The 72,089-nt window shown below is 44.4% G+C and overlaps 2 protein-coding genes and 1 long non-coding RNA gene across 6 annotated transcripts; 1 reads left to right on the top strand and 2 right to left on the bottom strand.

Annotated features, from left to right (window-relative positions):
• The first annotated feature begins 25,887 nt into the window (after window positions 1-25,887).
• On the top strand, window positions 25,888-41,471 carry CRNKL1 (crooked neck pre-mRNA splicing factor 1). Its single transcript, XM_032963001.2, has 14 exons — window positions 25,888-26,172; window positions 26,820-26,972; window positions 27,601-27,692; window positions 27,860-28,018; window positions 28,551-28,717; window positions 29,583-29,761; window positions 31,119-31,289; window positions 31,923-32,114; window positions 32,774-32,833; window positions 32,930-33,010; window positions 33,520-33,759; window positions 36,525-36,626; window positions 39,403-39,651; window positions 40,178-41,471. Exons 1-14 carry the CDS (start codon window positions 26,125-26,127, stop codon window positions 40,688-40,690), a joined length of 2,406 nt encoding a protein of 801 aa, XP_032818892.1. The 5' UTR covers window positions 25,888-26,124; the 3' UTR covers window positions 40,691-41,471.
• Window positions 41,423-65,344, bottom strand: LOC116947361 (ras and Rab interactor 2-like). 4 transcript variants are annotated; one of them, XM_032963000.2, is made up of 14 exons: window positions 65,125-65,344; window positions 62,964-63,099; window positions 60,946-61,188; window positions 57,972-58,060; window positions 56,177-56,381; window positions 54,372-54,486; window positions 52,541-52,613; window positions 52,119-52,210; window positions 50,768-51,289; window positions 49,442-49,759; window positions 47,047-47,361; window positions 45,403-45,525; window positions 43,336-43,496; window positions 41,423-42,532 (listed from the first exon to the last, which is right to left on the bottom strand). In XM_032963000.2, the coding sequence occupies exons 3-14, from the start codon at window positions 60,997-60,999 to the stop codon at window positions 42,038-42,040; spliced, it is 2,562 nt and encodes an 853-aa protein (XP_032818891.1). In that variant the 5' UTR covers window positions 61,000-61,188; window positions 62,964-63,099; window positions 65,125-65,344; the 3' UTR covers window positions 41,423-42,037. The 4 variants fall into 4 exon arrangements, with proteins under 4 accessions (XP_032818891.1, XP_075926572.1, XP_075926573.1 ...); XM_076070457.1 differs by lacking the exon at window positions 65,125-65,344 and having other exon boundaries at window positions 58,023-58,060; window positions 62,964-63,576; XM_076070458.1 differs by lacking the exons at window positions 60,946-61,188; window positions 62,964-63,099; window positions 65,125-65,344 and adding an exon at window positions 59,194-60,538.
• LOC142929331 (uncharacterized) lies at window positions 47,971-49,435 on the bottom strand. Its single transcript, XR_012945606.1, has 2 exons — window positions 48,840-49,435; window positions 47,971-48,784 (listed from the first exon to the last, which is right to left on the bottom strand). It is a non-coding gene; the product is annotated as an uncharacterized LOC142929331 (long non-coding RNA).
• Window positions 65,345-72,089: the final 6,745 nt, after the last annotated feature.

The following is a 72,089-nucleotide window of genomic DNA, read 5'->3' as shown; positions in this document are numbered from 1 at the left end:
TATTCCAGCATGACAATGACCCAAAACACTCGGCCAAGGCAACAAAGGAGTGGCTCAAGAAGAAGCACATTAAGGTCCTGGAGTGGCCTAGCCAGTCTCCAGACCTTAATCCCATAGAAAATCTGTGGAGGGAGCTGAAGGTTCGAGTTGCCAAACGTCAGCCTCGAAACCTTAATGACTTGGAGAAGATCTTCAAAGAGGAGTGGGACAAAATCCTTCCTGAGATGTGTGCAAACCTGGTGGCCAACTACAAGAAACGTCTGACCTCTGTAATTGCCAACAAGGGTTTTGTCACCAAGTACTAAGTCATGTTTTTTTTGCAGAGGATCCAAATACTTATTTCCCTCATTAAAATGCAAATCAATTTATAACATTTTTGACATGCGTTTTTCTGGATATTTTTGTTGTTATTCTGTCTCTCACTGTTCAAATAAACCTACCATTAAAATTATAGACCGATCATTTCTTCGTCAGTGGGCAAACGTACAAAATCAGCAGGGAATCAAACACTTTTTTCCCTCACTGTATAATGTATATACAATGGACTTTACATGCCTTTATTATTAGTATTAATTAAAATCTGAAATTAAAAATACAATTCATATTAAAATTAAAATTAGATGCTACGATAAAAACTGACGATACACGTCACTGTGTGATCGCTGCTGCATGTGGCCTGAAGAGGAGAACAAAATAACGGGCGATGTTTGGGCAGTGGCACGTACATACAGAGGCCTGTTGACTGCTGCTGGGGTGCATTGTATACGACGATGGTGTCTTAAACTCCTATTCATATTCTCGCAGCCTCAACAGCGTTTCCATCCGTGCACTGTGTGCTGACATATGTTCTCCTTGCCACGTGGGTATTTTCACCAACCCGCACGGGACCGGCGTGATGAAGTATGGTCACGTATTTATCCCCCCCCCCCACCCCGCCTAGTGACAATGCACGCTTGAGAGGACGTCCACCGAGGAGACGGAGCAATGGCTTGAGCTCATGTGCAGGAGATAGATGGATTGTTGCACTATGGGACGATGAGAGATGCCGGCGGCTTGGGGCGGCCTTCATCCGGCAACGGACGAATCATATTTGATGATGAAAGACCCTTACTCAGTGCCGTCCCAGTTATTTGCCATCTTGGATATATTCCCAGACTGCGTTGCACAGCAGTGACACCACTTCACACGGGAGAGAACAGATGTCACCACTAATATTCTACAAACTTTGAGTCATCTTTCATTCTTTTACAATTATATAGAACATAAATGAGACAGGCCTTCCAGTCTTGCAACATGTTCTGTGGCTGATGCAGTGGGAGTGGCAAAAGTATACTTTGTACGAATAATACAGTGAGTGGGAGTTTGAAAACCATTGGGTTAGGATAAGGGGCAGCAACAACAAAAAATTAGCATTCAGTAAAAAATATTTCAAGAGCCGCAAATGCATTTCAATACGAGACGGTCTTAAATTAATAACATCATTCCTTAAAGAGCCGCATTACCGACCCCTGTCCGTAGTTAATTTGACTTCCATGGTAAACTCGACTCCCCATGGTAAACTGGACTTCCATGAATTTTGATTTAAAGCTTTCGTGACTGCAGTAATTCATATTCTTAGTTTTTTCGGTAAAGTCACGTTGAAGAGAAACAACAAAATAATAAAATATATATATAAAACAATAAAAACAATTCTCACGACGTTTCGACCATAACTCAAACGGTCATCTTCAGGTGTGTTGGTTTGCATAAATTTATGTTTACCATGGAAGTTTGCATAAATGTATGCAAACCAACACACCTGAAGATGACCGTTTGAGTTATGGTCGAAACGTCGTGAGAATTTTTTATTGTTTTATATATTTTATTATTTTGTTGTTTCTCTTCAACGTGACTTTACCGAAAAAACTAAGAATATGGACTTCCATGGTCAGGGGTCGGCAACTAAAATAGAAAAAAAGAGCTATATTTTTCGAATTCGGTAAAAAAAACTCAATATTTCAAGAGCCGCAATGCAATCCTTAAAAATCTGCTGCATGCGGCTCTGGAGCCGCATGTTTCTGTCCCCTGGGTTAGGGGCATTGCGCAAGTTGAGGGGGAGGGAGAGTCTAGGCTTGCAGAAGAATACCGGAGAAACACCGTCACGTGGTGATGAATGGGGTAGTTGGGTCAGTGGCCGCTATGGAGAAACACCGTCACGTGGTGATGAATGAGGCAGTTGGGTCAGTGGTCGCTATGGAGAAACACCGTCACGTGGTGATGAATGAGGCAGTTGGGTCAGTGGCCGCTATGGAGAAACACCGTCACGTGGTGATGAATGGGGCAGTTGGGTCAGTGGCCGCTATGGAGAAACACCGTCACGTGGTGATGAAGGGGGCAGTTGGGTCAGTGGTCGCTATGGAGAAACACCGTCACGTGGTGATGAAGGGGGCAGCTGGGTCAGTGGTCGCTATGGAGAAACACCGTCACGTGGTGATGAAGGGGGCAGTTGGGTCAGTGGTCGCTATGGAGAAACACCGTCACGTGGTGATGAATGAGGCAGTTGGGTCAGTGGTCACTATGGAGAAACACCGTCACGTGGTGATGAAGGGGGCAGTTGGGTCAGTGGTCGCTATGGAGAAACACCGTCACGTGGTGATGAAGGGGGCAGTTGGGTCAGTGGTCGCTATGGAGAAACACCGTCACGTGGTGATGAAGGGTGCAGTTGGGTCAGTGGTCGCTATGGAGAAACACCGTCACGTGGTGATGGGGCAGTTGGGTCAGTGGTCGCTATTGCACCGTTTCTGCAGAGAGATTGAGGGAAGGGGTGAGGGCCCACGGCACTCATTGCCGACACGCTGACTTGGACGCTTGCCTTTTCCTAAAGAGCCGAGAGCCTGCCGCTTTGCGGGGGATAAACAAAAAAAAAAGACGAGCGGGATGCTTCTGAGCCCGCGGGTGTGACAGCACTCTCCTGGCTTTCCGACAAAGTGGCCACTTGTGTGCACAGAGGGCCCTCGCCAATGCGGCGAACAAGACTCGTGATTGTGTTGGCTCGAACAATGCGCCTCAAAATATGATAATCACACATGATTGCCCCATCACATGAAAGGTTCAGCATTGCTTCATATGAATAGTGCAGGAGAATTATAAAATATTTGACCGATCGTGTAATCATTAAAAATTGACTGTACATAAAATAAGTGTGTGTTGTTGTACAGTATTGTATATCTATAATTCTAAGTTATTTAACCCATTCTCAAAACAATGCAATTGTCTAAATCATCATTCCCTGGTCAACTTAATGCCTTGTTTAGAGGGTTTGAGTGCAACTGCAATCAGTTGTATGAATATTTAATGTTTGCAATTCATTTTAACTTCGGTATGAATTTTGCTGTCTCGTTGAGTTTTCACTTTGTGAAATAAACTTTATAAATGTCAATTTTACAAAGACATTTCATAGCATAGCCTAGATTACTGGAAAAATAAACAGATACAAACCATGCATTTATAAAGTAATAGTCGTACCTACATACAGAACATCTGGTGATGCTGCATTGGCAGCAGTGCACAAAGCAAAATGAAAAATAAACTCAACACATTCATCAATAACGCTGTGGCTCAAAAGAGAAAAACGATATTATCTGCAACATTGCAGGTAATGACCCTTCTCCATAGCACATAAATATAGAGCCCAGAGAGTTAATAAGGGTTGGGGACTGCACTGTACACCATGGGTCCTGATGCAAAAAGTATTTTCCAATAACCATTTTTTGAAAGTCATATGACCAGCCACATTACCTTAGCTATTGGGCACCAGACAAAACCCCTCAATAATCAAGAACCCATTTCGAAGTAAAGTCACTTACTTGTATGAAAAGTTTAATTCTAAAATGTTTCTTGCACATTGCATTAATGAAAGGTTTGTTCTCGTGAGAAGAAGGCGCAATCCATCGAGCAGTGCATTCCGGGGCCCAATCATCGTCTCAATAAAAGTAAAATTAACTGAGGCAGAAGAGTCTGAGAAATCAATTCAAACTAAAATTAATAAAATAAAACTAATATACAGATAGGCAACTACACTCGTTCTTCAAAAACTATATTAAAAAATGTAATTTACCTATTTTGTTCACAGGTATGTTTACATTAATCTCACATTCTGAAGGAAGTTTGATCTGGGTGATGTCATGCATCATTATTATGTTTGCCTACATTCATCACATCTTATTGGTAAAATTTATATTGTTAATTTAGTTTAACGTTGTGCTGCATTACATATATTACACATGGAAATATTACATTTACAAACAGATAAAATCGATCTGTTTGGAACACAATTATAAAAACATTGATGTTGGTATAGTCACTCAATCCGTTAAAAGCAAACCAAATCAATATACTGATGCGTGTGACACGCAATATTATGTCGTCTTACATATGCACGTTTTCTATATTCTGCCCTCCCTTATCGCCAAAGTGTAATCATAATAATAGTGTAGTGACATATAATGGGGCACTACGGCGCCTAGCGCCATCTACCGACAGAGAGAGGAATTGCGTGTATAGTAGCCCTCACTGCCAGCAGAGTACACAATGTCATGGAAGAGGTCTCTAGGGGAGAATGGTTCTGGGGGCTGGCAGAGTAGGGGGCATTTGAGGACGTAGTCGCCCGATTGCCTGGCAAGGGCATGTGATAGTGCAAGGTGAGGATGTAGGCCAAAGGTGACAGAGAGGACACGTGTTATATGGCCCAGAACCTTCTAGTGAGTTCCAGAAGGGGGCGTGACCGAGGGCAGAGCCAGGCAGGGGACACGTGGAAAGTGACCCAGAACCTTCTAGTAGGTTCTAGAAGGGGGCGTGTCCGAGGGCGGAGCGGGGCCACGCTGGCTGAGGGGCATAAAAGGGGAGTCCCGGGGCTGCATCGGGGCTGTCTGCTGGAATGGAACCCGCCGTGTTACGTCTTCTCCTCGTCCCCCGGTCTTCGTGCTCGGCATTGTGGGTCAGGCAGTGTGCCGACTGACCTGACCCGTTTATATAGTTACCCCGTGGTGGTTACCGGTTATGTAGTTATCCCGTTGTGGTTACTGGTTATGTAGTTACGCCGTTGTGGTCGTAGAATAAACGTGTTGCCTCCTGAATTTGTGTGTCTCTCAAGTGAACCCACTACAATAGCATGACCAGTGCGGAGTAGCGGACAGGCACAGCCGCCTGTCAAGTGCCTCCTTATCTCTCCCTCGAAACGCCGTGCCCAGCATTTGCAGGCACAGCGAGGGCGGGCACGCAGCACTCTCAGCTCACATTGCTCAAAGGTGAAGCTGCGATAAAGCGCTTGGCACGCTGCTATTTTGAACGTTAAAGTTGAGTTGGGATATATTTGATTATTTACGTGTATCGATTACTCTACCAAATAACGATTCGATTTTAAGCAAACATTTTGGATAACACAAATAAGTTTGACAAAACAAAAAGTCTCACCACTCTTACCACGTGTGCCCGTGGACGGGAAGTTATGGGCATGGCTTTGCGACATAATCGGCATCATCAGCAGCATCATACTGGGTGTGGCTTGTAGGGGGTTTCCCACCTTCAGGCGGTAGGATGTCAGGTCGGCTGCCATTGTTTACATGGCCTTGACCACAAAACAAGTACTGTAGTCAGTTAAACAAATGTGTCAATTAATCAACTTAACCGACTAATTATATGAGCTTAATATCCAAACTGAAACCCACTTGAATGATGCCTTTGTGCTTGTTTTTGTTCATGAAAATGCGCTCTAATCAGGTTGCTTCTACAACCAAGTGGTATTTCAGTAATGTCACCATAAATAATATTACATTTCCACTCACTGAATCAATTGTCTTTTTAATAGCCTACAAAGTCTAGACGTAATAACCATTGAAATTGATTTGTCATTTGCAGAATCTGATTGATAATATGCTTGTAATCGATGGAAGATACAAAGTTTAAAGTTTCATTTATTAGGTATAGCCCTGTGAGCCATGCGGCTCTTGAGTCGGGTGCAACCGCAACAACCAAAACGTGAACAGAGAAACATCTTAAAGCGACGACGCGCAACAGAAACATCCTGGGGTAAACCAGCAAATCTTCTAGAAAAAAAAACACCATATTACAACGCTGTGTGCAAAAATCCCAGTGTGATGCAAGTCAAACAATAACAACCATAAGACAATTTAGATTAAAGTTATCAGGCCAACTCCGCACTTCCACAAGAAACATGGCTTAACCATATGTTATCGAAATAACTCAAATAAAGCTATAAAAACAATGTAATAACAGTAATCATAAGAACTGTGAATCAAATTTAACAATATACGAAATACATAACATGTACGACCAAACTTGCAGCCATAGCTGGCAGCATTACACTCCCAGTGTATGATGTGTGAGTGAGTCAGTGGTAGTGTGAGTGAGTGTATGATGTGTGAGTCAGCGTATGATGAGTGAGTCAGTGTATGATGTGTGAGTGAGTCAGCGTATGATGAGTGAGTGTATGATGAGTGAATGGGTCAGTGGTTGTGTGAGTGAGTGATGTGTGAGTGATTCAGCGTTGGATGAGTGAATCAGCATATGATGAGTGAGTGTATCACGGCCTCCTCCACGCCATCGCGGCCTCCTCCATGCCATTATGGCCTCCTCCACGCCATTACGGCCAACAAATGGACATTGACAAGGAAAAATGTAAAAAAATCTCGAAAGTGTGGCGAGAGGCATGGCAGGTTGCATTCTTGAAATTGCACTGAGTGGAGGAGCCACACCTGAATCACGAGAATGTAGGAAAGTTAAAGACAGCGCATTGACTGTTAAGAAATGTAAGTGGGCCTGGGTAGAACATGTCACGAGAAGGAAGGTTGACTGGTGCTGGAGACTCGTGACGGAGTGGCGGTCAAAGAAGGGTACATTCCGGAAAGGATATAAATTGCACAAATGGAGCAATGAAAGTGGTACGTAAAAAACTATAAAATATAAAAAAATAACTATTTTTTTATTTTACTAGGTAAGGCTCACTGAGCTGTATAGCTATTTTTAATCAGCGACCTGACTATCACAAATGATAGCTCAACGAATTGTGGCTCAGCACGTGGAAATGTACAGCAGCCAAATACTTTAAACGCAGCTTTATTAATTTTGAGGGAAAAAACCGGAGGACCCGCAGAAAAATCCACGCGACCACGAAGAGAGACACGCAAACTCCAAATAAACAGGCATCAGGGTCGGAATCGAATTGACAACCTCCTGTACACCAGGCGAGGGAGTTAACATCTCACGACCGTGACGCCCCCGTGTTTAGGAGCTATGTGAATTGTTGCTTCATCAGACCATGAGATGATCATGGATTGAGGAAATCAAGACATCGAAAAATATGCTCATGGCATAGCTTACTTTCTCAAACTGGCTGTTATATCATTATTGTGAACACTAATTGCACGTTAACTATTCAAAGGGTTAAGCCAACCTTCCCATTCCAATCGTTGCTACACACCCTCTGGCAAAAGGAGCTTTGTAAAATTGTGCAACAAATAACGTGATATTTCACCCGCAATTCCCAAACCTTGTAAGCTGACATCGGCAAAATATGTGTTCCGTTTAAGCTTGTAAACACACTTAAATTAAATTATATACAAATTGCATTTCACCTCTTTAACTCTGCAGTGCTCATGGGATATATATGCTCGTGTGTGTTCATGCTGATGTACTATATTTTTTTTAGTCGGCCAAAAGCAATCATTTACTAAAAAAAATGTCAGCTCTTTGCTAATTTATTTCGGCTGAATGAAAAATGGCTTTTAGGCACTGGATGGAATAAACGATGATTTTTCATGAGATAAAAAGCCACCCTCTTTGTCCCCCCCTGCCCCTCCCTGCCCTCTCCCCCTCCCCCCAACTTTTGATTCCCACCAAACCCATTCCTCAACCAACATTCAAGTGGCTGTATTGTAAATTGGAATATTTTCAAACGCTTTAAACAAGACCCACCGCTGCTCAATTCCTGGATGCCTTGATCTTAACAACAACAAAAAGGAAAAGATGCCAGGCTCCTCTTTCCCAATTGAGCCAGAATAGAACTGTTTATGTTTGCATATAAGCAACCATTATGTCTTCACTATGTGTACAGTACACAATGCAGCCGTGGTGCAATGGTTAGGAAACTAGACCTGCAATCCAGCAGTCGCTTGTTCGATCTGTCGGTGCGGCAGTTGAGACTATGGACAACATTCAAATCCCCCCGTCTCTGTCCATCCAGCAGTATAAATCGTTGCACCACAGTAAGTCGATGAGCGTGTGGTGGGGTAAAGTGTGGATGCCACCACCTCTTACAGGACACCCTCTGCAAGGAGTTCTGGGTCTCCCCCTTAGTGGAGGCCCTTCCGCCAGCAGTGGCATAATCAAGGAATTGCAAGTCTGCATCTTTACCATTTAAAACATGTAAATATTCTTCATGTATAACATACAGCAAATCAGTCATGCGGGTCATTGTACCATACACCACGACGCTGGTCAGTGCAGTTTGAAGAAGGCAAGAACACAGGCTAGGTTCAGATATCACGAGTCATTGGCATTAGGGGCCGTTCATAAATGACGTCATGCGATTTTGGACGATTTTCTGACCCCCCCCCCACCCCTTCTCGTCACACGGCGTCACAAAAAGTCAGACCCCCCTCAAATATGACGTCACAAAGCTCTGCCCCCCCCCCCCCCCAAAAAAAAGTAAACATGCTTCAAATCGCTTTAAACTATTGTAATTGTAGTGCGTATTTAATGTGGCGCTGCACTCTGATGTTGTAGGAGAAAACATTTATGAAAAAGTCTATTTCATTAAGTTGAACGTGTTGTCTATATTTATTTAAAGTGGCGCATTTTGAAGTGACGTCACATTTCTCACCCCCCCCTCGCCACACATCGTCACAAATATCTGACCCCCCCCCCCTAGGTGCGTGACGTCATTTATGGACGGCCCCATAGCCGTGGCCAGGAATTAAACTCAGTTTCACTGGGTTTATAGCACGGGTCATAAACCCCTGCACTATCACTCCAACGCCTATTCATATAATGCACAGTTAATACAGTCCATTATTAACGGCGACTCAATACACGGTGGCCTCAAATGCGTACATCTGCACGCGAATTACCGCGATGGGTTGTTAACACGAGTTCGTCAGCGTGGCATTAGAGAGCCAACGGGAGGTGACAACGTGGCATTTTACCCGGGGTAACCCGCGGAGATTCTGTCCAACTGGGGCCGGTACTCGAGGTAGAATTACTGGCGCGGCCAACAGCCAACACTCTCTCTTCCTCCCCCTTTTAAACATAAATACAAATTAAAACAGCGGCTTCTTGGCCCTCTGCTATTTCACTGGCCATAAAGGCATTGGCTGACAAGTAGGCACAAAAGGTGGGAGGCTCATTCCATTTCGGTAGAAAATCAAAGGTGCAGCCCTGAAATTGTTTTGTTAATGCCACTGCTGGAAGGTGGGCCTCCACTGGAGTGGGGGCTCTAGAGCACTCCACACAGTGGGGTATACTGGCCGACTCTGCCATGCAGGCAAGACATTGAGGAAGAAGTTGAACTACCCATTAGTCAACCACCGCATGCAACCTAACAATTGACTATGGTGTACCTATTTATAATGCTGGGTGGACAGATGTCCGGGTATCTAAGCAACCATTGTTTCAACCTGAATGAGGTGGTAAACGTCTGGATTGCAACTCCAATGTGCTAACCACTGCATCACGGCAGTGTCTTGCAAGAAGACTGTCTCCCATACTTTCGTGGAGGTGTTTAGCCTGCCCTTCCACATTGTCCAGACACGTGGATCAGGGGTGTGGTTATCAGCCGCGCGAGTAATTCAATCACCACTTTGGGTGGACAGGTGAAAATGTGGAAGAAAATAAACTTGTCAAGGGATTCAACCGCAAAATCTAGAAAACCTGAATATGTGTAATGTATGCATGTTGAACTTCTTTCACACTGCACGTTGCCAACCGTGCTAATTGGAGGTGAGGGAAAAAACACGACAGGTTAATGTTTAGCAGTCGTCATTGCTGATGAATATCCGAATTCTGATCAATTGATTGGAGAAAATGTACAGCTTCAATCACACTTTTTCTTCAGAAGCTTTTTTTGGGTGATTTGGAAAGGTTTTTTGATTTGGACATGTTTGTTTTGTTGTAGTAGACTGATGTTAGACTGATGGCCTTAATCTAAGTTTTTGTGGTTCTTGTTGTTTGACTAGCATCCCACTGGGATGTTTTTGTACACAGCGTTGGTGTACGGTGCTTTTTTCAGGAATATTTTTGCTGTTTTTTTCCATGGATTTTCTGTTTGCACAGTCACACATAGTCACTTTAAGATGTTTTTCTTGTTCGTGTTTTTGTTTTTTTGTTTGTTGTGGTTGCACCCGATTCAAGAGCCGAATGGCTCACAGGGCTATACCAAAATAAACTGAAACTGAACTCTCAATGTCGCCTATCCGTCCCTTCGTTCAGTCATGCTCAGCCACGTTTGGTGGAATCTTGGTCCGTATGGTAAATGGTGAGGGCGCATTCTTTAGAGTGATGTCCCGCACACAACACGACGGCAAAATCCAATGCGCCGTGGCTCTAGCGATAGGAAGAATATAAATAAATAACTACATTTAATATGTTGTAACCTCGAGTGATTGTAGAGCATTTTATGAGTATTTTAACTGCATTTATATTAAGTGGATAAAAAATATACACACTCCATACAAAACATATCATACTGCGCCAGAACTGCAATTAAATATGATTAAACATTCTAGCTCTGACACACTTATTTATAAAATATATTGTAATGTTTCAAGCTCTTGTGCACTATAAATAATGTCGAATTGCAGTTATCGTTCACTGTGCATGTGGCCCATCGTAGAACGAAAGTCATAAAAATGAAGAATGATATTCCAACCAAAAGTGTGCAAAGTGCCACTGTCGACTATTAAACTAATTATTTGATGATACTGCGTTGGTAGTGGTCCACAAGCACAAATAAAAAAAACTAAAAAACTCAGCACATTCATCAATGACACTGCCTTAATAAGAAAGAAATATAATTTTCTAAAATGCATAATAGGCAACACTTATACGTTCTGTGCCCACAACGTCACCACACATTATACACGTTTCCCTTATACGTCCGTGTTATTGACCAGTGTATTGAATGGTCATGGTCTAGCTTGTGTGATGATGTCCATGTGCATGTGTACATGCAGTTTCCCTGCTCCCACGTCTGTGCTCCCCACCGTCAACACCCTGCACCGACCAGTACGGTGGCGGACGCTCCAGTAACCCCCGTGACCTCCACGGCGCGGGGACGCTGCCATCTAGCAACTGATTTAGGAAAGGGCTTTGCACGCATGTATGTGCATGTGTGCGTGCATCTACGTGTGTGTGTATAAACGTGTGTGCAGAATGGTTGGGAGTGGCAGCGCCGCGGTGAGTGAAACTGCCTTACGAGCCCAGTCCGATACCCGGCCATCGACCAACATCAGTGACAAATATCCGAACCGGGCCTGGGCGTCCCCCTAGGTCGACTCATCCTTAAATGAGTACCGGATGCGGTCAGTGAAATTCATCAGTGGGGGAGGCACAGGCGGCTGGGGGGCGTGGTGGCGAGGTGACGGCCGTGATGGGTGCTCGCTAAGACTACTTGTCCCCAACAAGTCTCGTTAAACGGAGTATCGTTGTCTTTGTGTGTTCACGTGGCGCAGAACGGCGAAGCCAATGTTCCTAATTGAAAGTGCAGGGGCACGGGGGTGGTGCTACCGCTGCTCCCCGTGTGTTTGGGGAGGCGCGACACGAGAGGCCTCGTGCTGTGCTTTCAAGCTGTCGGTGGCCAGCTTCTTCTCGCAATGTTTTGCCGTTTGCACATTGCAGCGGGGTTAACCCAAAGGTTAAGAGCGTAAACTTGCAACAGCGTTTTTTGGGGCAATCCAGTGTGTAATATAACGTAAGACAGGGCAGCATTTCAGCGTGGGCATTTGAAATCCCATCTCTCTGCGGCTTTCACCCCAGGGATTGTGAGCCTAACGAGGCCATGTTTTGTATCATGTAAAAAAACACACAGATGCTTACGTACCACTTTTCGGCAAATTTAACAGACTTTGTGCGTACCGCACCAACTCGTGCTCTGCAGTATTTTCTATTGATCCTTTTTCAGTTGCCACTTTTATTTTTCATGTTTTGGTCTCAGGAGCAAAACGGTTCCTATTATACACTTGGCCAGACAGGGGAAATAAACAGCCTGGTGTCGAATGGCTCCAACTTTTCCCCAATAACCACTGCCAACCTAGCTACCGGTCTCCCCACTTTCCCACACCCCTTCCAATTCTATATTCAGCCGATTTACAATGCGTATGTAAACCAAATTAGGTCACTCATCCAGCTCACCGATAGCCCCTTCGCAGTTGTGCTGTATAGCTCTCTGTTTTCCAGTTGTGCGGCATGAAGTTCGATGTTTCGCTTCACATGCTGAGAGCCTCAGGGACTGAACAATCCCGTTCAGAAAATAATAGATGGAGCCCAATGTTCAAGAATAACCAAACCAAGGTGTGGTGTTTGCTGAAAATGTTTTGCAAAGTATTACATACCAACCAACGTTACAGCTTGCCTTGTCTTCTTTATGCATTCTTGATCATTTGTTTCGATATTTTAGATAATACGGTAGTTCAGCGTATGTAGGTCTACTTTTAGATACATTGAGCACTTTAGAATTAACTGCTGGTCAAATGATTGTATAGTTGTTGGGTAATACACTTTCCTTCACATAAAGTTTAATGAATGTACTGATAAATCAGTGCTTGAAACACGTGCAGAAGTGTAATTACTTCATGTATTGCCCCCTTATTTATCTGAGTCTAATTAATAAATGGGCAAATACATTTTTTTTAAAATATTAAAAGCCCATACTTTATCAAATACACTTGCCACACTAATATTCTTAATACAATGCCGAACTGTCGCATTAGAATTTACGGTACAAAGATCCAGTTGTTGTTTACAATGAATTCAGTATACCTGGTAATACTGTCAGGAATAAGGACATTCAGAGGAACTGCCTGAGGCTTAGAGGGACAAACCAAGGCACCCTATTAAGACAAAATGGCAAGACTCCATGGTGCAATAAAACAGATCGCAAAGTTCAAATGCATCCGAACAAATATTGTGCCACTGCCTACAGGTTTATTGCTCACATACGGCATAGAGGATATAATCTATGTATATGTGCTCATATAGTTATTATATATACAGGCACTTTATATGCGCTTGTATAGGAATATAAAAATAAAAATTGCAGAGGCACGTGCCAAGCCACATACAAACTCCACACGCAGAAACTGAAAAGCAGCCAGCAGTGATGTGGCTTTTGTATTCGGCATACCGGAGGTTGCCTAGAGCTAAGGATTTGTGGTGAGTTGTTCTGTTTAAAAACATGTCGGAAGTAGATGAGAGCTTAAGGAAAATATTAAAAAGGAGGAGAGAGAAGACAGGTGTGACAGGGTGTGGTAAGTCTCAGAAATGTCAGGTAGGGTGAGCGTTGCGTGGAATAATGATTGTTCTGAAATGTCAAAACACATTTTTGGTTGTCATGCGCAGTTTGTGTCACGTTGACACTGCTGCTGGCCTCCGTTATTTTCATACTTTTTAGATGATGTGTTTATTTATTTATTTAGAATGGTACCGTGGCCATATTAAGTTCGGGTAGGAAGAAGTGGCGCATTGCACTGTGCTATGAGCCGAGCAATCCGAGTTCGGTTCCTGGCCACGTCTGAGATCAGTGGCGAGCGAGATCTGAAACAGTCCTCCCATTACCTTCACTTCACTGAACCCGCACTGACCACGGTGGTGAAGCACGGTGAACCAACCCATACGACCATCACGATGTGTGGAGGCCTTCATCCAGTAGTGGATTGACAGAGAGCTGTAAGTGTGTTTTCACATGACATACGCACAATGCCGCCTTCACCTGAAATTGAGTCCATTGTTTGATGGCACGCGGTTTGCATCTGCTGTAGGGAATGTGAGTTATAATTTCAAATAAACGTTGGCCCTTCTTTATGGGCCTAGCGATTGCTGACACTGACACTAGACTGGTGAGGTGAATATGTTACTGTTCTTTTCCTTTGGGAAGCCATGCGATTCTGAAACAAGTTTCCGTCCCTGGTATGAGTCCACCCATATGGAGCCAGAAAATGTATCACTATCCACCATAAAACCGTCCAATCAAATGTATGCGTACTGCAGGGTGCAGCATAAAAATTAGGTGCGAAAACAACTAATTCCGTGGCATGCAGTGCCATTTTATGAGACAGCAACACGAGACAGAATGCCAAAGGACAGCCATCCCCGCACAGAAATAAAAGAAAGAATGAACGTGCCTTGCTTCACTTTGTAATTCCTGCGCATTTTATGTGGACGCTGTCCCATGACCTCACACGTGCTGGCTCATATGTGTGAGATTAACTCTTTCACTTCCAGACAAAACATGTGGCTCAGGGAAGAAAAAAATTCGATCCATCAAATTAATTCTTAGGCCGTTTCACATTACAACATTCCCACAAACACCCGTGTCCTTTTGTGCGTTTATATGCCAGTTATTTGTACCGAAAAAACGTGATTTTTATCTGAGCAGTGCAAGCCATATGGGTTTAGAATTTTTACATTTTTTTTTAAACTACATGCATTTAGAATAGTACGAGTTTGCCCAGAGGGGCCGCAGCAGGAAAGTTAAAATAAGTTTTCAGTGAGCGAAAACTAATTATTATGCTTACAAAATGTATAGTCTACTGTGGAAGGCTTTTTACACAAATAGTTTCCATAACGCGTTGTGTACAATACATTAAAGACCGTTTGGTTTCATTGAACTCGTTCACAATAGACAGGGAAGTGACGGTCAACAACTCGTATGAGATGTCCCTCGTGGTAATACAACACTAATGTTGAGAAGGTGCTAACTTGCCAGTGTATAAACATTTACTTTTCTGGGCGCTTACAGCTGGCCACGCTTTCTTGACACAGCAAGCTACACGGACCCGTTTGCCAATTGTCACAATTATTGGTAAGAAGATGTAAAGGTGCAGCCCTGGAATTGCCTGCTGACGCCACTGCTGGCAGCTACGGTGGCGAGCTGTTTACCCCCTTGCCTGGTATGCAGGAGGTCGTGGGTTCGATCCCGACCCTGACGCCTGCTGTATATTTGAATTTGCATGTTCTCCCCGTGGTAGTGTGGATATTTTCTCCGGGTCCATCGGTTTTTCCCTCCACATTTAGAAAAAAAATGCCTTTAGAATATTTTGCTGGTACACATTTCCACGTGATTCGCCACGTATTTGAGCGATCATTTGCGGTCAGGTCACTTCTGACAAAGAGCTATATAGCTCAGTGAGCCGCTGATCATAGGAGTGTTAACCGGCCCTACAGCTCCCGAGAAAAATAGTCGTGTGAGTAATAGGGCAAGAGATAAGAACAGTTCTGTACAGAACCAAGATCGAAAAACGAGCGGCTGGCATGTTTATAATAGAGCAAATAAATATATAGATGTGGGTTTTGGTGGGGGAAAAAATCCACCCTTTAATGTGTGCTGCTTTGCGGTGAATGGGATCAGAACTGTACAACACGCTTGTCACATCTTACATTGGTAGAATGGACCATGACAAAAACATCTTGAGAAAACATGTAAATTGTGACGGAATTAAATACTGAATAATGTATCGTACAGCCATTGACACAATGAACTTCCCCATGGCACAATGGAGGCTCTTCCGACATGTCTTGTTTCAAAGAATATGCAAGTTACAATTATCCTCACCTGTGATCACTTTTTGTCATTGAATTCTTATTACGGCCATTTTTACGATGCCACCAGACAATGCTCCACTGTCGACGGAAGCGATCAACCAAACTAACTCGAGACGCATGAGCGCTTGCATGCCACGATGTCGTATTTCCAGAGCACTGTCATCTCCGGCAGTCGCACAGCGGAAACTCGTTTGCCTTTCACGAAGACGGTTGCCAGCCGTAGAGTGAGCAGCACTGTTTTGTTATGGCCAATAGGGAACAATTTTTTTTCTTCAATCTGGAAAAAAAAGCATCCTTTATAAATGCTCTAACCACCTGCAATGTGACCGCAGCACAAAACGGCTTAGGAAATTCACAAATTGCCCAGCGTACATCTTAAAAACAACCACGTAAATCAGCTCACAGTGGGTCCACTCGTGTTCACGGGGTGCTTCCAGCAGTTGTACTAGGGAAGCTGCCATCGTGTAGTTGGCCAATTTGGTTTCCCGATGCGGCAGTTATATTAATGGGCAAAGGTTTTTTTTATTTAATTCCCACACCTCTGTCCACCAAACATTAAAAAGGATCATGTGTGGTGGGATAAAGTGTGAGTATTCCTCCCACTTATTCCAAGACGTCTTGCCTGCATGGAAGATTCAACCCAAAATACCCGCGAGACTCTGAAGCTCGCTCTAGTGGAGGTCCTTTTGCCAGCTGTGGCGTGAGCAAGAATTGCAGGAGCGGTAAAAGCAATACCAAAAATTTTCCACGTCAATTCATTTTGCCATTTGAATGTCATTCAGTAGCATGCGTACTCGCTGTTTTTGAACATATACAGACATATAAGGCACGATGCTTGAATGTTATTCACAGATTGCAGGCAAACTCGGAATTGGTGATACTATATTGGCATTTTATTGTTGATGAAAACATGATTATACTTCCTTTGGCGATCATTGAAAATAAAGTTTTGTGTCCACCACTGCCAATGCAGTTTCACCAAATATTTAGCATGCAGGAGGATATCCAATTTAACTCATAGGATGGCAAACATTCAAGCCTACAGCTGTGCCGTGTCTTATCAGGTTATACCGCATGTTGTTCGGCAAGGTGTCTGACGTTTCGCTCCATGTCCTGGGATCTTCTTCAACGTGCTGGGAGCAAAACGTCGGACATCATGCCCAACAACTATACAGCACAACCGCGAAAGCCTACTCAGGTTAGCAAAGTAGTGAAAGACATCATTACACATTGACGCTCACAGAGGACATATTGTGTGATGCACACACAAGAACTAAATTATAATAGCCCGACAGCATATTTCACGTACAGATTATACAAAAGTCCACATTATGAGGTAAAAACTTATGGAAAATATCCAAATTCGTGACGATGGTAGTGAGACCTTCAAACAACCATGCTAAATGATGACAAGTGCCAAATTGTTTATAGACTGCAGCAATAAGAGATGTTTTTAAATTGCTATTTGTTTTTATAACCTTTGCTGGATGGAAAGTAAGGTGTCATTTTTTTCTGCATTATTTAAGAGCAATGCAAGGCATTTTTAGAGGCCAAATATTTGAAATCGAGGGCATGATGCCACAGCCACAGCCTATCATTCAAAATGCAAAACCAAATTGCAGGCTGTTATGAAGCGCTGCTCTCCTATGTTATTTTTCACCACATTAAACCCGATCTGTCGACTTACCCCACAAAGTTTATTTTTATTATTTATTTCTGCCTTGGCTATGTTCAGATAGTCTATCCAATTGAGCTCAGTTCAATCTGATAAAGAATGCAACAAATTGCCATTGTGCTAAATAATGTCTCACCGTGAGAAGGATGGAAAAATCCTTGCAGGTGACAGCAAAGTATATTTTTTACGAGGGATAATCACAACTGCTTTTGTACTGATTCCTTGGGCAAAATATGTAATTACTAGCATGTCGCCAATTGATTATATCAAGCGGTATTCCACGTGGGAATTAATATCCAAGCACCTCATTATAAAACTATAGGTAGTAATTTCATCATTTTTCTCTCAATTGTTTCGGCATATGTTAATGTACAAATATTGACACTGCGGTATTATGGGGGGATTTTTTTTTGCAACCATGCTGAACATAGCAAAGTAAATTAGGTTGACTCGCAGCTGAAGTGATATGATTTGTTTTCTGCTTTAAATTAATTAGCATTGTGAGCATTGCATGCAGTTATTTTGAAGCAATTCAAAATAATCAAAAGTTAACATTAAACATGACAGACTTACTATATTCACAACTGTGTTGAACATTTGGCAGTTGAGACTGCCATCATGGTTCCCGTGGTATCGAGGTGGGATTATTACCAACCAGGCATTCTGTTTGCGTGTGCACGTTCAAAGATTCCACGTTCGCTCTTAGCAGGAGGGAGATTTTTTGTTCTGTTTCAATGGCCAAGTTGGCGAACCCTATTCAGCAATGTTTTTTTTTCTCTCTCCAAAGCAAACGACATACTGAATAATTATATTACACGATTCGCAGTTCACCAGCAATTGTTCAAGCATGCCAAACTCTGCTGATCAGACACCGCATATTGATATCGTTCTAGGGTTTGCTAGTGTTGAACCCAATGCTGCTAAAAAATTGCACTTCCTTTTATTTTCTATGTGGAAAGATAGATATGAGAAGGAGATAATGTGTCTGCTTGCTTATTTTGTTACCTATATTCTCTGCAATCCAACTAATTGTTATGTTGTGTTACACGATTGGGTTGGACGGACAACCAAGCCAGAATCTGTGGTTAGAAACTCTGACATGACGGTAGTTAGTGGTTGCATAATACCTTTATAGAGCTATCATTGCTCATGCATTTGGCATATGCAGTATATCGTGCTGTTGTGGCGATTGTGCCAAAGCTCGTGCATTTCTGGAGCATGTGTGGGAGTTGTTTTGGCCATACTTCACCATGTTAGTCCATTGGGTTGGGGGTGGAGGGGCTGGAACCCAGGACCTGTTCAGATATTGATGATCACTAATGGTAGCCGTTTCTATGAATCAACTTCACCTCGTTGGATTAAATAGTGCAGTGCGCTAATCACTGCGTCACTGCTCCATACGGACTATGTAAATCGTAATCAATGGCAAACACCCGCATTTCAATATGCCCGGGTTTTAAACTCCTTCAATTTCAGCCCACTGATGGTGAAATCACTCTCTACCACCACGGCCACTGTTGGATCAAATGGATGTCACGCAGAGACTGCCCGCCCATTGGCAAACTTCATGCATTCGCATCTTCAAGTCTGAGAGCTCTGGCGTAGTCACATTACTTCTACATTTAATACATTTGTCTATAACACTGCCCGAAAGAGGAAAATGTATATCATAGGTGACATTTCGGGCAATGGCCATTAGTCATAGCAAAGAGTTTCCAGCAATACAGGATATTGAGAAGTATAAAAAGAAGGGCCCATTGCCCATAACGTCGCCGATTATATATTATTCCATCTTTAGTAATACGCAACGTTTCGGGCAATGGCACTTCTTCATAGTAATTCTCTGCTAAGAAGAAAGGCCGCTAATCGAAATGTCTATTATTATAAAACACTTCCGCTTAGGGACAGTGCTATTGACAAATGTGTTGAGGATTTTTATTTTGCTCTCGTGCATCACTGCCAAATGTGATCCCAGTTTTTTTTACTTTCACATTGTTCGGCAAACCCAGCAGATTATTATGTGGAGCTGCCACCTAGTGGAGACAATCCATGGCACAATTGCTGTTCAACTGAGGACTGAACCGTTTGCCTAATTAAGTACGAGCACACGACGCATTCATGATGCAGCACAGTTATCATACCGTCAGATAAAAAAAATTTTCACTTCTAACAGTGATCATACGTGTACTTTGCATCGACTTGTACTTAATAGTTGGGGTGTGCCAAGTAACCGCAGACCAAATGTGTGTCATTTTTGAAACCTCCACCGCCAAAACGTTACGTGTACAAGCGTTAGGTGCACAATAGTTTAATCTCACAGAAAAAAAGTGGAAGATGAATTATCAGAACCAAATGAGCAGTTTGATGTTATGTTTTCTTTGCAACTATGTCAAATATCATCAGGACAATATCCAAGAAGTTAGAATAACAATTCACATATTCAGTACGTATGGTCATTCTGATCCTGTCCTGATGATGTTTGCTGTAGTTTTCAATGAAACGTCATGTCGAAATGCTGAACTTGGTTGTGATAAAAAAAAATGTATTTACGTTTGTACACGTAACAATTACATTTTGCTGTTTCTAGTGGTGGAGGATGTTGATGACACAAACTTGGTCAGATCTTACGTGTCCTACCCAAAAATATAATTATGATTCATTATATTGGGTGTATAAACCAACATGTTCAGTTATTTGCATTGCTGAAAATGTATTTAGTTTTAGTATGAATATTAATTGCAGATGAGTAAATTAAAGCACCGAAGCTCTCAGTGCAACATTAGTTATCCTCTCAATGATGAACTCACAAAGCAGAATAAAACATCTTCTTTGGTTCTTTCGGTAAAGTCACGTAGAATGAGAATAAAATAATAAATTGATAAAATAAAATAACACAATAAAATTATCACGACGTTTCGGCCACAACACAAGCGGCCTTCATCAGGTGAAGGACGAGACTGTCCTCCAGACAGTCTCGTCCTCCAGACAGTCTCGTCCTCCAGACAGTCTCGTCCCTTCACCTGATGAAGGCCGCTTGTGTTGTGGCCGAAACGTCGTGAGAATTTTATTGTGTTATTTTATTTTATCAATTTATTATTTTATTCTCATTCTACGTGACTTTACCGAAAGAACCAAAGAAGATGAATCCTTGCAGTCACGAAAGCTTTAAATCAGACTAAAACAATTCAAGAAAACTTTCAATCGTAAATACTGTTCCTCTTCACATAATATGCAGTTTTATTCCAATTGAAATATTTAACCATAAAGATTCAGTATTTGTAAAAAGTGGTTTGTTCTTTAGGTTGGTAATCGTGTTCGAGCGTATGACCTTGTAAGCACAGTCGGTGATTCAGACATCATTATTCTGAAGAGAAAAAATGCATCCATGTGGTGGGATTTTTAGCTGATTCCTGAGCTGGTATTTACCCAACAAGTCTGTGTTTAGTGTGGACACTGCTAATGCAAACCCATGCACCTTTTCACATATTGCCAAAGAGTCGCAGTGGTGTAGTTACAATCTGGAGGGCGAAATCCCACCTAATCCTTCCAAGTCCCCACTTTTAATTAAGTCAGGTGTGTGTTTCCAGGAATTATGAGACTTTGGGGTGTGTATATCTGGATTAGTCCTTTGTTTCAGTTGTGACCAACTTCACATGCCTAAAAATAAGCCGCGTAGATTAAATCAGCTTGCCTCTTCGGTCGTAACGTTGGGCCATTTTTATTCAGCTCATGTGTACTTCTTGTAACATTGCACACACATTTAAAATGAGTTTTAGTAAAATGGTAAATACTGTTTTTAAGATATTTATTCTGCTTGGCTTCATTTTACAATTGCAGTGCTGCCCTGCATTACAACTTTTAGACAAGTGACAATCATTACATTAGGATAAATACATTTGTATACTCTAATTAATGCAAATTATCAGGTTCAGAGTGCTATATGCTGCCTTGTTAATGTAATGTCATGACTTATGTTTCATTAAATTGTACATTGCTTACTGAAAGATAACCTGATTGTTATCCAGTGTACTGCTTTTTAGTTTGGCATTTAACACAGCACTGTGTTGTATTTGGATGTTTTAACCATGACTTTCACAGTGGAGCAGTCTCACAAATTTCACTTGGGTTTTTTATCTACAAATATTAAAGTATTCATGAAATGCAGCATATCCCGATATCCCTCAAGATGGACAGCACTTGATTATTTTGGCACTATGCTCACAATTTGGCAACAAGACAGAGATTATATGTATAAAATCAGATGATCTTGGACTGGACGGCATGGGTCCCACCTGCAAAGGAAGAACGTGTTTGTCACATACCATGCTGTGTGTGTGTGTGCACATGTGAGGTTCCATTGAATTTGGAAAGGGTGTCCTCTTTCAGCCACTGAGGTGGTCCGCTTCCCAGCATCCATGCCCCTGCTCTAAACTAACAAAAAAGCTTCTTTTATTTCTGCATCCTCCTCCCCCACATAAGATCCCCACATCTGCTATACAGCTCCAGCCCTAAGACAAAAGGAAACTAGAAAATGAATCTGTGAATGAATTCCAATGCTCTGACCATCCTTGGATAAGCATAATCTGTATTTGTGGAAATGTGAGAATGCATTGTCAAGTTACAAGGGGTTACCCGGGGCAGGAAATGTCACTGGCCATGGCCATCCCTTGTGGCAGTGAACATTTTTCCTTGGCAACGTGCTCAATTCTGCAGGAGTCCAAGTATGCATTGAGCTCCAATGATTTATGGGAACGAGACACAGTGGCACTGATCGTGCCCTTGATTGCTGCTGAATAGCAGATACTCACTCAATGTATTAAGATTAAAGTTTGATGATACGTTGGTTACTCGATCGATTTTTAAGTTCAAAATATATGCATCGAATCACGTTTGTAAGCAAACAATGTATTAATTCGTATGTTGCATCAAGAGTTATTGGATCAGTGTAAGGACAATGCTTTTGTATGGGTTAACATAACCCCCCCAGACACTAGAGGCCGCTACATTCACCACAACATATAACAAAAAAATCTAAACAAAAACCTTGTATCGCAACATGTCGATTCACGAGGGGACCAAATTATTCCACCTCAAGTGCGCGCTTCTGCACGTCATATCACCACCGATGCTCGCATCAATTGCACTCAACACTATCTACTGAATAAACACTGTCGTCTAACAGACATCCTGTCCCTACAAGTCGCCATCCAGCTTTCAACGACCAGCGTAAAATGTAATCCTAACACTGCGCATGACTCACCTCCCGGCGAGTGCAATGTCACTCCTTCAAAATTCTACTCACGAGCACCGGACCCTTCAGTGCACATTTCAACCTCAATTTCCAGCCATGATTATGACCCATGAAAACCCCACCCGATCATTGCTAATGCATTATGCACTGTATAATGACAGTACTTATGAAAATTACTATTATTTTGTAACTAAGTATGACTTTCTCGTGTTGAAAAGTGATGGGCCTGTAATGGAAGTTGCAAAGAAAATGATGCCTCAGGGTTGATGAACAATGCCCACCTATGGGCCTGGGCTCTGGGTGAATCAAGTTCAAGCTGGATCAACTGCGAGATGCATTTTCCTTCAGAGATGTATTCGCATCGTATAGCTTGATTTCCATGCCAAGAAAAAATGTATTATGAATAATAATAATAATAAACTCAACACATTCGTCAGATTATATAATAGGTGACGTTTTGGGCAATTGCCGCTTGTTCATAGCACAGTGAGACCAGAAAAACAGAGTGGATGAGAATTGGACGCTGCACTTTCTACCAAGGAGCCTGGTGAGAATAAATAAAAATTTCCTAATGATTAGATTTTTTTATTGACATGCTATCCGCTATTTTTTTATGATTCAGTTAGCCGAGAATCTGAGCACCCTCATGTACCTGAGTGAAATGTAATTCAGCAATGGACAGCATGTATTAGGTCTGGTTTCATGACATAAAACAGATTTCTGTTAATTTACAACATTATACTACAACGTCGCATATCCGCACAACACATATCGGCCCTTACCAGTTTCCCACGCTCAGTGCAGTATCTTTTCCCAATCAGATATGCGATGTTGTAATGTACGTGCACAGCCGTTTGTCAATTATCGTTGGATGAGGACTTCTCATGCATAGCATGCACTGCGGGTCATGGGTGTTATTTGACCATACTTCACCACGGTGGTCAGTGCGGCTTGTTGAACACAGAGGATTGAGTGTAGTTCAGACTACCAATGAGTTATGCGGCACTGCCCTTTAATCGCAACAAGCTCAAACGAATGCCCCTATCTACTGACATAATCAATTGGTGAAGCCTATGACAGAATATGGAACGCTCTTGCCAATAATGTCTGCTGAATCATATTGGTCCGGACAGCCAATATGCTGATGAGACTTTTAATGGGGTCTTATATTCGTACAGCTGGTGGTGCAGCAAATACTAAAAGCATAATCTTAATAATGACCAGCCATGATCCACTGCTGCATGAATGCCTCTCCGTGATGCCTCAACCTCTCACATTCGTGCAGTGTCATAACAACCGCCGTTCGCCACTACGTGGCGGCGACGTCACCACGGCGCTTGTGCCAAGCTAGGTGCACTTTGAGACCACGTGAAGTGTCGAAGGTTCGGTGACAAGTCACGGAACAGACCACATGTGCTATGGGTTGACTGAGATGACCATAGCGGTCAACCCATACGGTTTACCCGTTTTCTTGTACAGGGAAATTGAGTTTTCAGGTCCATACGGCGGACAGCCGTTTCAATACGGACAAAAAAAGTATTTGTTTGTGTTTATCCCTTGTGATGGGACTTTGTATGATGCACGTTGAGACATATATAAGGGCACGGGGTAACCAATGAGTTCTGAATTGGTCTGTAGTAAGGTAGGAAGGACTGATAAGGGGTTGACAGGTATGGATGACTGGCAGATGCACCAGCTTTGGAATCAGTGTACGTGTGCAATTTGAAATTACAGTTTATACTTAATCATGTTTTAATTTTATTTTTATTTTTTGAGTTGTACGCATTTTGGCGTCTTCTGGTCCAACACCAATGGAGACTAGGCTCTAAGAAAAGCCGTCTCGGGTGTGGACCAATCAAATTCAAGGACAGTGCATATTATTATCAGATTTGTCTCTTTTGTTTGCATTTTGACTGCTTGTGTTGTGGTCATTGCAAACATGATGCCTTGAATAAAGGTGTCAGTTTTTGTGCCAGTTAAAAGGGTAAAACCTATTCCTACATGTTTTTATTTTAGCGATTTGCTTACCTTTCCTATGATTTGCACTCCTATCGTTTTTTTTGTACTGTTTGTTGTTGTAACTTTCTGACCCGCCCCTACCGGAAAGCTGTGAAAAAGAGCTTCATAGCTCATCAGATTTCTCCAGGATACATCAAGGTTCTGATACACTCTGGAAACAGCGACTTATGTTTCTCTTGAAGTGTCTTCCCCATGTCTCATTGACTCGCAGAGAAACAGAGGTCGCGGTGCACTCTGAAAACAATGACTTATGTCTCACTTGAAGTCTCTTCCCTAGGTCTCATTCACTCGCAGAGAAACAGAGGTCGCGGTGCACTCTGAAAACAATGACTTATGTCTCACTTGAAGTCTCTTCCCTAGGTCTCATTCACTCGCAGAGAAACAGAGATCGCGGTGCACTCTGAAAACAGCGGCTTGTGTCTCTCTTGAAGTATCTTCCCTAGTTCTCATCGACTCGCAGAGAGACAGATGTCGCGGTCCACTCTGAAAACAATGACTTACGTCTCAAATTTTGATTTAAAGCTTTCGTGACTGCAGGGATTCATATTCTTGGTTCTTTCGGTAAATTTCGATTTAAAGCTTTCGTGACTGCAATGATTCATCTTCTTTGGTTCTTTCGGTAAAGTCACGTAGAATGAGAATAAAATAATAAATTGATAAAATAAAATAACAATAATATTCTCACGACGTTTCGGCCACAACACAAGCGGCCTTCATCAGGTGAAGGGAGCGAGACTGTCTGGTAGGACAGCGCTGTCCTAATATTCTCACAGGACAGCGCTGTCCTACCAGACAGTCTCGCTCCCTTCACCTGATGAAGGCCGCTTGTGTTGTGGCCGAAACGTCGTGAGAATATTATTGTTATTTTATTTTATCAATTTATTATTTTATTCTCTTTCGGTAAAGTCACGTAGAAGGGAAACAATAAAATAATAAAAATATAAAACAATAACATTCTCACGACGTTTTGACTGCAACACAAGCAATCACCAGGTGTGAAAACCACACATGTCTCACTTGAAGTCTCTTCCCCATCATTCACTCGCAGAGAAACAGAGGTCGCGGTGCACTCTGAAAACAGAGGCTTGTGTCTCTCTTGAAGTATCTCATCGACTCGCAGAGAGACAGATGTCGCGGTCCACTGCCAACCCAACCCGCCGGCGCTGTGCACGCCGGGAAGTGAGGAGGGGGGCGTGGTCACGTGGTGGTGAGGCCTGGTGCCGTCGCTTGCGTTATTTGGGACCTGGCCGCGCTATTCTGAGATCGAGAGGATTTTTTCTTTAAATTATCTCAAACAAACGGCAACTCGGACGTTCAAGAGGCGTGCGCATCGAATTTCCGCGTGCGGTAGTCCAAGGGCAACGCAAACATGGCCTCGACGGCCGCGGGGAAGCAGCGAATCCCGAAGGTTGCGAAGGTGAGCGTCATACGGGGCCTCCTGGGCTAGACGGAGCCTTCGGCTTGAAGGAGCTCCTTGTGTTGAGACGTGTAACTCGTTCATCATTATAATAATAACAACAAAGTTAAAATGTAGTATGGTAAGTGACGAGATCAGGTCGTGCGCAGATGCGAGATGCCTCACATCGCAGGACCGTGTTAGGGGTGGTAACAGCTTGAGAAGGCCTTGCCTTGAGTGATCATGGGTGATAATATATGTACAATAATAGCAACGATAGTCAAATGTGAATGATAGTCTAAAGGGTGAGTGTAAAACGTAACCAAGTTCTGTTGTTGTACGGCTGGTCCGTTATTGGGCTAGTGTGTGGGGCTGTAGGAGGCAACTCTTCAGATGTTGTAGGGCACGGCATGGGGAGGCACTCATCCGGCAGTGGATTGACAACAGCCATTCACCACTAGATGGCGGTGACGTCACCACGGCGCTTGTGCCAGGCTATGTGCACGTTGAGGCCACGTGAAGTGTCGAACGCCCACAGGCAGGAAGGTCACGGGGCAGGCCCAGGTGCCCATGGGTCGGCTGACTGAAATGACTGGCCAGTGCACCACCTGGGCCCCTATACACGGTACCTGTCGCTGACCACCTTTTGACGCATGTGACGTTTGCAGGTGAAGAACAAAGCACCGGCCGACCTGCAGATCACAGCGGAGCAGCTGCTTCGCGAAGCCAAGGAGCGAGAGCTTGAACTCCTGCCGCCACCGCCGCGCCAGAAGATATCCGACGAAGAGGAGCTTGCAGATTACAAGCTGCGCAAGCGCAAGGTTGGCACTGCTTTGCGTGGGTTTTACAGGATCCTGCAGAAGAAGCGCTTGTCAACGTGTAATCATTAATGGTAGTGTTCTTCGCGCATTTTCAGGGGGAGGCCAACTTTCGCCGTTAAGACGTCAGTCTGAGGGCCGCCACACACTTGAAACCATTGGGGTTTGACATCACAATGGGGGGTTTTTCACATTGTGTATTATCGCGGGCCGCAATCAGGGGCCGCGCTAAAGGCCACCAGGGGCCTCCCGTGGCCCGCGAGCCTTGCAATGAGAACACTGGTTTATGCCGACAATATCACGCGTATCCAATTGTCTCCAGTTTATGCATCTGTATACTGTCAAAAATTGTAAACTGTTTAGAAGTCGTTTTTTCCCCATTAACACATCCATTTTTAAAATACACCGTTTAATGTAGGTATATTTTTTGTAGCATCACACATTTCACATTAGCCTTACAATAATGTACAGTTTGTCTTAAAATAACCCATTAAAGAGCATTATTATCATTTTAAAATTCAAGTTGTGAAACATTTCTAACTTGTGTGTTAATGACCGTACCTTTTTGTAAATATATTTTGATATGATTTTTATGCAATTAAATAAGCTGTTTGTATGAATCTGTGTGCAGACATTTGAGGATAATATCAGGAAGAATCGGACAGTGGTCACAAATTGGATAAAGTACGCACAATGGGAGGAGAGCTTGAAAGAAATTCAAAGGTGAAAGTGCATACATATCACAATGTACCAAAATGATACACTCCACATAACAATTCAGACTGTGATTTTAATTTATTTTCCCAATGCTTCAAAACCTGTCAAATAAGCTTTTGAAAGTATCCATCCGTATGAACATGGGCTAATTGGGTTGTGTGTTTGTGTTAAAGAGCACGCTCTTTATACGAGCGTGCTCTGGATGTGGATCACCGCAACGTGACACTCTGGCTCAAGTATGCCGAGATGGAGATGAAGAACCGACAAGTGAACCATGCACGCAACATCTGGGATCGTGCGGTCACCATCCTGCCACGAATCAACGCATTCTGGTAGGTGGCTACTGTGGTTTATCACTGGTTATGTAGTTTTTTTTTTTTACACAAGATCCAGCAATCTGCCTCCCAAGCACCAGGAATCACCAGTATATGTCCTCGTTACATCTCATGTCCTGCAAATACTTTGATAATGTTCCTTGAGAACACCATTGAACCTGGGTACCCATGTCAGATTTGTGTCCACTCCGTTAAGAACAAAATTAAAATAATCGAAAACTATATTCTGAAGATAAGTGTTTTGTTCTGTAACTTCTTATTTCTTTGTACTATTAATTAAATGACAGCATCTCTTGAACCTTTTGCTAACATTTATGGTGGTATTTTTTGTATTCTCCATGTTTAAATAAAAACACGAATATTATAGTATTTAAATGAAAAAAACACTGAAATGTAGTCTATATTTCAAGGACCTATATCCACTCTGAGGCCTCAACAGATTCAAATAATATTTGATGTGCTCTTAATAAAATTACAGTTATTATAACCATTATAAATCAATGTGCATGCGTTGTCTTGCCCCTGTTAGGTACAAGTACACATACATGGAGGAGATGTTGAGTAATGTGGCAGGCTGCCGGCAAGTGTTTGAGCGCTGGATGGAGTGGGAGCCGGAGGAACAGGCCTGGCATTCTTACATCAACTTCGAGCTCCGCTACAAGGAGGTGGACGCAGCCCGTGCAGTCTACGAGAAATATATCCTTGGCGCCAGCGTAACTTCCAGAAAAGCGATGAATACATTTTCAATTCATAGTCTAGAAAACTTGGGCATTCAACTTAAGTGACTTGTATAGGAAAAAAATGTTGAGTATGTATGCATCTATGTTGAACCTCTTTCGCACTATACATAGCCAACCATGATAATCGGAGGTGAGTACTACACCCACGTGCAAGAGTTGAAACTCATTCAGGCTTTCCTGGTTAAATAAATGACAATTAATTTTGTTGCATAGACTTGTTCACTAAACTACTTTGGTGTTTTGTGTGAGCACCATTTTACTGAAGAGCTATATGTGACAATTGCAGCATGAGAGCTGCATTCATAAGTTTCTTGTAGATGCATTTTTAAATTATTATTACATTCATTAATACATGTGTCTTGACAACATAATATATTTGAACAGATCGTTAAAATAGATTTCTGCTTTGGCTGCCACTTGATTGTAATTTTAGACGACCGGTCATCATCCCTTCTAAGCAACGTGTCTTGCACAATCCAATTTATTGAGTTTATGATGTCTTTAACTTCCATATGTTCTCTAATCCTTGTCATCCTCTTTACGTCTCATCGTAATTCCAAGCATGTTCCACTCATTGCTTCTTTGTGCACATTTCAGCTTTTGTTTAAAAAATTTGGGTCGATGTCTAAGTCCCCGATCCATTTTCTCAGCAGATGAGGAGTTTGACATTTTTACTTTAGACGTGACCTCTGTCATCTAGATCGAATGTGATGACATAGACTTTTAGCGCATTATAGGCATGATTGCAAATACAAAAATAAAGTTGGTGTTGTACACCCGCAGCCACCCCCTTTCCTTGACAGCTCGCTCTCTTGGTGCACTTGTCATGGTGCATCCCGAGATAAAGAACTGGATCAAGTATGCCCGCTTCGAGGACCGGCACGGCTACACGGCACACGCACGCCGCGTGTACGAGCGAGCCGTCGAGTTCTATGGCGAGGAGCACATGAAGGAGCCGCTTTTCGTTGCCTTCGCCCGCTTCGAAGAAGCCCAGAAAGAGGTAGCGCCGCAAAAAAATACGAGTCGAACAAGCGTCTTCTTTCTACCTGCCATTTCACATGCTGTAGATGTTGCATTTATTTTATTCTGGTAAAACTTACGTTGTTTAATATAGTATTGCAGTTGTGTTCAGTCTTATGCACATGAGTGCAAGTATTTGGCCAGCAAATGCATCTGATAATATTGAATTGATATCTATCCCTAAACAAATTTGGTAAAATTTTGATTTAAAGCTTTCGTGACTACAGGGATTCATATTCTTGGTTCTTTCGGTAAAGTCACGTAGAAGGGAAACAATAAAATAATAAAAATATAAAAATTAAAATTCTTACGACGTTTCAACTGCAACACAAGCAATCATCATCAGGTGTGAAAACCACAGCAAGAAAATTTGAAAAAAATGGCGGGTTTTTTTAACGTTAGCACCACGGAGAGCGATTTGGCAGTTATTCAGATGGACGAGTACATCTATGTTCGGAAAAGAGGAGGGGGGAGACGAAAATAATGGATGCGGTCTGAAAGCCACCGTAAGCGCATTCGTGAACACAAAGCAGACCTAAAACACGGTAGGACCAACACCTCGGCCGTGGCAGATCACTGTTATAATTCAGTAGGCTCACATGACATTGACTTCTCCAAGACGGAGGTTCTCTGCAAGCCATCCGGCTACCATGAGAGATTCGTTCATGAGGCTATCCAAATATACAAACACAGAGACAATTTCACCCGAGAAGATGGATTCTGGCTTGGCAATCATTGGAAGGATTTGATAAACCATTTCGGGTCTTAATTTATTGTTCACGCTTATGGTGGCTTTCAGACCGCATCCATTATTTTCGTCTCCCCCCTCCTCTTTTCCGAACATAGATGGACTCGTCCATCTGAATAACTGCCAAATCGCTCTCCGTGGTGCTAACGTTAAAAAAAAACGCCACTTTTTTCAAATGTTCTTGCTGTGGTTTTCACACCTGATTATGATTGCTTGTGTTGCAGTTGAAACGTCGTGAGACTTTTGTTTTATATTTTTATTATTTTATTGTTTCCCCTTCTACGTGACTTTACCGAAATTTGGTTAAGCTTAGAATTTTTTTTTCTGTATATGCCAATGATGCTGTAACCACGTTCAGTACACGGCAGTGTTATTTAGCATCGCTTGAATCCGCCTACTCTTGCCTGCTAATGTTTTAGTTACTGCCATAAGGAATTACTGAAGATGATCTCTGCCACATATAGTATGTGGTTTTGTTATATGTTCTGTTATTTTCGCACGGAATTTTTTTACGTAATTCTGACAATACTACATTTATTTTTCATGCACTTCAGTTCACTTAACTTTTGGTGCTTATTTTCTCTTGCAGTTTGACCGCGTGCGCGTGATATACAAGTATGCCTTGGATCGTATACCGAAGCAGTCATCTCAAGAGCTCTTCAAGAACTACACCATGTTTGAGAAGAAGTACGGCGACCGCCGCGGTATTGAGGACGTCATCGTCAGCAAGCGCCGCTTCCAGTACGAAGAGGAGGTCAAGGTGAGCGTCAGGTCATGCGCGTCAGTGCGTTTGATTGGTTTTGAGAGCCTCCTTGTCTGCTTTGATTGTGCTAAACAGTCAGAGTTGCATGCAACATAAGATTCATATTGACTTTTATGCATTTTACAAACTGCACGTCTGGTTAAATTAAAGGCGATGTGTTTTCATATGCCTGTTAATATTAAGGGTATCAATGCTGTATTTATTTTTACAGTTAAGTTTGAATCTAACACAACCTCATTGTTTAAGGTAACTTGGTTTAAGTGTACCAAATTGCCAATGTCTCGTTGGAATAAAGGTTAATATATGCATTAATTGAGCTCTAATTGTCTAGTTATCGGTAAGATTGTATTTCCCTTCTAGGTTATGTTAGGTTCTGATATCCCTTCACATTGCTTTCTAGTGTTTGACCACAAGCTTTCCAACATTTCACATAAATCTAGCAAGCCCTAAATTGTTAGTGGATCGTCATCATTGTTTTACCTTTCCACGTGAAGAATCCACGTTAAACTTTTTAAAAAAAACATTCACAACCAAACGTATTAATATCAAAACAACTTGAACCGCCTCCGTACAATAATCACCCAATATCCATTTGAACGCAATTAATGTTGTTGGCGCTTCTGGCATCAGGCAAACCCGCACAACTACGACGCCTGGTTTGACTACCTGCGCCTGGTGGAGAGCGACTGCGAGGTGGAGTCCGTGCGCGAGGTGTACGAGCGCGCCATCGCCAACGTCCCTCTGTTGCCAGAGAAGCGCCACTGGCGTCGCTACATTTACCTGTGGATCAACTTCGCGCTATTCGAGGAGCTGGAGATGAAGGCAAGCCAGCTGCCCTCATGGAAATGCACTCACGAATGGCAGCACTTTACACGCCTCTCGTGTGTGCAGTAGGTTGTTTTGGATGTTTAATGTGAGTGGGTGTTTTTGTAGGTTTTGCTCGCAATTAATAAACGTGAGCTATTTGAGCGTTACAAACTTTTTTTATGGCTAGTGTGCGAAGCCAGCAAAGCTTCAACATCGCCATGAAGAATTAAAAGCAAATTGTAAGCATGAACAAGATGGTATACATATTTTTTTAGCTCAGCTGGTAGGGGAATTTAACTTGTTTTAAGCAACAGATTCAACTCCCTTGTGAAGCAAAATAATGAATGCATGTAACCAATTTAAATAATGAGAACTTGCATTTGAGATGCACAGTGTACTGATAGTGGGGGCCAAAATTAAAGAACAGGTCGTATTCTTGGTTCTTTCGGTAAAGTCACGTAAATAGAAAACAAAAGCTAAATATGAAAATTAAATTAAAAAATGACAATAATCAAAGCAAAATAACCCACGACGTTTTGATCGCAGCACAATATGAAAACAGTTGAGGGTCATAGATCATGATGATTAATCTTTTATGTTATAGAGTGCCCATTGGGTGAGTGATTTCAATCGGCTGACAGTTGTTTGCGTGTGCATTGTCTTTTTGTCTTAAGGATCCAGATAGAACAAGACAAGTTTACCAAGGCTGTCTGGAGCTTATCCCACACAAAAAGGTAAATAAATTTAGATTGGCATAACTATCATAATTATTCTTGCGTGTGTTTATCATTGCAAACCCACTGAAATGTCAAATATTCTTCATTCTCTAGTTCACCTTCAGCAAGATCTGGCTGCTGTTTGCACAGTTTGAGATTCGGCAAAAGAACCTCACGGCTGCTCGAAAAATCCTCGTAAGTATCTGTTGTGTACCATTAATGTGGAACTACACTCATACCTCACAATTAATATCCACGCTTTCTGTTCAGCTAAATTTGAGAGCTTTTAAGGGCACATCTTAAAAGCTCTCAAATTGCTCATAGCCACATACATTATAATCATCTTCAGCCATGATGAATCTACTTGGCTGGATAAAGCCCCCTCCTCAAGCCATCACCATGCATTATTGTCCTGCTATGCAACAATCCAGGATGGCCGTAAACATCAACATTTTTTGCATATACAATGACATATATACGTTTGAAATTAGTGTTTATAATTTTTTTTATCGAAAAAGAACCCATCAATATTGAAAATAATGGTTCCATTTATAAAATCAAAGGATTACTGAGTTTTAAAACTGTTAATTTACTTTTTGTGCGAAACACAAAAAAGGCTTTGCCATCATTAATTTACAAATAAACAATTTAACCAACAAATCTCGAGTCTCGCAGTTGTCCCCCTGCTGTCGTTCCTCCGGCAGGGCATGTCGATTGGCAAGTGCCCAAAGAACAAGCTGTTCAAAGGCTACATTGAGCTGGAACTCCAACTGCGGGAGTTTGACCGCTGTCGGAAGCTCTACGAGAAGTTCTTGGAGTTTGCGCCTGAGAACTGCACGACGTGGATGAAGTTTGCGGAGCTGGAGACCATCCTGGGAGATGTGGAGCGCTCGCGAGCAATCTATGAGCTGGCAGTGGGGCAGCCACGCCTCGACATGCCCGAGGTGAGCGTTGTGCAGATCATCATCGTCGTCGTCACTCAATATTCATACTGCACCTCAATGCAGCGCATCTCGTGTCCCTGTATGGCATAATGTGACGGGCCCTGGCCGACAAATTGTGCATTAATTTACCTGCGGTGTCAGCCATGGTGGTCTCTGAGCGCAAACTATGAATCGGTGAAAAAAGCTGCAAATGTGCAACTGCTGGGTCATATGTCGAGACGGTCTGGCACGGGGATAAATAAATCAGTTATTACCCAATTTTTTTATTGATTACTCTTCCGATTAACTATTGGTTTTATTAATCCCTCATTCACGTTTTCACGTCATAAATTCATATTCAAAAAATGTATCTGATATTTTGTGTTCCAAAAGCTTTTAATGAGTGCAACACTTAAGTTCCCCCCGCAGTTCCAAGTAATTTAACTGCAGTTTTCCATGGGCGGCTATAGTTGGTGAGCATTTCTTTTCTCAAACCTTGGCCGTGCACTGCAGTGTTGAAATGCCCGCAGTTGAACTCGACTCCTGCAGGTGGCTGCAGCAGCGCGTGTCAAAGCTTGAAAGAAAAAAATGTTCAATGCGCAACCCTACCCGGAAAACCGCGCTTGAAGTTGAGATGAACTTTAAAGTTCTGACTGCGCCCAAATGTGCAATGCCCGGAGGTCATTGGCATGATCAGTCCACACAAAATTGGTCAATTCATCATGACAACCCAGCTGCTCATGGCAACTCTTTAACATCAAACACATCTTTTTTTTACTACGGTTATAATTTTGCATAATCGGTGGCTGAAAATCTCCATTGCACTGCTCCCATTACTTACAACTTCAGAAACTAGGTTTGTGCTTTTTTTGTGCCTATTGTGTGTAGTCAAACATAAGAGTGTTTTTCACAAAGGCATTATCTTACCTATAAAAGTAAAAAATTTCTGTCTGTCTGCGTGTGTGTGGACACACCTTATGACGCTTTTAACTGACAAACTGTGGGGTTTTAAGTTTTAAAAAAAAAGTACCCAGATACCACATGATAAGTCCCGGGGTGAGCCAGCACTATTCGTATTTCACATCCGTCAACTTTAAAGTAGTTAAATTAACTATTTATTACTTAGTTATATTACTTAGCTGAGCACGTGCCAAAGCACGCATCTGCACATGCGCGAGAACGCTGACCCGTGGTTGCCCGGGCAACGCACACACGCGATCGGTGGGGGGGCGGGGAAAATTTATCATTCGCGTTTAAAAAAAAAAATACACAACCCCGAGGTAAATTATTCACAGTGTGATGTCCTCTTCTCCCCCCCACCCTAATGTGTGCAGTTACTACTATAGAGTCGGTAGATGGTACTACTATAGTCCGTAGATACTACTGTAGAGCGGACAGGGGGGATGGTGGGGGGGGTAACAGCCCAGCCCCAGCCCGCCAAGTTGCCACCTCGGCCGGCTGGGAAATCTTGGCGAGGCCGGGGGGCTCTGTACGGGACTAGGCCTCACCACGGCACTCTGTTAAGTTAATAGTTAACTGCTAGATAGTTAACTGCTAGTCGATAGATACTATTATAGAGTTGGTATATACGACTATGAAGTAGGTAGATACGACTATAGACTAGGTAGATTCGACATAGAGTAGGTAGATACGACATAGAGTAGGTAGATACGACTATAGAGTAGGTAGATACTCCTGCAGAGTCGGGAGATACTCCTGCAGAGTCGGTAGATGCTGCTGTAGGGACAGTAGATACTGCTTTCGAGTAAGCAGATACTGCTATAGTTAGTAGTTACTACTACATTCAGTAGATACTACTATAGAGTAAATAGATACTACTATATATTAAGTAAATACTACTGTAGAGTCAGTAGTTGCTACTATAGTCGGTAGATACTACGACAGAGTCGGTATATAATAAAGCAGTCAGTGGATACCACTATAGTCAGTATATACTGCTGCAGAGTCAGTAGTTACGACTATAGAGTCAGTAGATATTACTATAATCAGCAGACACTGCTATAGTCAACAGATACTGCTATAGAGTTAGTAGTTACTACTATAGTCAGTAGATACTACTGTATAGTCAGTAGATGCTACTACGTTCAGTAGATACTACTTCGGTTAGTAGTTACTTCTACGGTCAGTAGATACTACTACACAGTCAGTAGATACTATTACACAGTCAGAAGTCAGTAGCTACTACTGAGCTCAGTAGATAAAACTACAGAGTCAGTAGATACTACTGTAGAGTCGGATACTTCTAGATCAACTATTTACCCCCCACTTTCTCTAGCAATTTGGACTCTTATAATTGTGTTGATGGACGAATGAACAAATGGCACGTGGGGCATTCACAGTAGCTTATGTTTTTAAGAGAAGTTTTGAAATATATTTTTCCCCTGGGCAACGCTGGGTACTTCCACGAGTGTGCTATAAATGTAATGTTAAAATATATTAATATAACCTTTTGCCATGCAAAGCTACATTTAAACTCTTATCCTGCATTTCCATGAATAGTTCACCTTAAAAAAAAATGTTACTTTATCTTTCTGTTAAGTATCATACCCCTTTAATATCACTTCATGAATTGGCAACTTTCTCGGGGGGAGGCTTGGCGAGTCACATTTAATTAATGCACCTTCAATTTTCTGACGAATAGCCCTTGGATATTCCCGTGATTCTTACATAAGCATCACACCAGAGCCACGGGTCGCCAGCTTCGAACGACGGAAGCTGTGAGCGTGTGTGAGCGCGCGTGTTTTTTTTTCCTCTCCCGTTCCCAGGTGCTGTGGAAGTCCTACATCGACTTTGAGATCGAACAGGAGGAGTGTTCCAGGACACGGAATCTGTACCGCCGCCTCTTGCAGCGCACACAGCACGTCAAGGTGAGCCTCGTCCCCCGCACCTCTCGCCAGTCCCTTTGCTTGGATCGTCAAATGTCCTTGAACCAGACCTGGATTCGACTAGTTGTAACCTTTGGTTCTATTTTTTACCTACGTGACTTTACCGAAATAGAACCAAAGAGTATGCATCCTTGCAGTCACGAAAGCTTCAAATCTAGAATTAGTTGTAATCTTGTAATTTTGTCATGAATTCCAATCGTAATGTTAATGTCCGTGAACAATGATTGCTGAAATCTTAATTATTATTGACCCCCAGGTCTGCTTTAAAATGTCAATTACTTCCATGCATTCTTTGTTACCCAATTTGATGAATATAGTTTAGATTTTATAATAACAAGTTCATATCAGCTCGAATAATTTAACTCTTTTCACAATATTACCAATCTCCATGTCCAGTAACCTGCCTGTGGTAGTCGCCCTTAGCAGATATTTCTACATTCTTTGAAGACATTTTAACATGCCTTCAAGTACAGAATTACAGGGGGGGTTTTATTCATACATTCAACCGCAGTTTTTCCAGTCTCTATTTTTAAAAATTCTCTCTTTCGCAACCGAACTTGTCAAAATTATATTTTTAGCACTGTGAGCCGTTCAACTGCTTGCAGATTCATAATGGCAAATATTGTTACTCTTGAGTTCCAAAGAATACCCAGTGGATATTTACTGATTGATGTGGGATGTGGTAGTTGATCCTTTATTTTCTCTTAGTCTCTGAAAGCTCAATAGCACCTCAAAATAACTCTGCTTGTGAGGATCCATATTGGGAATTTGGGCCAATTCCTTACTGAATATTGTTGGAATAAACCCAAATACCCACAGGAAACCCCATGCACTTGAGGGGGGATAACACCAAAACATCCACAAAGATCAGTAGTAAAGCAACCTGCTTGCTATATTGTCACACACTTGGTCACCTTGTAGCTCATGATTTGATTTCAGCCATGTGACAAGACGTAGATTTTATGATTTTAAAAAAGTCCAATACAGCTAAGCTTTTCCCTTTAAGAGGCAGGCTGTTGTTGCATGTAAAAAAAACTAATTAAAAAAACTACAAAAAAATTCAATGCGTGCTGAAGAAACTCGGTTGCTGGAGGTGGATTGTTCCGTTGAAGAGTCACGGGAGATTGACACGGCACAGTTGTGAACAGGAATTATGCCTGGTTACAAGGTGACTCCAATTTCCTTGTGGTGATCTTATAGATAAGGTTACTTAGCTCATCAAATGCAATCTTCAGCTATGCCGCTGCAGGCAATTGGCGGGGTGTGTCGAGTCCCTCGGCGTAGGCAGGCAAGTGATTGATGTCAGACACATTGCTCCAGAAATCACAAGACATGCCTCGTTTATCTTGACGTCAACCTTTGGCTGTGTGCCGGATTTTCCGCAAGGCAGTGTTCTTCATTTGCAAGGCCCCAGGCCACTGGTGGCCCCTGGTAGCCTTTAGTGTGGCCTCTGACGTGCGTCCCCCGACAGTGAATAATCCCCTTGCAGGCGGTGTGGCGTCACTCACACTGATGTCGTATTGGTAAAAGAGGCCCGCCTCTGAAAATTAGTGGAGAATAATGCACTAGACCATGCATAGTGCTCTGATGTAGGATTAGACAATGCAAATGTTTGTATTGTCGAGATCTTTTCTTGAAGGCGTTCGCAGCTAATTAGCAGCAAGATAGCTAACTTACCCACTTGGCAGTTAATGATGCTGATGTTGGGCTTAAATTTCCAGTCTAACTAGTTTAATCTCTCTACTATTAATTTGGCATTGTATGTTTATTTGCAGTCGATAACTCAGTGTTCTGTAGTTGGCTGCATTTTCTCTTTAACCTACACGTGTTTTTTTTAGTATTTCCATCGTATGCAGTTTGTATTGCATAATCTTGCATCACATGTTGCAATTCTCAATTGGTTATTGATGTAAAGCTACCGTTCTTTGCAAACAAAAACACGACATACAGCATGGAAACGTGTATAAAAGATGTTCATTTGTCAGAGGTATTGTTTTATGAAGGACCATCACTTGATAAAATATATATTCTGACAATGTGGCTGGGTGTTAAAAAAAATCAGGTTGCAAGTAAAAATTCTAGTTTTAGTCAGCTCAGCCCATCATTCCTTCGGGGTTGATAAAAACAAGTACACGTACATACACGTACAGTCCTTTTTGTAAGTCCACTGATGAGTGCCTTCCCACACAGAGAAGTGGGGGCTATTTCATCACACTTCCCCATGCAGGTCAGCGTGTGCTGATAAAGGTGGGGAATTACATTGGAGCACAATGGATTTTGCAGCACTGCCCTCTGCTGAAAACATGGCCCAATAGCAGCCTGCACGCTTGTCGTGGATTCACTTATCCAGCCTCAACTCTGCTCGCTTCCAAGATCTGATGTAATTGAGCACATTCCTGGAGATGTATATTTTGTTTCTTTTTTCGATTCATTTATATCATCACCAAGGGCCCAATGAGCTGATAGGCTCTATTTCATGATCATCATCAGCCTTCCCCCGCACCTCTGATTAGCACAGTTGGCTACGTACGGTGCAAAAGAAGTCCATGATGCAAACGTACCACTGTGCAAATTCAACGTTGGTTACTCTGTGTCGGGACTGGTTTCTTGTTTATCGTTGGAATTTCCACCACTGGCCCTGTGCCACCTCGCAGAGATGGATGCTGTTCCAGTGCTCGTTTGAGCGTGGAGACACGGGCTTTTTGAATTTCATTTACGATGTTTTATATGGATTACCTTGGCTTGTCCATCTTTCCAGGTATGGATAAGCTTCGCCAAGTTTGAGCTGTCGGTGGAGGGCAAAGAACGCGTCTCGCGTTGCCGGCGTGTGTACGAGGAAGGCAATCGCTCGCTGCGCAGCTGCGAGGAGAAGGAAGAGCGAGTGATGCTGCTGGAGGCATGGCGCGACTTCGAAGATCCGTTCGGCAATGAAGACAGCCGCGAGCGGGTGCAGAAGCTGATGCCCAGCCGTGTCAAGAAACGCAGAAAGGTTCAGACGGATGACGGGGTACGTTATCTTGGCTTCCCGAGGCTCGCGGCGATGTCTTTCCCTTGTACTACGTCATTGTCGCTGACTTTGAACTTTAGTTTCATGAATTTGCATTCAATACATAAACTATTCTTTTTGGGCTTAAAAGTTTCAAGTTATTGCTTTTCATCTACGGTTGAAAGCGTTAATAAAAATACATGAGCTCTTTTTCTATATGTGAAATAAATATTAGTATAAAGTTGTGTTGCTATATAGGACTTCCCTACGAAATTGATCGAAGGGTTGCCACAAACTTGGCAACAGTGTAAATAGGGTTGTCCATGCCGGGCAGTATGGTAGCGTCACACGTCATGCGCTGTATTATTTAATTGTGTGATTTGGGACGTAACAACATCATTGTTTAGAAATGACTCTGAGGACAATTGGAGTGTTACGGAAGCCATGCAAATGCATGCTTCATATTTCTTGCTTTAATGAGCTCTAAGTTACTGGATGCAAAGTGAAAGTTTATGCCCAGGCATAATGTTGTTTTGTCTCTTTGCAGTCGGATGCTGGCTGGGAGGAGTATTACGACTACATCTTCCCTGAAGACTCGGCCAACCAGCCTAATCTTAAGCTGTTGTCCATGGCCAAGATGTGGAAGCAACACCAGTACATGGAGGCTCATGGCATAGCATCTACTGCCCAGGGGGCACCACAGTGGGTAGATGAACCAGTGGAAGAGGATGAGCAACGAGACAGCGATGCACAGACGAGTGTCCAACGACAGCCAGGAAATGAGAAAGGTACCGTGACAGCTCGGGATACCAGTGACGAAGATGATGGTGGTGATGGTCGTGAAGAAAGAGAAAGTGTTGCCACTGGTGAAGGAGACTCTGGTAGCGTCAACGAAGAGGAAGGCGAGTCTTCAGGAGAGACGAGCAAGAAAACGCCAATAGATATGGAAGTGGGTGGTGGTGATGATGAATTGGTTTCCAAAAAAGCAATAAAGAAGGAGCAGGAGAACATTGGTGACAGAGACCCAGACAAAGACCGGGATGAGACTGAGGACTCGTGATAAGGCTGCCTTCTCTTTGGTGCCATTAATCTGTTTTACCCATAGTCTTAAGTGGGTTTTAGGCAGCCACTATATGGATGGATATCTTCAATTTGTAGTAAAAAAAGGCCATTAGCAGTGGGGGTGTCCAAGGAAATGTATTTTTTAAAACGTACCATATTTGTCATTAACACCTACATATAACAGAAAAGATATAGCAGGCTCATTTTTTGGTAATGTAAAAAAATGTTATGCAATATTAATGGAAAAGGTGGTGAAGTTTTGATTTCCTGGCCAAATGGCAAAACCTCGATTTAGATCAGCCCTTTGAAAATAATTATTAGAATTGTGTAATGTATTGTGTACTTTGTACCTACAAACACCAATACATCCAAACATTTGTAATTAGGTCATACTGCTGATGGGTTACATCATTTTATTTTGGTTAATAAAAAATGTGACACTGTCCCATGTCTGGCTCTTACGTAATTATGACATTCCTAAACCACATCCGTACAAACCATGGCAGACGCGGATATCTGATACACAAATTAAATATTAAAAACTCTCCAGTGTGCGACTGTGGTCATCCAGAACAGACCATACAACATAAAGCGCAATGCCCGATACACAAATACGAAGAAGCCATCACAGCGATACACTCCGCTACTGCCCCCGACGCGGCTATTATCTGGTTGTTGCTCTGCATCAGCAGCCATACGAAAGACGATTACATGAGTAGAAATGAGATCATTTATGTTGCAATAGATTTTATTAAAAATAAAACCGCCTGAAAAGTTTAGATGTCTGATTGTATTGTGAGTTCCTACTGTCTTAATACAACTTAATGATATTGGCATGATTATACACTCGTAACAATAAATAATGAAAGGATGTACTTATATTATTTTCAGGATATTCATAGCTGGAGGGGCAAAAGTGCAAATATGTACACAGCTTAAAATACATTTTTTCAACTTTCTAACAGCTGAAATAGAACTTCAAATGTTGCTCGGTACAAACACATTAATACTCGACACAAGCTTATAACATCTGTAATAAATATATATTGTATGACAGCATATAAAAAAACGTATTAACATCTGCACAAATGCAGCTACTTGATTTAAGCTGTCTTTCTAACAGCTGTATACTTGTACTGTAACTCCAAGCTACATACTTTTAAACATTCAATGAAGGGGCAACTAGAGGATGCAAAGGATTCATTGTGGACGTTTGCAACTTTGATATTACTTGACCAGAAAAAAACGGCTTTATATGCTTTCGGTTTTTTGGCATGATGCAGCAAGTACATTTTATTGCATTTCTTAAAAAGTGCGCATTGCACTTTCGGTTGTGCAATGCGAGTTAAAGTTTGGTGTGGTGATCCTGTGTGTTGGCACGTTGAAAAGTGTTCTCATTCATGGATGGCATGAGATTAATTGCAGGGACATCTTGGCTAAAGGTGTTTCCATTGCCACTGCCTCTGTTTGGAGGCCGGAAGCCAGCGCTGGTGTCGGGTCCTTGCGTGAAGAGGTTTTCGGAATCTCGGCATTCCCTGTCGATGTTGTCCAGCGGTTTGTAGACAAAGTAGCAAACCAATTGATTGGAGGTGGAATTGTTGCTGGTGAGCTTGGCCCACACGCTGTGCGGACAATCGCTGTCTTTGAGGAAGTGCCACTCGCTGTGGCCCGTGCTGTAGATTGTGACCGCGTAGAGGCCAAAGGACTCCGCTTCGTCGGCAGTGACCTCAAAGTGGGTCGCGCAATTCTGGCACACCTCCTTCGCCGTGACCGTCTCCCGGGTGGAGAAGGGTTTTGTCATGCTGCCGCATTTTCGAAAGGACACCATTAACGGCAAGTGCTACAAAAACAAACCAAAGTCGTCAATGAACAAATGAATCGACACTTTAAAAAAGATCTTTAACTGGAGCGTAAACTGACATTTCTCAGGGCAACAACAAAAACAACAACAGCTGGCAATAGCCGCTGAGTGACCGTGACGTCATCACAGCACCTGTGCCAGGCCAGGTGCACTTTGAGGCCACCTCAAGTGTCGAAGGCTTGCTGACGGAAGGTCACGGGACAGACCCAGGTGCCATGGGTTTACCGACTGGAAAATGCACCGCTTGTGCCCCCTACTGTGTCCTATGTCTCACTGTCAACTATGTCTCACTGTCAACGGCTAACACGGTATTTGAAAATGGAAGTTATTTTATACCGACTGATTTAACAGATGTACGCAGTGTGCGATTTCACAACTGGAAACGCATAATTTTCTGAATAATTTTAATGTCATGTTAGGACGTTATACCCATTCAATGGATGTATCCAATTCGGATCTCTAACACAATTGAAACCACAACTACACGGTGCGTATGCTCATTGTCGATACACATTTGATGATCAAAGGCTCAATCAGCCTAGGCGCAGAGTCTAGTTCTCGGCACATTGAGCAGATGTAAATCAGCAGATTGGAGAGGTCGTGACGGTGCGTGCACGTGTATCGGTTGTTGAATGTAAAATGGTGCAAGGCCCTTGTACATTAGCAGCAACACGTTAAATTGCACCCAAAATGTAATCGGAAGCCAATGCAGAGATTTTATTCTCGGCGTACTGTGCTCACGGGAGCACATCGTGAAACCTGTCGTCAGTCGGAGTGCTCACCTGGCTACGCGTGCTGTGTTGTGCTGTGCTGGTCATCCGGCTTCTACGAAACTCCCGCAAAGACTGCTGTGTGTTGGCTGTGAGCTCTGCCGTCGCCTGCTCTTCTTGCAGACTGCCGAGCATCAGCAGGGCTGCGTACACGCTCGTTAGGTAGTATCCGCCTGCAGGGAGTTGCCGAGCGGTTAGAGGGCACCGACTGACGGTGGACAGAGAAGTGCACGGTCATTTGAATGTAGCCGTGAGGTCCGCACGTTTGTCCACGGGCAACGTGCGTCTGGCTGAGTAACAAGAGGGCAGGAGTCCAGGGAATACACGTGGGTGGAGAGGCAAACCGTATCGAAGATGGAGTGGTGATATTTAAATTTCGATTTAAAGCTTTCGTGACTGCAATGATTCATCTTCTTTGGTTCTTTCGGTAAAGTCACGTAGAATGAGAATAAAATAATAAATTGATAAAATAAAATAACACAATATTCTCACGACGTTTCGGCCACAACACAAGCGGCCTTCATCAGGTGAAGGGACGAGACTGCTTGGTAGGACAGCGCTGGAGTGAAAGAGCCACGTTCAGATCACGGCCTTTAAGCTGTGTGAGAGGAACAAAGCGCCTCGACAAAGGAATTAGCATATAATTTAGCATTGAAATGGCTGAATGATTAGCTTGTGACTGGTCACAGAAATAGCTATGTTAAAAGTTAAAGCATACACATCTGCAGAGGCACCCCTTGTTAAAGGAATTAGCATAGAATTTAGCATTGAAATAGCTAAGTTAAAGCATACACATCCGCATGGGCACCCCTTGACAATGGAATTAGCATAGAATTTGCTAAATTCTCCTGTTTGATTTGTACTAAGTGCCTCGGTGAATGTGTATGCTCTGACTTTAACGTTGCTATTTCTGTGAGCAGTTACAAGCTAATCACTCAGCTATTTCAATGCTAAATTCTATGCTAATTCCATTGTCAAGGGGTGCCCATGCGGATGTGTATGCTTTAACTTAGCTATTTCAATGCTAAATTCTATGCTAATTCCTTTAACAAGGGGTGCCTCTGCGGATGTGTATGCTTTAACTTTTAACGTAGCTATTTCTGTGACCAGTCACAAGCTAATCATTCAGCCATTTCAATGCTAAATTATATGCTAATTCCTTTATCAAGGCGCTTTGTTCCTCTCACAGCTTAAAGGCCGTGATCTGAACGTGGCTCTTTCACTCCAGCGCTGTCCTACCAGACAGTCTCGTCCCTTCACCTGATGAAGGCCGCTTGTGTTGTGGCCGAAACATCGTGAGAATATTATTGTGTTATTTTATTTTATCAATTTATTATTTTATTCTCATTCTACGTGACTTTACCGACAGAACCAAAGAAGATGGTGATATTTAATTTTCAGTAACCTAATGGAGCTGTTTTGGACAAAATGCCCAAGCTTTGCAATCTAATTTATATAGTAGGTTATACTGGTAGGAACGAAGTTGTAAACTGAGTGTACCAGCCTGCAATAGATTAATGTGTCCGTCCGTCCGTCCCCTTTCAATACTTTAACGAAGTGAAATCTCGTGTTGTTGGGGTGTAAAAATAAAATTGCGCAAAATTCCAATGTTCCTACCAGCCCACCCTGCAAGGACCTGTTATGTAAGAGCCATTTAGATTAAACAACTGCTGGAGGAGGGCCTCCCCATGCCATTACTACTCGCGAGTATTATTTGACCATACATCACCGCATTGGTCAACGCGAGTTGAAGCCAGGTAACATGGAAGTTGGGAGTGCAGTACAATGCAACGTATTTTGCTGCACTGCTTACTGCTGGCAACGTAGCAGCCTACAACGCCTGTGTATGCATTGTGGTGGATCGCCCATCCGAGCACTACACAAGATCAAACCTACTTAGCTTCCGAGATCCAACGAAGATCGGGTGCATTTGCCAAACAGTGTTTTAGTCGATAAACTAACCGATAAAAAACAATCAATCAATCGTCTGCATCCATCAGTTGTCTACATCCATTGCTGGCTAAACAGAGTTTAGTTTTCGTGGTGCGCAACTGTGTCTCCAGCGGTGTAGGTACGCACTCTCTCCGCTCATGAGGTTCGGGTTGAGCAACTCCATAATGTAGTCCACTTGTATGGCCAGCTGGGGGCAGTCGCAGTGCAGCAGGCTGTACGTGAGGACTGGAAAGAAGTCGTCGGCACCCCCTGCAAGAAGACATCGCGAGCAGCAATGTCAACTTTCAAACGCCTTCACAGCGACCGTGTTTGGATACACCCCAACAGACGAGCTCATAGGACCACTCACTGGGTTTTGGAAGTGATGTTCATAAAATCGCCGTTATCGTAAAACCAAAACCATGCTACGTGAAAACGGCCGTCTCCCATCTCTAGATAATAAATTCTGTTATTGAAAAAAAATGTAATGTATATTGAACTTCACTCACACCGTACGTAGCTAACCGTGCTAATCATATGTGCGGGTATGGACAACAGATCAAACACAAAAACTGTTAGAAATAAATTAGTTTCAATCTTGGTTTAAAATTGCATAGCCCCAGTGGTTATGGAATGCCTTGCTATTTGTCATTCTTTAGTTGCACTCGTTTTTGCGATGAGCTACACTGCACCTCGAGCTCTCTGGGTTGTTCGGCACGATGTCCTACATTTCGAGCCGCGCGCTGGGAGCTTCTGAGCTGAATTCTAATCCTGTTCCTGAAGAAGCTCCCAGCACGCGGAGGGAAACGTCTGACTTCGTGCCGAGCAACACACGATACAATCAGAAATTACATCGGAAATATGGTTTTCGCAGTGTCCCTTTCACTTTTAAAATTGGTGGTCTCTCCATTTTATTCAAATGTCATTTTCAAAATAGTTTGCGGCTTCCACTGAAATCGACACGTGGCTAAAATATGTAGAGTTGTTTAGCAAAAAATAATACTATATAAAAATTGCTTCTTAAAATGTTATTTGGGTTATGTCTTTTTCGAATTCCTCAACTGTAGGTATTTTACGAAGTGCCAATAAAAAAAATGTTGAAACGTGATAGTAAACTGCTATGCTTGAGCCAAAATAAATAAATACTAAGTTTTAACTATTTACAAACTTTTACAGCGACGTAAAAAGTATGCTTTGTTTTGCTTCCTGACTAAGGCAGCGTTGGAATTAACTTACACCTGTACATCGGTAGTTTTTATGCAATGTACATATAATCCATGAACTGCGCTATATGAATGTTCTCATTATGCCCTCTGTTACTGCTGCTTCCATGTTCACAGTTCCGCCTCTCCCACGTGTTTCTGGGTCGTCGAACATCAACACGCGGCACAACTAGACACGACGTGCCCCTATGTTCATTTTGAGAAACGTGGACTGCCAGTTGAGGTGGTTCGGGCACCTGGTAAGGATCCCCCCCCCGGTAGACCCCCCCCTGGAACTCTCCCGGGCAGCTCGTCCCACTGGGCGAAGACCCCGTGGCCGGCCCAGGACCACGCTGGCGGGACCATGTCGTTCGGCTGGCCTGGGAACGCCTGGGAATTCCCCAGGAAGAGCTAGAGTCTGTCGCCAGCGAAAGGGAGGTCTGGACCGTGCCTCTACTCAACATGCTGCTACCGCCGTGACCATCGCCAGGACAAGCGGATTGAGAAACGAGCCAACGAACGACTCCATTCTAAAACTCTAGGGAGCCTGGCACTCCAATGGTATCCGGAGGCTGCCACCTCGTCGTACCTTCGCCGGAAGACCCCATCGCATTGTAGACCATCTTGCAGACCTTGAGCAGGGAGTCCACCTTGACCATGGGCGAGTAGGAGGCTGCCAAATCGCTCAGCTTCGCCCTGATCCTCTCTTGAGTTGCCGAGTCGGGAGTGTTCACACTCGGCGAGACGCCCAGCTCCGTGGGCAGCTGCGAGCGTCCCCAGAAGCAGTTGCTCTGGAGGCGCTTCACAAGGCCCTGCTTGTTGTGCGTAGACATCAGAGCCTGCTCCAGCGTGGGCTTCAGCGGCTTCAGGACGCACTTGTACAGAGCCTTCTCCACTACGTCGTCTGGTGAAGACACGAGATGCAGACGCATGCACCCCCCCCCCCTCGATATGTAAGAATCGTACGGGTATTTGTCGTCTTCATTCACTCTTGGGAATGAGACTATCCCGGTTTCTTGAGCTCCCACCAGATTAAGCAATAAAATAATAAAATATATATAAAACAATAAAAATTCTCACGACGTTTCGACCATAACGCAAACGATGATGCCCGTTTGTGTTATGGTCGAAACGTGAGAATTTTTATTGTTTTATATATTTTTTATTATTTTATTGTTTCTCTTCAACGTGACTTTACCGAAAGAGCTAAGAATATGAATTACTGCAGTCACGAAAGCTTTAAATCAAACTTCAGATTAAGCAAATTAAAATAAACTTTACTATTTATTCCCCTATCAGCAGCAGCAATGGAGTCAATATTATTTTACATGTAAGAAACTGAGTGGAAATGTACACTTTTCCATTGGCTGTAAGTTTACTTTATTGTGTTGTGAGGTGTTTGCCGTGCATTTCTATCAGTGCACTTTGTCACAGGTGTATTGGACACATGCCATGTAAGGGAGTCTTGCGTAAAGCTTCCTGTTCACAAAGATTTTAGTTCAACGTTTCTCTCTATATTTATTTAACCCCTTCATGTTATTGTGCACGTACAAATGAACTGTTCGTGTAAAATGCGCAAACTGAACATAGTTTATTATAGTATTTCACTTACAACAATTTTAAAGTAGAACAGGTAAAGTGTAAACACGATGACTCGACATTTTTGTTTCCCTTGCCGCTGAAACGTTGAGTCACCGAGTTCGCACCACGGTGGCTTTGTGCCACTGTGAATAGAATGGCCAACTGTTGCTTGAGCTGAAATAAAATGTTCTGGAATACTCTTTTCTGGGACCTCCACAACGGAACGCTATTCTCGTTCATGTAACGTTTTTCACCTCAAGAAACGTATTGACTCGTTATCTATTGCACCTTCAAGGGCACTGTTTGTTGCTGGCCGCATGGTGTTTTGGGTCTTTCAACCTGTGCTCATGAACCGTGGTTATTTTTTTTCTATCCATGATCTCCATTGGCTATTTTGAAATTCCATGTTCCTGTGGTGGGGATTATCCATATCATTGTCAATAGCTATGATTAATTATCACGGCGTAGTATTCATTATTCCTTCCTCGGAATGATAATGATGGACTCAATTGTGCACATCGATGACATGGGCTCTGCTGCTTTACTAACCGAGCTCCACCATGGCTGTGTATGTCACGCGACGTCATCAGCCATGATCTATACACTGCTGTGTGAAGGCCTACCCAAGTGTGCAACATTAAGAGTAGGCCAAATACCCTCTAGAAGGGGCTCGCAAGAGGTTCCTCTCGTGGAGGCCCTTCGGCCAGCAGTGGCATGAGCAAGACGTTTCACGGCTGCACTTTTACCTGAATATTACATTAGCAGTGGCATGAGGAAGACGTTTCACGGCTGCACTTTTACCTGAATATTACGTTAGATATGCTTGGTTCTTTCGGTAAAGTCACGTAGAAGGGAAATAATAAAATACTACAAATAAAACAATAAAATTCTCACGACGTTTCGATTGCAACACAAGCAATTATTTCCCTTCTACGTGACTTTACCGAAAGAACCACGAATATGAATCCCTGCAGTCACGAAAGCTTTAAATCGAAATTACATTAGATGTTACGATACAGCTACTCGTCCTATCTATCAAACTATGCCGAGGTGTGATGCTACAAAAGTATAATGCCGATGGCCATTAACGTGAACTAGGGTTGCTCTCTGTCTCTTTTTGAGGCATCTGCCGTCTTGGGAAATCTATAAGTCTTCCCGGGACATTACCATTCCCGGATTTTTCTTCTTGTCAGTTGCGTCAAAATTCGCGACTCAGGGCAAAGGATTCACACGTAGGACGTCCCACGTGATCGGTATTGTGAGGTTTTTACGCATGAGAACAAAACAAATGCGATCGTCAAATCAGGTCGCCAGCACATTTGACATTTGCGCTATTCTCGTATGGGCAAGGCTGTCGGGCAAGGCTGTCGGGCAAGGCTGTCGGGCAAGGAGGTGATCGTTACCTATGCGGTGCTCGGAGATCATCGCCTCGAGTGGCGGCTCTATCTCGTTGCACTGGATCAGGTAGAACTTGAACTGCGTCATGGTCTGCCGCACGGATCTCAGCAGCTCCTTGCCGTCGCCGCAGGCCTGCGTGGGGTCCGCGAAGCCGTTCCTCACAAGGTTCACGTAGTCCTGGACCAGGCACCCGAAGTAGGCATTGCGGGAGGACGCCAGCTCCTTTATGCGGCGTATCACGCGCCGCTCGGGCATCTGCAGGGTGTTGCTGATGACGCCGAGGGCGTTGCGAAAGCCTGGCAACAACCCCCTGAGCCGCATTCCTGTGAAATAACAGCACAGTTGATACGCCGTCATCAGCATCATCGTTCTCGTCGTAGCTGTCCAACGCAGGCAAACGCATGGTTCACATTGAGGCGCAACTTCGTTGCGTTGGCTCGTCGCGGTTTCGCTGCCGTGAGGCTCTCCTGTGTTTTCGGGGCTGCACCGCGAATTGCTCGGCACGGTGTCCGACGTTTCGCGTCGGACACCGTGCCGAGCTGTGCTTATCATCATCGCCATTAGCCATGGTCAATTGACTGCTGAATCGAGGCCTAACCCCCGAGCCAGCACCATTCCTCATGGTCCCACCGTGAGAAATGGTGAGCATCACTCTAGGGCACGTTCCTTCCTCTGGCTGCCACTCGGCTTATGCAGGCGGTCGAAAAATCTCAGTGTCCCAGATACACAAGCGAGTCGGTAGTGGAAATTGCACATTCCTGTGGCCAGGACCAGTCTACCATACAACAGTGACCATTGAATTTCGACAAGATGGTACTAATTTATCAACCCTGTATATATGATGTGTTTAGTTGACAGCCCTAGGCCAGGATTTGAACTTATTTCCCTCCAGCTGCAAGTTAGGTGGTTTCCCACAGGACCATCAAGCGAACTTTTATAGCTCACAAGTCACAATCGATGTCAAGCCACGAATCGTTGATTTTACAACACAAAAGAGAATTACATAATTAATCTCAACACCACTTGACGTCAGCGGTCTTGACACCAAGCACAAATGCATACCAAACAAGGGGAAAGTGTTCTCCCTCTCCAACGTGTGTTTATGGCTTGGACCGCGTGTTGTATAGCACGATGCTCGACGGTTTTGTTCCACGCTCTAGTGGCTTATGAACTCAACTGAAGAAGCCCCCCCCCCCCCACCTCCGGCACGTGGAGCAAAAACGTCGGACATCATGCTGAACGGCCTCGGCGTGGTTACGACCCGAAAAACGCATCGCGAGAGCCTTGCAGCAACGCAAGCGCGCAAATCCGCGCGGTAAAAATTGTTCTACCTCGTGCGCTGTTGAAGCCAGACTGGTTGTTCCACGGGGACGTCGAGTGGGCAGACTCCAAGTCCGACTCCAGCTCGGACGACGAGGTGGACAGGCGGTGATCGCCCGGCGAGCCGCTGCTGACGCTCATTGCGTTGGAGCCACTGCTGCTGCTGCTGACGCCTGAAGACGTTCGCCTCAACACGGCGCGCCGGGGGTTGATCTCGCTCAGGGGCTTTGAACGCGGCCGTTGGATAGGGTCGGGCAGGAGCAAGTCGCTCGCCTCGGGATGCGGCCGATCGACTGGGACCTCCTTCGGGCCCGCGGGTGCAGGTGTGCTAGGAAGCTGCGCCTTGCCATCCACTAAGCAAGCCGGTTGTTCGTGAATGAACAGCGGGTCGACGAAGCACAGCCCGCTGTCTTCATTTTCCCCCACGCGCTCGTTCTTGAGCTGCCCTGCTGGATCCAGCTTCACGTACACGCTGTCGTCCGAGCTGTTTGAGTATCTCTGATGGCCCTTGTGCAGCGATGAGCACCAGAACTCTGCGCAAGAGATTATTTAATGATTATTTCACAAATAGAGTCATTCATGGAAGCAATTATATGGGTGGGGGCATCAGTGGTGAAGTGGTTCTCGCACTATGCTATAAAACTTATGACCACAGTTAGATTCCTGGCTAAAGCTAATTATTTGTTAACCAGATCTGGGGTGCCCTCTTCACCAACCCCCACTGAGCAGCGTGGTGAAGGTTGCTCTGACAACTCCCATCACTGACATGGTGTGCGGAAGCCTTCATCCAGCAATGTGCGCCACGGTGGCGAGATGTTAGCTACATCACCTGCTCTACGAGAGGTCGTGGGCTCGATCTCGACCCTAACACCTGTATATTTGAAGTTTGCATGTTCTCCCTGTGGTTCGTGTGGGGTTTTTTTCTCTGGGTCCGCCGGTTTTTTCCCTCCATATTTAGTAACATGAGTGTTTGGCTGCTATAAATGTCAACATGATAAGCCAATTCGTTGAGCTATCATTTGTGGCCCAGTCGCTCCTGAAAAAAGAGCTATATAGCTGAATAGGCCTTACCTGGTAAAATAAAAAAACATAAATTTTGATTTAAAGCTTTCGTGACTGCAGTGATTCATATTCTTGGTTCTTTCGGTAAAGTCACGTGACTTTACCGAAAGAACCAAGAAAAAAAAACATACTTTAGTTTAATGGATTGGTATAGGGCTACACTTTACTTTGTTGTTGTTATTATTACTATAATAATAAGGCGACGCAGGCCTGAACATAGGTGGACAATCTCTAATGAGGGCGTGTGAAGCGGATAGATCCGTCCGTTTTGAAGTTAAGCTGCGCAGCGAGTCGTCGTACCAATTCCCATCTTGGCGATGGACTCCAGCTGCTGTTGCGTGGAGGCTGCCTGGATCACTGGAGGCAGAATGAGTGTAAAGTCCAGGATGTCTCTGTGGAGGAAGCAGGGAAACCAACACTAGTTAAAATTGAAACAGTCGTCAAGTATAATAAAACGTTTGTTGTTATTTTACACTGTTGTTGAAAACATATCTCATGGTGGATGTCAACGGGGCCCCAACTCGTAGCTTTGGCCAACATGGGGGGGGGGGGGCAAGGCACCCCCTGCCTGCCCCCCACTCTCGCTACGCTACTGGACACGGCATTTTGATGTCGTGGCAATTTCAGAAAAGTTTTCCAAGCTGTGAGCAACACAGCTGCTCCTTCTCTCCCTTAACACCGCCCCCCCCCCCCCCACCGCCCTCCTCCTGTGTGGGACTCACCGGCTGGCGGTGTAGAAGGCGACGAGTTTGCACAAATCTGGAAAGGTAAGCTTGGACCCATCCAGGGCAAAACCTGCACGGGGTAAATGAAGACGTTAAGAAATAATGTTCCTTTTTTATTGCTGTTGCGCAGAAGAATGTGGTTCAACAGCTAAACATGTGGGCCGGTCCAAGGTCCGTTTGTGCTTACGGCCTCTTTGTGTGACTGATACAATTTTGACTGAAGACAATACTGAGAGGTCATGGGCGAGCTTGTATCATGAATGCCGACAAAAACATCCGTGGAACTGCGCAACGGAGGTTGGGCAAGGAGTGACAGCGTCCCGCCAAATTGATGGCCTGTATGTGATACGTGGAAACATGACTTTACGCACCTGCCCATTTGTGGAATTAAAAAAAAAATCACCATATTGTCAAAGTCTGTCATGTGCTGTTTTTTTTATTCTTAAAATCCACGGACCCCCCCCCCCCCTTATTAATAATCATGCGCAGGTAACGGCACGCCAGATCGAACAGCCCCCCTCATTAATAATCATGACGAGGTGACGTCCTCCAATTGCTCCCCCCTCATTAATAATCATGAAAGGGTGACGTCACTCGACATGGGTGTAGGGGGGGGCGCCTCCTCCCCCCTCCTCGGCGTCAACTTACAACCCTCACTACAAAGGCAGAACCCTCATCACGTCACGTGATCTCCGTAACGTTATTGAGACATCGAAGTAAAAAGGACGTCGTGATGAACAAGGGATTATAACCTTTACATGAAATCAGTCTGTGTCACCGCGCCCTTACAAATTGCACGCGCATTGATGCAATGAATATCACGTCACGGTCTGCTGTTCGCTTGAAAGTTTCAGATTTACTGCAATACACCCGTCCTTGGACAGGCAAAAGTTTTCCAGAGGCTGAAAACCCGTAGCACAAAATATGCATGCAGTGGAACAAAATTTGCATACACAATGATTTGATATGTATATATCTAGAAAGAATGACCCTATGTTGTAAATATTTCAGTATTTTTTCTGCAAATACTAGAACGTAGGGGATGCTACCATGGTCTAATGGTTAGCGAACTGAACTTGCTAAAACTAAACTATTTTTTTATGCAGCTATCTTGCTGTGACTGTTCCACCTGAAGACGGAAGCTTGTGTCGCCTCCGAAACGTCGTGATTTGATTTAGTTTTTTTCTTTTATTTTGATTTTGTTTTATCTACGTGACTTTACCGAAAAAAGCAAAGAGTATAAACTATTTTTCTTTTACTAAGTAAGGCCCACTGAGCTATATAGCTCTTGTTCAGAAGCGACCTCGCCATCACAATTGATAGCCCAACGAAGCGGCTTATGTGGACATTTATAGCAGCCAAATAATCTAAACGCATGTTTCTCAATGTGGGGGGGAAAACCAGAAGACCCGGAAAAAACGCCATGCGACCACGAGGAGAACACGCAAACTCCAAATATACCGGCTTCGGGGTCGGGATCGGGCTCACGACCTTCTGTATACCAGGTGAGTTGGTTAACATCTCACCACCGCGGTGCCAAAATAACTTAACGGTTGACCTCTTGCAATGCAGAGGTCACCCGTTCAGTCTCCTGGCACGACAGTTGAAATCAATGAAACGCGTTTCTTAAATGCCTGCCTCCATTCACCCGGCAGTACAAATGGGCACACCACAATAGGCCAAACTACCCTCTCTAGAGCCCCCTTCAGTGGAGGCCCTTCTGCCAGTGGTAAGCAATTGCAGGGCCGCATTTTTTTCCATTAGCCCCTTTACGATAGCATACCGTTCTGACGTAACCGTTCCGGTGTTCACTTGAGTCGTCGCATACCTGACTGTGTCTCGAGAATGGGGTAATTGCGCACAAAGAGGCAGCCTTCCCCCTTTGTCCAGCGCACGCTGATCACTTTCTGCTGGGTCTTCTTTGAGCGCCGCACGATGAACGTCTGCCCAGAGAGTGGAATTGAATAAATGTAAGGAGTCATCGGGTTGCATTGCATTAATCCCTCCCGCAGTAGCCCTCCTTCAAAGCCCACGATGAGGGCATTCGTGCCTGGAGGTTGACGACAGCAGGCCAGGGGGGTCGGCTTACTGTGGGCGGGGGAAATCCCCAGGCTAAATTAAGCCGAGTGGCAAAACGTGTGGGAGTGGTGGCTCTACAATGTGTTTTCTTTGATGCCAAATGTATGAGTAAAGCCAATTTATATATATAATGTCTTAGAAAATGTGACTACTGCAGGGTTGACTGGCTGTGTTTCAGCAAATATATTTATTGGCAGGACTAGATTGAAGATTTTAGATCTATTTCACAGACGTGTAAGAATGTATTCCTCCATCCCCCCTACACACTTTACCCCCATACTCTGTTCATGAGGCAATAGCATAGCGATGGCATCAGTCCATAACGTGCAATGTGAATGCGTTGATTCTTCCACTCGAGAATTCGAGCCATGTGCCATGAGCCTCGTCGTCGACATCCATTCATCGATGTGACGTTTCACCTCCACTATCGAACGTGTCGGCAGAAAGTGGTGTCTGGCCTCTTTGACGGGAAAAAGTTAGGAGAGTTTGTTGGCCCCCGTCAGCTGGAGAAGATTTAATGGCTAACGATAGAGAGGATAGAGAGGCAAGCCAAGGGAGAGAACGCGGTCGAGAGGATGACCGCCGTGGAGATAGAGCGTCGAAATCGCTCGCGTGCAGGAGCTCTCCGTGGGATTGTCATGTTAAAGCTATAGATGTTGGGAATATCTCAAAAGGAAGGAATAATGGAAAAGGTTGAGCCTCATCGGGGCACGTTGCCAATATTCTCACGAATGTAAAATATAATCATAATAATTTACATTTGCAAGGTGCATTTCAGCCAAGGATCCCAATGGACGCCGTGTATGGAAAGCAGGGAACTAAGGGCGAGGCAGTAGTGTAAACGACTCAAACTATGGGGGAAATACCATTTATAGAGGTGAGTTTTCAGGGGCAGGTTTAAATAGCACTTAAGATTCTGATTGTCTTATTATCTCGAGGCAACGCATTCCATCGTCTTGGAGTTGCACTGGGAAAAGACCGAGCCCCTCCATGAATGGAGGCTTGACCTCGCAATACTAAGAATAAGGAGATAAGGATATCTTCTTGAGAGGGTGCGAGACTGCGATGGTCTGAGCACGTGTTGAGAAGAGAGAAAAACAAAAAGATGTAATGAAAGGGGTTATGGAAGAAGAAGCAGCAGAGGGACACCAAGGCTGAGAGCGATGGACAACGGTGGAACAGGAAAAACAGGACAGGGGGTGGATGGATGGCATTAGAGAATAGGCACAGAACAGAGGAGACGTGAAGAAACCAAATCCGAATAAGGCCCGTTAGAGATGGCGATTGCTTGGGGAGGCCTTCATCCAGCAGTGTATTGATTGAAGCTAATAGCCAAATGGCCTTTACCTGGGAGAATAAAAATAATTGACAGTAGTTTATTTTTTTTGTGATTTGCTTACCTTCCCTATACTTTGCACCCCTGTAGTGTTTTGTGTACCGTTTATTGTCACGACGTTCTGACCCCGTGCCCCTACAAGGAAGCCCGCGAGAAAAAGGGACTTCACGGCTCATCGGATTCCCCGCGGCTGAATGATACAATGGGCCCTCTCTCACCCCTGGCTTTTCGCCCTGCAGCGTGTGCAGGACCGCCGCCTCGTCCACCCCGAGCAGGAGCCAGACGGAGCAGGTGAGGCTGAGGCGATCGAGGACGCTGACGCTGGGCAGCGCGAGGACGTGCTGCGGTGCTGCGACACTGCAGCGCACTCCGCCCGCCTCCCGCTGGCCACCTTCCGCTTCGTCCACGTCGCTCTGTGCGTCGCTGCACGGGGAGACAGCGGCATCACGATACCGCCCCAACGTCGCTCGACGCGCCCTCGCCGTGGCTCGCCATGGTCACAATTCGCCACAATTGGCAATTTTCGGTGCCCTGGCTGTGGCCCAAAATCGCTCGGGATTTTGAGGCTGGATGGTGCTTGGGTCGTCATGGGTGGCTGGTGAGCTATGTGATGGTCAGCAGAGAGCAGTGTGGCAAAAGTCATTTTTGTACTGTGCTTCTATGCCCCCCACGTCTATGCTCGCCACTTTCACCAAACCTGCATTGACCAGCGTGGTGAAGTATGGTCAAACTCCCATCACCGGCACAGCAGGCGTTGTTTGACACGTGCACGGTATATGAATGCTGTTATGAGGGGGCTTGCTATATGAAGGCTGTTATAAGGCTGGTGCCATTCGGTTCTAAGCAGCTGTATTAAATTACAGCCACGGATGTGCCACTAATATCATCATTCCATCTCCGCTTCAGTACCCCCATGCACGTGTATTCCCTTGGCTCCATTCCATTTTCTTGACTACATTCCATTTTCTTTATTCCATTATTACTCTTTACCTTACACTTGCTGCACATTGACAAAAACGTGTACCTCACCGCTATGATTGATTTGTAATCATTATTATTATCATCATCATTATCATCATCTTTTCGTATACGTGTGGTTTTCAACTTTGTTCTATTTCTTTCGTTTCCTCTAGAGAAAAGGAATGCATTTATGCGATTGGAAATTGTTCATTTAAGTTTACGCGTGCTTGCATGTCTGCATTTGTTTTGATTTGGGTTGTCACAATTTGGTGAGACTACGATACGTCAAACGATGTAAGGTTTGCGATAATCGCATTAATCGTTTTGTTTGTGAAATACTATGCCTCCTGCGTTTCGTGTTGCTCATTGTCTGTTCATTCACATCACGCTGCCTGACAAAATATGTATTGTGAAATAACAAAAGTACACATAATCACATTTCTAAAGAAATGTCGCTAATGCCCATCAAATGAGTGCTTTCCAAAATGTTTTACGGAATAATTGATGCAATGGCAGGTAGAGAGAGACTCATCATTTGTGCAATTCATTTAAAGATGTCATTCTATCTAGCGTAGCTGACAGTATGCTCGCTATACGTATTACAGACGATAACGCTGCAATGATTAGAAAACTTATTGCAGGCCTGTGATGACTGAAACGCAGTCAAATAACCTTGAAGTACTCTTTACTTGTGCTAAACTTAACACCAAAGCACAAAAACGACGCAATAACATTCTGAAATACGATTACACTGCAGAGTTTTGGGAAAATGACATCGCAAAAATCGTCATATCTTTAAAAAAATATATAGCATCATGTCGCGAAAGATTGTATATCACGGCACCCCCAGTTTTGACGTCGCAAAATGTAGACGGCTAACAGGCGTTCTGTATCAAATGTCGAGTGTGGTGGGCGGGGTAAAGGAGTGATTCACTCGTGGGGCTTGGCCAAAATAACTCAACAACGCAGCGATGGCGTTGCTGGGTCAGCAGGTTTATGGTCATTTATTGTCTAATGCCATCGTGATCACGTGGGTGATAGCCCGCTTCTTACTTCACGGTCTCACAATCGTGTTGCCCCTCAGCAACTTCAGCAATTTCTTGCCTTATGTAGCGCAGCTCCTTTGAAATCGTCCTCATCAACTGTAAAAAGCGAGAGAAATACGTTAACGATGCCATCGCATTCAGCCCAGTTCATTTTGCATATATATACACACATTTTCCACAATTACAGATACCTGGTAGAATTACTTTTCATGCCAAAATAAATAAATAGCTCGCCTCTTTGTTCAGAGACAATGTGCCCACGGCCATTCAATGTGAGCCTCATCGAATTCCTCCGCTCTAAATAAAGATTCTGAATCTGAGTACATTCCTTGTTTAAACATGAACGCTTGGAATGAACGAGAGCATGTACGGTGTGTCATATATGTGTACAGCCCCTTGGTCAATCCACTGCTGAATGAGGGCCTGCCCACACCGTGAAGGCCATGGCCATAGTTTACCAAACTGGTCGGTGAGGGTTTGTGAAGGCGGGGAGCATAGATGGAGGACAATTAGATTGTAGAGTACAGTACAACAATGGATTGTGTCGCATGAATCACAATGTAACATCGTCGCCTATATCACCCATTATGCATGGTAGTCGTCCATCCAAGCCCTATCCAAGCCCTATCCAAGCCCAAGCCTGGTTAGCGTCTGAGATGTGAAGCAATCTGGCGTATTCTGGCCGACTTGCTCACAGGAATTGAGTGTGTGACTGGTGGAATGTACCCAGTGATCAAAGACATATTGGAAAGACAGTTTATAATAAGAATCAGACTCATTATTTAGACTGGAGGAATCCGATGAGCTATGAAGCTCTTTTTCACAGATGTCCAGCTGGGGAGGGGTCAATCAGATACAATACAAAAACAGATAAGGAATACAAAAAACGATGTTCTGAGTGTACTTGTTGCAACCTGAATTACAAACGGCACCGTCGCTCTCCCACACAAAGTGACGCAATTAAACTCGACGAAAGTCACGTAGATAGGTTCAAAGAACCTATCTACGTGACTTTAACGAAATACCCAAAGAATATGAATTCCTGCAGTCACAAAAGCTTTAAGTCAAGATTTAAACTCGAGTAAATAAGCAGTACGTTCATTTGAAACTCGTTCAACGGAGAGCATGTGCTTTTCACATATTGCCAAGCCCGTTTGCTGCTCATGAACCGTGCACTTCGTAGAATACGCCGGTCTCTGCCGAACTGAACTCGAGTAAATATACAGTACCTGATGCCCCACGACACGCAAGTTTGTGACTAATGAACCTTCCACTTCTCGAACTGGAATCTAGATCACGCCCGGAGAAGCTCTCACTCGGCACGTGCGGCGAAACGTCGGCCATCGTTCCGAACAACGCGGGGCGACAACCCGACAAAGCCCGCAGGTGGCGGCTGCTCAGCACAATCGTGGAAGCCGACTTATTGTGATAAAAAGTTGTTACAATTCATGAAAATTTAGATTTTTAGTTATATGTTTTTTTTAGTGGAGGTGGTGGTGGGCATAATTTATGGCCGACGCGATGGGAAGGAGTATTTCCCCAGTCAAGGTGAAGCTGATTGGAATGTGGTCAAACGTGAATGTCAGAATGCTTTTCTGCTTCGTCTTGGGTATGCGGCAGGGCACGAAAGAATGCCTGGCTCAGAGGGTGTAACGCTGGCTCACAGGGTGCATTGATAATGAACATAGAGTGGGATTGAGGGAAACACTTCTCTGTCGTGTGGTCGAGGCTAATGCTGGAGTTGCAGCCAAAGGAGGGAACGCGCTCTAGTCGCGATGAACCCGTGTGCAGGTGCACCTCCGATGAGGACGGTTGGCTACGTACGGTGCGAAAGAAGTTCAACATACATAGAGGAGGATTGTTACACCATAGGCTCGCTTGGGTAGGCCTCCATCCAGCAGTGGATTAACCATGACTGATGATAACTATTAAGTCTGCATTGAAGTCAGCTAGTGATACCAAATTTTAGATGAGAGAATGATAAAGGAAAGCATTTAAAGTGTGGGAGTTGCAATATTTGTCTAAGTTATCATATTCTTGTTATTAAAATAGAACCCCAATTTGTTTGCATTCCTATTGAGGTAACAAGTAGCACCGCGTACTGGAATCGTTTGTCGGTTCTAATAACGACTACTAATGCAAACCTGTTAACCCACACGGTTTACCCCGTGTTTTTTGTGCAGGGAAACTGAGCTTTCAGGTCCAGATGACGTACAGCCATTGCAATGCGGGCAAACACATTATTTTTGTCTGTGTTTCTCCCTTGTGATGGGACTTTGTAGGATGAACGTTGAGATTTATAATGGGCACGGGGTGACCAATGAGGTCTGAATTTGTCTGTAATAAGGTAGCCGCTGATAAGGGCTTGTTGACAGGTGTGCTAATGCCTCCGGACAACGCAGCAAAATCCATCGAGTTTGTGTCACGCGGCACAGTCGAGTTAAATATTCCCTCCGTATGGAACGCACTCCGCAGCGAGCACAACGTCCCAGGCACGAAACCTCTTACGAGTACCAAAGACCGTGGGGGAAAGGTGTCACACTGCACGATGAACCCGGCCACGTGAGTGTCATATCCAGCCAAGGCTAACAGCAGCGGCGGGGCGGTGAAATCTGAATCGGTCTTTGCCCCCCTCCCCCCTGCCCCCCTCTGCCCCCCAGTTCACAAACCCTTACCTGACCAGGGTTGTGGTCAAACGATCCACAAGACCAATGATGAGTACAACACAAGGACACCTTAATCCAGTGGAAGATCAGCACGGGGCTGTATATACTCTACTTGTTATTATTTGAAAAATCACATCAGCTTGCTGATGCCATCAAACAGGAGCAGAATCCGTATTTATACGAGGGAATCCGATGAGCTATAGAGCTCGCAGCACGCAGTGCGGAACGTCGAACATCATGCTCAACGGTGCGCTGGCATAGCCCAGGGGGCTGCGCTGGCGAAGCTGGAGGCGGTGGACGAGGTGCGGGGCTCACCACGAGAGAACGCTTGGAGAGGATTTCAGCCGGAGTCCGCGGACGCTGCGTCATCTTTGCGCTCCCAGCAGCAGCAACAACAGCAATAGCGGCAGCAGCTGCAGCTGCAGCTGCCGCTATCGCTGCAGCAGCAACAACAACAGCAGCAGCAGATGCCCCGCTTGAGTCTGCCGAGTGCTGTGACCCCTTCGGTGGCCCAGGTGAGCGGTGTTCTTTGCTCGCGTCTTCAGGCCACGCCCTCACCTGCGGCAGGTGAGTTGTTAGCGCGAGGGGAGCAGCGAGTGCCTTGAAAAACATCGTTGGTGAAGCATCACCTCATCCACTGCTTATTTATTACGTGATGAAGTGCGGCACCATCCATGCATGATATTAGCATTCATTGGCGAAGGTAAACAAAGTTCACTTTAACACGTAGGAGGCTTTCGTGACCAATAGCATCCATAAAAAAAATGTTTTAAGTTAGATCGCGTAAACATATAGATGTGTCGTTAAACCCGCCACCACCCGACACAGCCAATTAGTAAGGTTTGTCACGTAAACAGAGCATGCCAAATCGTTACTAGTGCAGCACACCGGCACACCGGTGTGTTGGAGAGCAAATCCACAACATTTACAATCTGAGCCCGACGTTTCGCCAATAACACGACGAGCTTCATCAGGCGGCAGCCAGACTTATGCAGAAATCCTGTTGTTATTTAGCAGCGAGACAACTGCGATATGTCCTTGTTTACAGTCCTTTTTGATCATCATACGTACCAAAGATATTTCCCCCGAATTAATACAGTGCAGTAATATACCGTCACGAGGATATTTTTGTTCTGTTTCTACCAAAGAGGTTTCAACTTACATCGCTTGACATGAAAGTGGACCACAAATAGCTTCCCACTTACAAAGCGTGGTCCATGACAAAAATAAATCGACTTCCCTTTACCACCACGGAGCCGCTAGCCACTGGCCACTATTTCCGCACTCCTGTCACCCACAACATTGTAAATAAAAAGAAACACAGCCTCTAAACGTTCCATTTCTAAATGCAATTGTAATTGTACACTATGTGCCAATTGCAAATATTTTATTGGTTGACTTTTATTTGTTTTAGATTGTAATGTTTCACAGTTGCTGCGTATCATGTCTTCGGCTTTCGCTATAAACATTGTGGTTCATAATTTATTTTTGGGTAAGATCGCGACACACATTACACTTACGCGATCTGATCGATTATGAATCATCATCATCATCATCTTCCTCCTCATTGTCAGCCATGATCAATCCACTGCTGGATAAAGGCTGTCTCCGTGTCTAACAATCCTGCGATGTAATGAATCTATCATGAACCTGCACCAATCGCTCCACCGGCCCAGTGGAAGTCTTCTCGGATGTGTTCCATTCCTTGGCATCTATATCCATGCCCATTTAGCGACGCGTGTTGTTACATTCAAACTACTCCATTACTTTCTTTAACGGTTTGTAAGCAGATAATCGGTAAAAAAAAAGTACAATTCTAGCATTCCGTAATATTTTATCATTTTGCAAAATGTCTCAGTTGAATGAGAAACGTGTGGCCTCAATGCATTTTTAACTGACAATAAATAATACATCTCATATTCACATGATAATAATGAATAAATTACTTTCTTATTACAACCACCACCTCAAATGTGTGGGGATGTTTTCACCTTTACTTTGTCTTTACAACACTGTGTGTGTACGCTGAATATGTACTTAGCTGACCATGCTCAGTGGAGGTGCGGGGGAAGGACAACAAACTAAACCCAGTTTCGTTATTAAATTTTAAGTGAATGTGTTTCTTATATACATTCCGAGCACGTAAATGTGCAGGATACGTGCTACAAAAGAAAATTATAGTCCTGTAAAAATGCCACAGGCTGCAAATGGGTTAATATACCCCTTTAAGTAAAACAAGCTGAATATAATAACGTCAATTTGTAAATTATCTTTGTGGTAAATGACTATGCAGTATTGTCATGGACTGTAAAGTTACTACATTGAACACTTACCAGTTTTTTTTTGCAAGTCGCTCACAGCAGCCACGGTCCAGATGATCAGCAATAGCAGACACTTCAATTGTACGTCATGGTGTTGTTCTCGGTTGGGTGGACGGTTGCGATGGATGCCCGATTGGCTGCCTCGGTGCTATGAACAGAAGGTTTAAGTCGTGCACGTTTATAGCAGCCTGCAGGTGCCCGAGGCACGTTACAGGAAGTGCTGGGTTTTCCCCGCGTGTTTCTATGGTGCTAAACGACAACACTGATTCAATCGCGCGTGCTCATGTGGTCCAGCTGAGAAAGAAAAAAAATATATTATTGTGGCCGGCACAGATTCCTCTGCCGCTTATGTACGCATGTTTGCACATATTTCGCATCGCACATTGCCAAGTGTGCTAATTGGAGGTGCGCAGGTAATGCCGTCGACGTGCGCGCGTTAAAGGGCAGCGGACACATCAGTGGGAAAACCCACACGCGTTCAAAACGTGCGGTGAGCGGTGTTGTGATGCACACACAGAGGGATTATTTAAGGAGCAGTACGCAGAGTGAAAGGAGAGCTGAGTGAATGTCGATTTAAAGCTTTCGTGATTGCAAGGATTCATCTTCTTTGGGTCTTTCGGGAAAGTCACGTAGAATGAGAATAAAATAATAAATTGATAAAATAACACAATAATATTCTCACGACGTTTCGGCCACAACACAAGCGGCCTTCATCAGGTGAAGGGACGAGACTGTCTGGAGGACAGCGCTGTCCTCCAGACAGTCCAGACAGTCTCGTCCCTTCACCTGATGAAGGCCGCTTGTGTTGTGGCCGAAACGTCGTGAGAATATTGTGTTATTTTATTTTATCAATTTATTATTTTATTCTCATTCTACGTGACTTTACCAAAAGAACCAAAGAAGAGAGCTGAGTGCTTCAACACCCCGTGAAGATGTCAGTACTGTGTGCATGGGTGGGTCGGCTACAATAAACACAGTTGAGTTAAAAAAAATAAACTAAACTATTTTTATTTTACCAGGCAAGGCCCCCTGAGCTATGTAGCTCTTTTTTGGAAGCGACCTGGCCACAAATGATAGCCCAACGAAGTGGTTTATCATGTGCTAATTTATAGCAGCCAAATACTCTAAACGCACGTTACTAAATGTAGAGGGGAAAAAAACAGAGGCCCGGGAGTAAAATCCACGCGACCACAGGGAGAACATGCACACTCCAAATATAGAGCAGGCGTCAGGGTCAGGATCAAACCCACGACCTCCTGTATATCAGTCAAGCGAGATAACATCTCGCTATCTCGGCGCCCTTTGACCCATTGTGCGTCTAGCCCTACTGGTGTAGTGAACCAAGCATTATTACAGGTCCATCAATGTGTAGACGAGTTCCCAGGACGCACTCGGAGCTGAAGCTGATGTTTAAGGGCTTTCGCCAAGGGTTTATTAAAGTTAATGCGACACACCAGGGTGTAACAACTGCCCAGGGGTTAGGGGTCCCGGGCTGGGTCCCACTGGTTCCCGACACAGCCGGCTGCCCCGTGCTGCCTCCTCTGCGCCGGCCGTGGGTTCAGCCAACACGGCCGACCGAGAAGCGCAGCCACCTCCAGCCCTGGCGCTGTGCTCTTTCCTATCCCTACTCCCTCGCCCCTGGCTCCCCGTTCCACCTTACTCCGAGCCTTGACTCCAGCAACGACCCCGCTTACGTCACGGGGTCCCCTTTTCATACTAGAGGAGATGTGCCGTCATTTTGCCGCCCAACGCGCATGACGCCGTGTCCCGTGACGTCATCGCACCGGACAGCACACATGACGCCACTTCCCTATTTTACTCCTCTACATTACCCTCTCCCGTGGAAAAAAAAAACAGCCGACACGGCTGCAACCACAACGAGACCGAAGGCCGAACAACTGAGAACATGCTTGGGCCTGAAGGCAAAACCGACTCCTAGAATAACCTCAACCTTAGGGCAGCACGGCCCCTCAGGCACAACAACAACAATAAAACAAAAAAGAGAGAGAGACCGAAGGCCTCTTTTGCTCAACAGCGCTGAGCTGGCGCCAGGCCTGATGAACGGCCACAAGGGCCATCACCGGAGCCGCATCCCCCTCGAGCGGGTATGCGCCGCCAGCCCGCATCCGCGCGTGGCGTCCGCCGCCCGTGCAGGAGTCTCTGCTGGCCTTACCTCCGTCAAAGAGACCCGGCTGGTCAGGCACGACGGACGCATCACCCACCGGCCACTCCTGGAGTGAGTGTGGGTCCTCCAGGCTAGATGGTACATAACGCTTGAGTCGGGACGGGTGCATAATCCACCGCCGGCGACCAAACTGAATCCGGACGCACTGCGGCCGTCGGACCTCCACGACCTCAACGGGGCCCTGCCAAGGGCAATGTAATTTGGGAGACGTGCCAATGGGAACCTGGGGGCAATGTAGCCACGCCTCTTGGCCCGCCACCCATGGGAAACCTGCAGCCTGATGCTTGGGCAGATGCTCATTAGCCGCCTGCCGGCTGGCGGAATTTTCGGAAGCGGCCTGCCGTGCCTCGCGCAACCGGTCAAGTGCGACCTTCAAAGGGACCGGCACCGCCGACCCCTTCTTGGAAGACCCGATGTCCATCTGGACGTGCACCGGGGGCTCCGGTTCCCTACCATACATCAAATAAAAAGGCGAAAATCCCGTCGAGGAGTGAGGGGCCAACCGATACACCACCAAGACCCCCGGGACGAACAGGTCCCAGTCCGACTGGGACGTGTTCACGTGGTGGCACAGCATGGACGTGAGGGTGCGGTTCAACTGCTCTACCATCCCGTCCGACTGGGGGTGGTAGGGCGAGGTGCGGATTTTCTTGGTGCCCAGGAGGTCACACACCTCCTTGAGCAACCTGGACGAGATATTTCGCCCCTGGTCAGTTAACAATTGTTCCGGCGCGCCCATGTGCAACACGTACCCCTGGACGAACGCCTCGGTAATAGAGGAGACCGATTAATCAACCAAAGGCCACGCCACAGGCCAACGTGTGAGGTACTCGACGCCGACCAAGAGGTATTTATGGCCCCGTTGGGATGCAGGGAATGGGCCCAAAATGTTGAGCGCCACTAGCTCATTAACGTGAGAAACCCGGATGGACTGCAGCGGGGCCTGGTCCTGGACAACTGGGGTCTTTCTCCGCACACAGTCGTGGCAACCCTTCAAAATCAACGCCACGTCACCCTCTACACCCAGCCAGTAATAGTCCCGCTTAAGGGTCAATAAGGTCTTGTGGTAGCCAAGGTGCATAAGCTTAAATTTCGATTTAAAGCTTTCGTGACTGCAGGGATTCATCTTGGTTCTTTCGGTAAAGTCACGTAGAATGGAAATAAAATAATACAAATAAAACAAAATAAAAAATAAAATTCTCACGACGTTTCGGCCACAACACAAGTAGCCTTCTTCATCTCAATCTTGAGATCCTTCAACAAGTGCTGACTTCTGGACAAACCTGTTTCTTCACCTGAAGAAGGCTACTTGTGTTGTGGCCGAAACGTCGTGAGAATTGTATTTTATTATGTTTTATTTTTATTATTATTTTATTTCCATTCTACGTGACTTTACCAAAAGAACCAAGAAGGTGCATAAGCTTCTCATGAATGGCTCGGGTTAATTTTCCACGCAGGCTAGTGGGCACAACCATGCAGTAGCGTTCCAGTTTGGCATCCCAACGCATGAGGAGACCGTCATGCACGGTGATTGCCGGGGCCGCCGATGAAGCTGAGCTCCGGGCCTTACGGCCAACGCGGCGTCGCAGCTTCAGCAGAGAGGAATCCTCCATCTGCAAGCTGGACCATACCTCTCGAGGGAGCCCCAGGCCGAAATATGCAGGCAACGCCGCACCTGGAGGGGTGGCCACCTCGGCCGAAGTGACCAACTGGGCCGTGGCGTCCCCTGGGCCCTTGCAATGGCTAGAGCCCAGGGCGCAAGCACGCCCGCCGCCTGCCAGCAATCTGGACAACCCGTCCGCATTTCCATGCTGTGCCCCCTTCCTGTGGACAACGTCAAAGGGGTAATCTTGGAGCACCTCGAGCTAGCGGGACAGATGGCCCGAGGGCTGGCTAAACCCACACAGTAACATCAACCTCGACCTGCAGAATATTCTCGTCTGCGAAATATGAGCCTTGCACGAAAATAATGGAACGAATAACAAACATATTCAAACTAACCAATGTTATGCATGTTTTCAGCCTAAGAAGTGGCTCAAACCACATCCTGGTGCAATGCAAGATAACAAAGGCAAGTTAAATTGTCTCTGAGCTGTCAGATAAACAGGAGTTGGTACCATTGTCACGTTGGGTTAGAATACGGGTAGCTGAAGTTTTGCGAATAGATGCATGCGACCAGATCACCAATGACTGCACAAAACCCCCTAATAATATTCAAATGTTTGTTTTTCGCATATTTCCCCCCACTTTAAGGTCAACAATACGACTTCGATTCTTATGCGACAAACACCAGCACAGTGTGCCGCTGTTGTGTAGCGAGCCATTGGTCACTTGATGGATATCTATATTTTTTTACAAAATTCTGCAGAAAAAAACATTGTGCAGCCACAACATGGGACCTTTTTTGCCAGTATCAAAGTGTGAAAAAATAAGAATAGTTTTTACCCTTTCTGGCAATAATTGCGCAGCCATTCACACGCACTTTGGATTTGCGTCACCCTGAAAGATTTGCCAAAAAAGTATTTTTTTTCGTCGTTTCGTGGAATGATGCTGTTCACACACAGGGATAACGTAACCTTGTTTAACTTGGCTTTGCAGGCAAATGCTGTATTATTGTTTAGGAAGAAGTGTTTAATTGAGAAGAGGTAGAATGCCGCGAGATGAAGTAATATTTTACGAACAAGGCAACAGCCCAGCAACGGCTTGTGATGTTTCCATCGTTATTCCGAAGATGCCTGATTCGTTCCTTTGCCTTGGTTTATTAAAGTCCCTGACATTTTACACTCAATTGTCATAAGAATCCTGAGCATGGCTCGGTGTGACTTTGGCAACTTGCAGCAACTAAATTTGTATTTCTGTGGACGTGATTTGAGTTTCTGCATGTCACAACACAGCTAACAGGAGTGGCGATATCTGAACTGGTCCCGAGGGCCCCCTTTATCAATCTGCTCGGACCAGCCTGGTGAAGTATGGCCAAACCAAAAGTGCCGTGACCGACATAGCATCGGGAGACCTTCACCAGTAAATTGACAAAGGATTGCGAAGAAGCATCGTCATTAAAGTATATCCATACGGTATATCCTAAGTATCCTATTCCAACATATTATACGGTGATGAGAATGGCGACGGAACGGCAGCCAAAGGAGGGACGGAATAACATTCTCGAAAAGACGACCGCTGTGAAGATGGAGCGATAAGATGAACTCATGGCCAGGAGTGATGTGGATCACAGCATCACAGGACCACGAGGGAGGTGGCAATGGCGTGCTGATGTCTTCACTGATAGATAACGGATGATGGTTTTATCTTGTTTTTTGTTTTGTGTGCGCAAAGTTACGAGGCAGTTTACCTGTCAACTCGTTTCAGGTAAGGAGATGGCTCGTGAAGATATAATCTGGGGGGGAGGCAACACAAAAGCATGTAAATTTCCATCTAAGCAATCCGGCGAGAAACAGGAAAAACCGGAACGAAGGCAGTTAAGTTCAAGGGGAAGGGTCAGAAAATATAAAAGGACCGTAAAAAAAACAACACGGTTCCATTTAGGAAGTAATACCGATGTAGATTATTTTTCTTACTGAAATTTACCTATAAAATATTTGAGGTGGCTGGTGGCTCAGATGTTAGAGCACTGTGCGAAGACGACTTGGAATCTGGGCATCCAACCGTGATGAAACTGCTTTGAACTTGCCACCAGTGACGCCAACCACGCTTCGTGTGTTTTATTCGCTCCTACAACGCAACGTGAATAGGGCACGGTGTAGCATGACTGCAGAAGTTCATGAACTGTTGCGGGTTTGCCTGTATTATGTAACTGTAAGCACGAAATTACTGGAGAAGTTATCTCCATATATATAAAAGGCAAAGTTGTGAATGTGTACTCTTTGGTTCTATTCGGTAAAGTCACGTAGGTAAAAAATAAAACAACAAAAATCACGACGTTTCGGCCACAACACAAGCGGCCTTCATCAGGTGAAGGGAGCAGACTGTCTCGAGGACAGCGCTGGAGTGAAACACAGCCACGGTCAGACCGCGACCTTTAAGCTGTGTGCGAGGAAACAAGGTGCCTTGACAAAGGAATTAGCATAAAAATTAGCATTTGATTGGCCGACTTAACATAATGAACGGTGTAGAGGTGGTGTACATGCGGGTGAACATGCCGGTTAGCGAGGGGGGGAGGGGGAGTTTACCTATTGATGGTGTGAAAAGGGAATTTTTAAGAGCTGCGAAAGTTTGGGGTACCACTACTTGAAAAATATACTGTACCATTGAAAATTAGTTTAATGTTTGGTTCGATTTAGAATCAGAATCAGAAAGGGTTTTATTCGCCATGTAAGTTCACACCGACACGAAATTTACATCTTTCCAATGGTTGCTTAATTTGAAACCATCTTCTCGGTTGAAATTGTGTCTGTGTTTGTAGATCTGAATTGCCTCGTGAACAAATCTCTGATAAAAACCCGTGGGTTTGCAAAGAACCTTGGTATCAGAGAAAATTATATCGTGATCACCCACAGCCTTGTAACAGTGATCAGCTACGGCAGAAGAATTCGTTCTGCCGTGTTTCAAATCTGATTTGTGCTCGCGAATTCGGTCAGAGACATGTCGCTTTGTCTCCCCGATATAGCAATCACCGCAGGTACAACTCAATTTGTAAACCCCGGGGTACTGTAAGTCAGGAATGACATCCTTCACGGATGGGATCAGATCACGAATTTTGTGTACTGTATTGAATCGGACCTGGATCTTGTGTTTGTTTAGAATTTTGGAAATCTTTTTAGTAGCGCCTGCTATATATGGTAGTGTGATGGTTTTGACCGGAGTATCAAGTGGTTGTTTCTGTATGGAGGGAGAAACAGCTTGGCAGATGGTACGGTCAGAGTATCCATTCCTTTTGAGGGCCAGGTGTACATGTTTTAATTCACTGGTCAGGTGGTGTTGGTCCGAAATGCAATGAGCCCTATGGTATAAAGTTTTGATGAGATAATTATTTTGGGCTGGGTGGTGGTGGGAATCAGGTTTCAAGTAGGAATCTGTGTGGGTGGGTTTCCTGTAGACAGAATGCCCCAATGAGCCATCAGGTCTCCTCTCAAACAGAACATCTAAGAATGGTAGCTTGCCATCTTTCTCCACTTCCATGGTGAATTTGATGGCGGGATGTCTGGAATTGATGTGGTGTAGGAAAAGGTTCAGAGCTGGGAGGACATGTGGTCAAATGACGAAAGTGTCATCCACATATCTCTTCCACAGGGAAGGTCTGAGGGTGGAATTCTGGATGGCATCTGATTCAAATTTCTCCATGAAAATATTGGCTATCACTGGTGACAAGGGGGATCCCATGGGGGTACCCTCATTTTGTTTGTAGAAGGTGCCATTCCAAGTAAAGTAGGTATTGTTGAGGCAGTGCCTAACCAGTGCAGGTGTATCGGGGTCTAGTCCATGTTGGACCAAATTTTCAATTATTTCAATGGTATCAGGTACTGGTACCTTGGTGAACAAAGAGACCACATCGAAGCTGACAAGGATATTGTCAGGGGACAGTACAACGTCTTTGACCATAGAGACCAATTGGGCTGAGTTAAGTACTGCTGAGGCGGTCTTGCCAGTGAAAGGCAGCAAGGTATCTGACAGAAAACGGGCTAGTCTATAGGTAGGGGAGTTGATCGTGGATACGATGGGTCATAGTGGGGTGCCTTCTTTATGAATCTTGGGAAGACCATAGAATCTAGGGGGTTTTGCAGCAGTAGGTTTTAGGGAGGGACGTTTAGTTGGGTCGATTAGGGAGGTCGAACTTGTGATGATCTTGTTGGTTTTCATCGCTAGGCTATTGGTAGGGTCATTTTTAATTTTTGAGTAACTTCCATCGTTGAGCTGATTCTGGATTTTGTTGTTGTATGAATCTTTATCCATAATTACAGTAGCGTTGCCTTTATCGGCTGAGAGGATGACTATATCACTTCTGTTTTTAAAATTCGCGAGTTCAGAGCGTTCATTTTTGCTGATGTTACTAATGGGTTTCTTAGCATTCTTAAGAATAGTGGCTATTTCAGCTCTCGCAACGTCTGCTTGGATGTGTCCTACGCCTTTGAGGGCTACATCGACCTGAGAGATTATATCATCTACTGGTATGTGTTTTGGGGTGACAGCAAAATTCAGTCCCCTAGCCAGTACTGTTTTCAGATTGTCCGAAATCGGGGTGCTACTCTGATTAATGACGATTTTGTTGACGTCTAGTTTTGTTATATGTGGAACTGGGTTCTTCTTTGATAGGTGGTTGAATTTAGAAATCAGGTTAGCTTTACATTAAAAAATTCCCTTTTCACACCATCAATAGGTAAACTCCCCCTCCCCCCCTCGCCAACCGGCATGTTCACCCGCATGTACACCACCTCTACACCGTTCATCATGCTAAGTCGGCCAATCAAATGCTAATTTTTATGCTAATTCCTTTGTCAAGGCACCTTGTTTCCTCGCACACAGCTTAAAGGTCGCGGTCTGACCGTGGCTGTGTTTCACTCCAGCGCTGTCCTCGAGACAGTCTGCTCCCTTCACCTGATGAAGGCCGCTTGTGTTGTGGCCGAAACGTCGTGATTTTTGTTATTTATTTTTTACCTACGTGACTTTACCGAATAGAACCAAAGAGTATGGTTCCTTGCAGTCACGAAAGCTTTAAATCTAGAATTGTGAATGTGTGTCTCTTCAAAATGTTTAGCGTACTTCCCGACATGCAACAAACTTGAAATTTGCCATGTGCGTACTTTCCAGACTGTACACCAAGCAAAAATTATAAAAAATACACTTTGGTTTTTTTAGGGAGGGGGAGCTCAATAATGCGTATATTTTTTGCACGGCAATTGAGCTGTGACGTCAAATCTGTCACGGGACCATCGCATGTGGAAGCGTAACGCATTGTAGTGTAGTGGTTAGCGCGCCACGCTAAGAACCCGGCGACCCGA

Source organism: Petromyzon marinus, chromosome 29 (assembly GCF_048934315.1).
Source record: "Petromyzon marinus isolate PM22_M1 ecotype Great Lakes invasive population chromosome 29, UKy_Petmar_22M1.pri1.0, whole genome shotgun sequence".
Taxonomy (NCBI): Eukaryota; Metazoa; Chordata; class Hyperoartia; order Petromyzontiformes; family Petromyzontidae; genus Petromyzon; species Petromyzon marinus.
The sequence above is the reverse complement of the archived record's forward strand: the minus strand, read 5'-3'. Positions and strand labels throughout refer to the sequence as shown.

Bases quoted from the DNA above. Each gene is read 5' to 3' on its own strand.
- CRNKL1 (XM_032963001.2), top strand. From the start codon at position 26,125: ATGGCCTCGACGGCCGCGGGGAAGCAGCGAATCCCGAAGGTTGCGAAG. The intron at 26,173-26,819 runs GTGAGCGTCATA...TGACGTTTGCAG, and splicing joins GAATCCCGAAGGTTGCGAAG to GTGAAGAACAAAGCACCGGC. The intron at 33,760-36,524 runs GTGAGCGTTGTG...TCCCGTTCCCAG, and splicing joins CACGCCTCGACATGCCCGAG to GTGCTGTGGAAGTCCTACAT.
- LOC116947361 (XM_032963000.2), bottom strand. From the start codon at position 60,999: ATGACGCAGCGTCCGCGGACTCCGGCTGAAATCCTCTCCAAGCGTTCT. The intron at 54,487-56,176 runs GTGAGAGAGGGC...CTCTCTGGGCAG, and splicing joins TGCAGGGCGAAAAGCCAGGG to ACGTTCATCGTGCGGCGCTC. The intron at 51,290-52,118 runs GTACGACGACTC...TCTCTTGCGCAG, and splicing joins CATCGCCAAGATGGGAATTG to AGTTCTGGTGCTCATCGCTG.